The 72089-nt window shown below is 41.3% G+C and overlaps 1 long non-coding RNA gene and 1 pseudogene across 2 annotated transcripts; one reads left to right on the forward strand and one right to left on the reverse strand.

Moving 5' to 3' along the window:
- The first annotated feature begins 30508 nt into the window (after nucleotides 1–30508).
- LOC309857317 lies at nucleotides 30509–49058 on the forward strand. Its single transcript, XR_014307628.1, has 4 exons — nucleotides 30509–30616; nucleotides 31869–31914; nucleotides 48677–48821; nucleotides 48960–49058. It is a non-coding gene; the product is annotated as an uncharacterized lncRNA (long non-coding RNA).
- On the reverse strand, nucleotides 38944–39906 carry LOC309857321 (PRELI domain containing protein 3B pseudogene; annotated as a pseudogene). Its single transcript has 2 exons — nucleotides 39167–39906; nucleotides 38944–38951 (listed from the first exon to the last, which is right to left on the reverse strand). The product of its transcript is annotated as a PRELI domain containing protein 3B pseudogene (transcript).
- Nucleotides 49059–72089: the final 23031 nt, after the last annotated feature.

Here is a 72089-nt window from a genome sequence, read left to right on the forward strand (position 1 = left end):
CGTGCTGCACTTTACAACGGTGACAAGGTGAGTTCACTCTACCTGAGATCTTAAATCATTGGCGAGTGATTAAAAAAATAAAAAACCAACAAACCAGAGATCAAGGCCCAAATGATGCCATCTTGAGAATTTGGATTTGTCCTTATTAAAATGTCTTTGGGGAGCTTTCAAATGCTCCCATCCCCTCTTTCCAGGTACCAGGAGCCATATTGCAGAGCTGTGGCTGTCTGCCTGGTAACCCACTCTGAGATCTGGGGTGAAACTGAGGGTCTTCCTGCCTCAGGGCCCAGATGGGGAGCATGAAGCCCTGCTTTCTTCATTTGAACCTTCCTTAATGAAGCTTCTAGGGAATGCTCCTTCCAGAAAGGCTCAGAAACAACTAAAAGTAGACCACATGGGCCCCAGTCCTGCCCATCCTACCTTAAAGAGCATACCTTGAGTCCCCTCTTCCCAGGTGGAAAGGTAACTGCAATTGACTAATCGCCCTCAGGTAAAGAAAAATGCATAAATGTCAAGGAGACAGTAAGAAGCATATCTTGTAAGAATGTTTCCATGATTTTCAGGAATTTATTCTTCAAGTCATTGTCCATTATGCTCTCATTTTCTACTGTTGCATTCTATACAGATCCTTCCCTTCAAATTTAAGACAAAGAAAGCCCTTATCTCAGTTAATGTATTTTTTTTTGTGGTTTTTCATTTCTAAGATAATTATTTCTAACTTTTTTCTATGTATACTTTACATTGTTAAGGAGGATGAAGGTTGCAGGATTTTATGATAAAGTGTAGCACATTTTCTGCCTTGTATGAGAAGACCCAAATCTCCACTGTGCTCATGTCCTGTTGTGCCCACCCACATGGGTTGTCAGAGGGACGACTGTCTTCTGGAGAGAATCGGTTTGGAAAAACAGTTCTTTTGGAGATGACTTCCACAGCTGAAAACAAGTAGGGAAATCTACTTTTCAGTATGAAAGAAGAGTTCAGAATGGAGACAAGTGCCTCAACTCCAGGGAACAGGGTATTTCGAGGGAAACCCCTCATAAAATGGTAAATCTTATAGAGGAGTTTCAGTTAGTGTAAATGGATGAGACTTCTGGGATTACGGGATTTGCCAGAGCTCGCAAACTTAAAAGTACTGAGTCATCACACACACAGAACGAGGAATGATGCCATTTGTCAGCAGAGACACATAAGGAACGGCAGCAAAAATGCTTCCGAAAAGCCCCCCATTTGAGAGAAGACAAAGTTGTGCCTGGAAATCAAGGCTTTTGGGATGAGGTTGGTGATGCTTGGGCACACTGGCTCTCACAGACACAAAGCCCTGTCATGGGTTTGGGGGCTTTCAGAGAAGCCCAGGCACCCATCAGCTGTGTGGTTCATCTATTCTTGGGGCTTCAGGTACCTGGTCTATAAAATTAGGTTGTCACGTACAGACAAAAGGTTGATAACCAGCATCTACAAAGAACTCCTCAAACTCAACACACACAAAACAAATAATCATATCAAAGAATGGGCAGAAGACATGAACAGACACTTCTCCAATGAAGACATACAAATGACTATCAGACACATGAAAAAATGTTCATCATCACTAGCCATCAGGGAGATTCAAATTAAAACCACATTAAGATATCACCTTATACCAGTTAGAATGGCCAAAATTAGCAAGACAGAAAACAATACGTGTTGGAGGGGTGTGGAGAAAGGGGAGCCCTCTTCCACTGTTGGTGGGAATGCAAGTTGGTGCAGCCTCTTTGGAGAACAGTGTGGAGATAACTCGAGAAATTAAAAATAGAACTTCCCTATGACCCTGCAATTGCACAAGTGGGTATTTACCCCAAAGATACAGATGTCGGGAAAAGAAGGGCCATCTGTACCCCAATGTTTATAGCAGCAATGGCCACGGTCGCCAAACTGTGGAAAGAACCAAGATGCCCTAGAACGGACGAATGGATAAGGAAGATGTGGTCCATATACACTATGGAGTATTATTCCTCCATCAGAAAAGATGAATACCCAACTTTTGTAGCAACATGGACGGGACTGAAAGAGATTATGCTGAGTGAAATAAGTCAAGCAGAGAGAGTCAATTATCATATGGTTTCACTTATTTGTGGAGCATAACAAATAGCATGGAGGACATGGGGAGTTAGAGAGAAGGGAGTTGGTGTAAATTGGAAGGGGAGGTGAACCATGAGAGACTATGGACTCTGAAAAACAATCTGAGGGGTTTTAAGCAGCAGGGGTGGGGGGAGGTTGGGGGGACCAGGTGGTGGGTATTAGAGAGGGCACGGATTGCATGGAGCACTGGGTGTGGTGCAAAAATAATGAATATTGTTATGCTGAAAATAAATAAAAAATAAATTGAAAAAATAAAAGTAAAAAAATTAGGTTGTCACATGACCTTTAGCTAACGTTGCCTCCAGCCATGCTCCTTCTCTCCTCCTGCATCCCCATCTACCTTCTCCTGCATTAGAGGAGTCTGTACCCAGTGTCCTCCCCAGTAGCTGCCCTGACCTGCAGAGAGGGACTCATGGGAGCATGGGTGCATTAAAGAGTTAAACCCCACTCTTTGTGAGCCCCGGCTCTCTCTGTTCTGGACCAGTGTCTCTGAGCAACGTTTGTTTCTTTCCCACAAGACACACAGGTTTCCTCCCTCCCTTTGATCACCCCAATTGCCTCCTCTACTCCTGAGGACATGAGTTTCAGACGTCACTCTCTCCTGTTTCTTTTCCCCTGGAGTGACACGTGGCCATCAATGTCCTAGAAATACAGAGTTGGTACGATGTCAGACTGCTGCTGGCAGATCAGGCACTCAGCAGTGCTAAGTGGGAAGATGTGTTGCTGAGCCTATACATACTTTCTCCTATCACAGCCCTTTCTTCATGGACCCTTTGAACAATGGCTGTGGTGGCTAGGGTCCACAGAACAAGTCATCCTATGTACTCACTGATTAAACGGCTCCTGTGCTGAGCATTCTCATGGACATAAATGTCTCCCCAATTTTTAGCCATCCAGAGAATTCCATCCATAGACCTTTCCCCAGTTTCCCTTGCCACCAATTTTCTAAATGTGCTCAAGTCCTTGACCATGCAGCCAAAGTGTGGACAGCAGCCCAAGAACTGGTATAGAATTCCCTGTCTTGCTGTTTTCCATTTTAGGAAAGGGAATTCCTAGGCATGCTGCTTGATGTTCTGTGCCCTGGGAGTATTTTCCTTCGTGGACGTCTTGGACAAGGGCACAGGGAGGCGACCTTCCACTTCCAGGTGGTGCCTGAGTACAAACCAGGAGCATCTCTGAACCAGGTCCAATTTTTCTCTTCTTCTGTCACCTGACCACAGGTAACTCTCCATGAGGAGGCTATAGGCACATAATGGGAAGGAAGGCAGCGGGTCAAGAGTGGGGAACCATGCACCCTTGGACAGCTTATTTGTGTAAATTACATGCCCAGGACTGCCTGGGCCCAGCCATGTTTATAGCAGTCCTGCTGCACGATGGAACGCTGCTTGAAATGTTTTACTTTGTGGCATGGTGGGTCAGATGACACCCACTGATGGCTGAGTGTCACCGTGTGTCATGCTCAGGTCACCTGTTAAGTCAGTAGCCCAAGATTAAGTAACTCTCCTAAGGCCCTCTAATGGGCCTTCAGCTGTTTCTCAAAAGGAACAATTATCCAAAGAGGATGGTGGGGCTTGGTCCCCAAACTTTAAGGTCCTGCACGCAGGTCACCTATGAGAATTGGCCAAAGCTCCAAATAGCTATCCTATCTGCACTCGGACCGAGTGGCCGAGCAGCTTGCAGAGCAGCCTAGACCTGATGCAGAGCCTTCTGTCATTCTGGGTTTTCACTCAAAATCAGCAGTTTTTTGGGTCACTCAATAAATGAATTGGAGTCCCACATCTAAATGAAGACTGTTTTGCCTCCAAAAGTCAAAGGAGGTCATGGGCATTATATCTCATTCATGGCTGTTGGAGAGGTCAGATACAATAAGTGACAAATTAGAAGGGACATCTCATCATGCTCCACAGGATGGGACCCTAGAAATTTCACCGAGGTCAAGGCCTCTGAAATTGTCTGATGTACTTCCCATCCTCTGTTGTACTAACATCTTCCCAATAACTCTACAGTGGTTGCAGCTTCTTGTTCACGAGGTCCAGTCATCAATGTCATGGGCTCATGTGAGCATAGTCTCTTGTGTGGAAGGGAAAGGCAGTCAAGATCACTGTGAATTAAACCATGGCACAGGGCTGGAGAGTTGATACACCTCTGTAGGACAAGACAAGGTATTGATGGCCTGGCAAGCTGAAAGGAAACTGCTTCTGGTGGTTTTTACAAACAGGTTGGAGGAGAGAGCATTTTTTAGGGTGATAGCTGTAGACTCGATTGTGGGGGACATGTTAATTTGTTCAAGCAATGAGGCTACATCTGGTGCAGGAGGGCAGAGTCACCATCTGGGTAAAGTTATGAGAAGCCATAGTCATTATTCAGGATCCATCTGTTTTCTGCACAGACTTAATATGCAAGCCAGATGGAGAGGGGTTGGCCGTCACCACCCTGCACCCCTCTAGTCCTTGGTGGTGGTGTTCATCTCTGCAGTCCCTCTAGAAATGTGCCATAACTTACAGTTTTCCACTAGAGACAGTTCTAGTGGCTTCCACTTGGCTTTCTCACCATAATAGCACTTATTAATAGGCCATGGAATCACACAGGGCTGCTGCTGTCTGCTGGGAAGGTCTTCCCAACTATGTAGTCCAGACCTGCGAAATAACTACAGGACAAACTTAGGGATCCACTGGGTCAAATATGAGATCAGCCTTCGACTGTCTGATTTCCATATGCTCTTACTCTTATAGGACAACTGGGATGTTTCACGTCTCCTGAAATTCTTGTCAATTCAGAGCCTGTATTCATAGTCTCTGAAAAGTCTGATTATTTTCTTTTTTGTAATGCACAGTAACCCTGCAGAGGGCCGGAGGTTCCTTTGGGGAAGTCTGGGTGAAGCATTAATAGTAAAAATTTTTGGCATTGTAGCAGAGTCACCCCTCTTGGCTTTCCATCCACTCAAGGTGTCTTAGGTTTGCGAACTGGCTCAAGACTGAGGAGCCATCGTTCTCTGTTTCCAGGACTCAAGTTAAGGTCTGTTCACTCGACTAACATTGCTCACATAGGTCGAGTATTGGATATCCCATTTCTTTCCTTTCTAGAATGCAGGGATCAAGTGCCAATTACTCTGTTGGTTCTGCTCTCCACGATGGCCTCAGGTCCACAGAGCTTTGGCTGTGGGGTGCTACCCCTGGCTCATGCCACCCCCGAACCAACCAATTCTACTGCATGCCAGTTTCCCTGTTATAGCCACAGTTCCTGCTGGAGAGTCTGGCTCACAGAACAATCACAGAACCCCTCAAGGATGCAGCCTCCACTCACTAGTGATTTCTCACAGTCCTGGTGTAAGGTCTGGGGTCTGGTCCTTCCCAGGGTGGGTCAAAATGTCTTTGTGACAACTACACTCTACTTTCCCAGCCTGCTGAAACAGATGAAGTCTTTCTGTCCACTGAAATCCCTATGCCAGAATTCCAGTCCCTGGTGTTATGGTCTTGGTAGGAGGTCCTTGGTGAGATGATTAAATCAGGAGGGGGCAACCATCATGGATGGGGATTAAGGCTCTTTGTAAAAACACCCCAGAAACCTTGGGAGAAAACTGGCAGTCTGCAACCTGGGCCCTCGCCAGAAGTTGACCACGCTGACATCCTGACCTCAGACCTCCAGACCCAGTGACTGTGAGAAATAAATAAGCCTGCTGTGATTACGGCCCCCAACCATGCTGCTTTGTCCACCAGCCCAAACTGCCCAAACCCCCTGAGCTTTGAATCCCCACCTTTGTAGGACACCAAGGCTGGCCTGGTGCTTTAGCTTTACTGAGCAAAAGCCACCTTTTGGGTTATGTTTCCGCCAACCAACCGTTTGGACAAACCGACCCAAAGCCACCATATTAGATGCAGACTCTCTGCTTAGTGGGTCCATCTTGGCAAATGTGTCTTGATCTGCCTTTCTGTTCCTTCTATCCTCCAGCCCCAAGGCATTTGGGATTGCTTCCTTCAGGCTCAAACTTTTGGAGGAAAGTTGGCTTTCTGTCATGTTACTTTTTAATGGGACTTAACATAGGAGGTGATTGTGATCTGTGGATTCAGCTGGGTTCAGAGGAGTCTGGTTGTTTGCTAGTGAGATCAGTACTCAGTGAGATTAGTACATCGCTAATTAGCATATGCCAAATGCCTTGAGTAGGTTGGGTTACGTTCAAATACAGCTTCGAGTTTGGACGAAGTGTTAATACTAATTGCCCTTTAACTCAAATATTGGTGTCAGGCTTTAAATTCCCCTATAAATTCCCCAAAATACCAATTCCCCTAAATTGGTAACCAGAAATGGATGCTGGTTTCACTTTAAACCCCCAAAACCATCTGCTCCACCCCTCTGGCTTTGCTTAAGCCCTAGGAGCGGAACACCTCTCCCAGAAGTGGCCTCTGTTCGGGAGCATGGATTACGTGGCAGCCCTGCCAGGAACCGTCAGACACATCTCAATCCCATCCCGTTTGAAACACAGCCAGGATCTCACTCCTGGCATTCCTGTCTGATTGCGAAGCCAGCCGGAAGCCCAGCAGAATCCCTGACAACTTTGTTTCCTGATATCCAGTCATTCTGGTCTCATCCTAAGGGTGGTTCAAATCCAGCCATAAAAGCCTTTCTCCCTGGATGTCGGCCAGATCCAAATTGCCCATTCTCTGTGAATCCCACAGGACACCCCTCCCTGACCCACCTACACCCACATTAGACTGATGCTATCGATTCTCCACATGGAGCACGAATAGTCTTTTCAAAATGTTCATCAAAGTTATCTATTCTTGTCATTTTTAAAAGGTTTTATTTATTTATTTGTGTGTGTGTGAGAGAGCATGAAAGTGGGGGAGGTCAGAAGGAGAAGCAGACTCCCCACCAAGCAGGGAGCCCAACTTATGGCTGGATCCTGGGACTCCAGGATCATGACCTGAGCAGAAGGCAGATACTTAACCAATGAGCCACCCCAGGGCCCTTCTTAATACATTTTAATGGCTATCCATTAAACTGTTCCTGGGCTAAGGAAAAGGACCCTTAATGAAGCCTTAGTAAGTCTTGAGGGTAAGATACCGAACTTCACTTCTGGCAACTTTCCCTAACATGTACAAGTGTGTGCACATCTCTCTCTACACACACACACCCCACAAACACAGAACTAGAATACACTTGATAAATGATGTATAATGCATATAATTATCTACCTCATGTAAACTTATATACACTCACATGGGTAATATATAATTACATAAATATACGATATTATAATTATATGATTATATGTATAATATATGTTTAATGCAGAAATATATATAATATATCATGCATAATAACCACATATACCTATACTACAAAAAAATTAAACATTGTTAATTATTAATGTAGTAATTCATGTCTAAGGCATTATTAAAATCCATTATTTGCTTCCTGGCCAAACTACTGATTATAAAGACTTGAGATATGCTCTGCTTCTTATGCTCCAAATGATTGGTCTGAGAGGTGTGCTTCCCTCAGTTTTTGGGACTGAGACTTATTATTTAGTAAACTGGGATTTATGACAAGGCTGTGTCCCTTCAGAGAGAAGTCATCTGCTCTCCTCCGTGGTAACCGTGAAGATCACACTTTCATTGAAGTAGAGTTCAGATAACATGTAATTTATTATTTTAAAGTCTACAACTTACTGGGATTTAGTTTAGTCACAATCTTGTGCAACAGTTACCTTTGTGTGGAGCCAAAATAATTTTGCTGCCCCCAAAGGAGATCCAAAACCCTTAGGCAGTTACTCCCTTTTCCCTCACCCCCATCTCCCCCTGGCAAGCATGGACCTGCTTCCTGTCTCTGTGGATTCACCAGCTTTAACTATTTCTTATAAATAGAAACACATAATATGTGACCCTTCACATCTGCCTTCTTGTGGTGATCACGACATGTTTTAGAGCCATCCACACTGGAGCACTTATTTTACTGTTTTTTTTTTTTTTTTTTTTTTTTTTTTTTTAATGGCCAAATAGTAGTCTGTTGTGTGGATAGTCCACATTTTTTGTTTATCCATGTCCTGAACATAGTAACTGTGGAAGCTCTTATTTTTACCTCATTCCGCTTATGCACCAGTCTCTCCTGCCATAGGACATGTCCAAATTATCGCTTCCTAATTAAAAAAAAAATTCCATTAGTTGGATGGAGTAAGTTAGTCACCTTTCTCTGCACAGAGGCCCGCAAACACCGTCCTCACAGTGCTCCCCACCCTTATCCTGTTTCTGTTCCCTTCTGCACAACACACTCCTCTTAGTATGTTTGTGTGTGTCCCTAAAGATGCTGCAGCTGTGTACAACATGGGGGCTCTGAGCATGTGCTTTTCCTTTTCCAGTTCTGCTCCAAAAATATTATTCTCTGCTTTCTCCCTTCTCAGTGCACTCTGGGTCTACTTATGTTGTTGTCAGTCCTTCTTCCCACTTGGGGCTTTTCCGCTGCTGCAGGTTCTGTAGCAAGCACTGAGTGCTTCTGTCTCATCAGTTCACCAACAAAAAAAAAAGTAGGTTCTTTCTAATTCCCTGCCACAACACACCGAGCCTGTTTCTGTGTCTCCCTATGGACGAATTTAAGCATATCTCTAGATAGAGGCCCAGGAATGAGATAACTGGTCACAGGACACACACTTTTTGTCACTGAATGCTCCCTGGACTCCTTTCCAGAATGTTCTGTGATTTGCACTCCCACAGAAGGGCTCAAAAGGCTGTTTCCTCCCACCTAGGCTGACATATGTTATTATAACCCCCTTATTAGTCACTTCGTTGTATGTGAAGTGTATCTCATTATTTCAACATACATTTCCTGGCTTACTCGTGGATAGAACATCTTTTCACCAAATGGATTTTTAGTGTTCTTCTCTGGAAATTGCCCATCATTTGTGGATTTTGTGTCTTTTGTGGATTTTTTAAGATTGGAACCCCTTAGCTTTGTTGTTGCTGTCATCCTCGTAGCTCAATTGTAATAATTTTTGGATATAGGATGCCTGGGGGGGCTCAGTCAATGGAGCTCCTGCCTTTGGCTCAGGTCACAATCCCAGAGTCCTGGGATCAAGCCCCGCATTGGGGTTCCCTGATCAGTGAGAAGCCTGCTTCTCCCACTTCTTCTGACCCTCCCCCTGCTTGTGCTCAAGCTCTCTCTTTCTCTCTGTCAGATAAATAAAATCTTTAAAAAAAAGAATTTGGGGATATGGTAGACTTTGATGTATTGTATTTTAGATATGTCTCAAAAATAAAGTCTGTTTTATGTATGTAGTACCTTGCGTGAAGTCTCTCTTAACACTCTGTGGGTGTTTATTGTTGATTAGAAGTGCTTAATTGTCTTGAATGTTTTTATTGTGTTTCTGATGCTTTTCCTACCCCTTGGTTAATTTTACATTCTCTTCTTTCTTCTTTTGATCTTTAATCTATTTGGAGTCCAACTCTCTATCCAACAGCTGAATTAATAAATAAACAATGTAAGGAGAATATCACCCTTACAGAAAAATTCCAATTAATGAATGTAGACCAAATGAGGGGAATAGAAAATCACCATTAGCACATAACAGCGATATTGCTGCTGGCAATATCCATGAACAAATGCCAAATATTGGTTAATTACATATGTTTTAACATATGTCCACAAATTATTTGATATTCCTCTTTCCAGGAGGTGAAGCTTGATTTCCTTTCTGCCTAGTGTGGGCTACAATTAATGACTCATTTCTAATAAATAGTGAACAGAAAGGGAAAAATATTAACTCTAGTGGAGAAACAGGTGGGCGCCAAATTGTTGAAGGTTCATGTGACCAGAAATAAGTCATGTGACCGAGCTAATGGAAGGACTCAGGCTTATCACCCCTGTGGCATCCTTCTAAAAATCTGTGCCTCCCAGATCTTCCCAGAAACCCCATCTGATTATGGGAGGACCCTGGACACACCCAAACCCCAGGACCCTTTATGAAAAACTTGACCTGGACTCTTCAAAACATCAGGACCAGCAAGGACAGATTGAGCTGCTGTCTCTTCGGAGAAGACCTGAGACTACATACCGTGCAAAATCGTAGGACACAAGGGGAAAAATCAGTTAAATTCCAGTCAAGTCTTCAGCTTGGATGATAATAATATGTCAATATTAATTTCTTAGAATTGGTAAATGTACAATGATTATATTAGGTAACATTATGGGGAAACTGGGTGAAGGCTCTATGGGAACTCTGTGCTCTTTGCAACTTTTCTGCCAAACTAAATAAAAAATAAAATTCATTTCAAAATAAAAATTAAAAAAAAAACCCCACAAACACTTTACAGATGACATGATAAACTAGAGGAAATAATTTTTCATAGTAGTGTGGTGTGGAATGTATATTTATGACTGACAAATTTGACTACATAATAATCTTTCAATAAAAATAGCAGAGCAAAAAAAATACTCTAATTAAAACTAACATTTAAAGAACAAAGTGGGGGTACTACAAGACCACACGTAGAAAGGGATCTTGGATGCAGAGTACACTGGGCACGAGGCAAACCCACAGGTAAAGAGGTACTTCCAGTGACCTTGAACCAATTTTACTTCAAAGCCACTGTAAGTGTATCTCTGCTTTACACTGTCCCTGGGTGCTGTGCCGGGTATCCCTGAGCGCTGCACAGGGTGAAGATCTCCGATGTATGAGGACATTCTTTGGGTGACATCCAGTCACAACACCTGTGTACTATTTCCTTACTAATCCATTCCTTTAAAATCCAAGTGAAATACATCTCTTCGGTGCTCAGGCAGCCTCTGCCCACAGTCTTCAATTCAAAGCCTCATGTGGTAACTTATTCACTTATGTCCTTGTTGTGAATCTCTTCAGTCCATCCAAAGCATTGCTCAACAAGTAAACATACAACATTTTGCCCTACAACATGGCTTGATCAACTTACTGCCCTTGTCCAAGCGTTGGAACACTTTCTGCTGTGGACAAGGCCACTTCAATGCTGGCCTCCAGGGTCCAGCCTGGTTTGCAAGGTCACCTAAGGGACCCACAGTAGGGAGGAAAGGGGCCCACTTATCTCAGACTTGTATGCAATTGTTAAATACTCTCACTCTCTGCTTTTTAATTCCTAAACAAAGGTTTGAAAGGATTTTCTAAAGAAACCACGTCCAAAGGAATTTAAGACTCCCCTGGCTGAGTCTACTCATTACTCCCATTAAAACTGGTCTGGTAAGTAGGACTTCAGGCATTTACAAGTGTGGGTGCCTGAGGGCAAGTGAGGACCTCAGCAGAAGCCCTTGAGCTGCAGCATGAACTTGAGCTTGAGAAACAGACAAGCACAGGAGGGCATCCTAGGAACCTGGTGTCAGCAGATGCATAAAGTCAGAACAGCTAGCAAAGACCTGGAACATGAAAGTACTTTTACATGATGCACAATATCATAGACATTCCCAATGCACTGGGAATGTTAGACAAGGAGAGTCACCAAAATAGGGGCAGAGCAAAAAGTGCAGTGAAATGCAGGGAATCATGTGACCCCCTTTAAGTAGGGAGCAACACAACTGCTTATGCCTATCATTGACCACAACTGTGACCATGCACAGAACCAGAACGGGGTATCCCTCCTTCTTCCTCCATTCCCTCTTGCCTCAGTCAGTGATTTTCAGGTTGACTCCCACAGACACTGGGGGTCCCTGTGGTTTTCCTTGGGGGTGGGATGGAATGGAGGTGATAGATGAAGGCTTGAGCAGAACCCCGACATTTCACGAGTGATTCCGTCAGAGAAATGCCTTGTTCATCTCTTGCTGTCCTGAGCTTTGGGAAGGGTTGCTTCCCAAAACCAGAGATGGAATCTCCTGCCCAGGCTGGCCCCATTTCTGTTCTCTCATTACACAGACATGTGCTGATCCCGAGGGTGAAAACTACATATCTTGCTGTAGAGAAACTTTCCCGATTCTTCTCTGGAAGAGACTTCACTTAGGGACGAGCCAAAGTGCAAACCTGGAAGCAGGAGGTGAATGGAAGGATTCTAAGGGTTCTTCCCCAAATTTATGAGTGGGCAGCTTAGTGCTGGCTTCATGCTGAGGTGCTTTCCTTCCTGCACAAGTGGAATTTGTGGAGGGATTGAATTCTCCAGAATGGAGAGTAAGGACCTCATTCTCCCAAGGAGCTTGAGCGATTATGTTATTCATTTAGGACAGAGCTAATGTCCTTGGCTAAAGCTGGTGGTTTAAGACACCTCCTGGCTGATTCCCCCATTAACAGGTATCTGTGAAGAGTGAGCTTTTGTTAACAGCACCCGTTATGGTATGCACTCCATGGGTTTTAACCAAAGTGCACAGTCACATACCCACCAGCAAAGCCATTTCCTTTGTCGCAAAACATCCATCGTGCTTTGCTTCTGTCATGGAACCCTCCAGGCACCGGCAAGCCCTGACAGTAATGGATCTGTGCTCCATCCCTTCTGCTTCCCCTTTCCAGGATGTTGCAGATGGACTCAGAGACTGGAGATCATTTCAGGCTGGGCTTCTTCACAGTGAAATGCATTGCTGAGTCATCCACATTTTTGCCTGGGTCAGGTGTTCCTTCTGTTAATGAGTCATGTTCCATTGTATGGATGCAGCACAGTTTGTGAACTCACTCCCCTGCTGAAGGACTTCTGGACAGCGTTCACTGTTTCAGGATTAGGACAGAAGCTGTATTTACAACCCTGGACATTGGTGACCTTTATTAACTTACAAAATGAAGCCAGTAAAGGAGTTTATGTATCTCCATGCACCCCACTTTCCCAACTGGCCTTCCTGGTCACCAGTGGTCTTTGATGGAAGGAAGATATAGGGAAATGTGATTTGATCCTACTTGCTTTCTGACCCCTGAGGGAAAGACCAAATAGTCCTGGAAAGCCTGAGGGAAAGAGAGAAAGGGGGAGAGAGAGAGAGAGAGTAAGAGAACCTGGAGGAGCACAAGATGATCAACATAGTCTGAAATAAAGCATGGACTGTGTGGTGTTCAGAGACCAGGTGTCCCAGCAGATGGCGGGCCATTGTCCTCCCTTCCCCATCCCAATCAGATGACCAGGCCACTGCAGAAAGGCTGCCAGGTTGCAATGCTCCATCTGGAATGCTACCACCCCAGCCAATCCCTTCCTAGCTGTCAGAGCACCTTCCCCAAGCTGTTTTCACTAACAACGCCTTGGACACCAAAAGTCATGGGAGTTTTGTACACCAGGAACCCAGGCTCTGACACCAGCTAGGTGCGGAACAATTCAGACCCATTCTGATGTGAACTAACCCTGAGCTGGGGCAGACCTCCCAGTCCCACCAGACTATCCCCCACTTCAGAAACCAGTCACAAGTCCTGGGCCACTCGCACTTCTGGTGGACCAGCTTTAGCCTAAACATTCTAGGACCTGCTTTTCAGATTTGAGAATTTGCTAGAATGGCTCACAGAACTCAGGAAAGGGCTCTGCTCACTACTGTCAGTTTATTGTAAAGGCTCCAACTCGAGGATAGCCAGGTGGATGAGAGGCACAGGGCGAGCCATGTGGAGAGGGACAGGGCATTGCCACACTCTCTTGGGGGACACCAACCTCCATCATCTCCATGCCTTCACCAACCCAGAAGGTCTTTTTGGAATTTTCAGGGAGGTTTCATTACATAGGCACAGTTGATTAATTTGCTGGTCATGGGTGATTGACTCAACCTCTAGCCTCTCTCCCCTCCCAGGAAGTCAGGAAGGGGGGCAGAAAATTCCAGCCCTTTAGCGACATGGGTGGTCTCCAGGCTGTCATCCTCCATCCTGGGGCCACCAGCCATGTCACCGGAAAGCAGAAGCTACTCTCATTACTCTGACGATTCCAAGGGTCTTCTGAGCCCTGTGCTAAAACACAGGGACAAAGGCCTAATACATGTTCCACATGTTCTCATGGTTTCTTGGCTCAAACCCTCCCATGGTGCCCCATCTACTCGGAGTAAAGGCAAAAGTTGCCCAGTGGCCTTCAAGGTGCAGCATGACCTAGCTCCGCTCAAATCTCATCTCCCAACGTCTTCCCCAGTCTCACTCTTTATCCACTGCCAGTTGCTGCTGATCACACATAGCTGACATTCCCTGCCTTTTGGGCCTTTGCACCTGCTCTCCTTTTGCCAGAAGTAGGCTTCCCAGTTGTGTGAGCAGCTGCCTCCCTCACCACCCAGGACCTCAGCTCGATCATCCCCTTGTCGAGAAGGCTTCCTTGGAAGGAGACAGCAGCCTTCTCCTGGGCACTCTCTTCCCTCTCCTCTATGTTTCTCCCTGCTGCTCACCATTTATGACACTCTGAGTCCCCTTGCTATCCATTGCCTGTCTCGCCTCTGCTCCCAGCATTGAGAGCCCGGAGAAACCCCCTCTGCTTGTCTCTGGGTCTCCCATGCTCTTGCATGTAGTGGTTCTTTCCACTTCTGTTGGCTGGAGAGTGTTACCCCCCGACCACCACCGTTTGCTGGGTGGGTGTCTGTGAGCATCTGTGCTGCAAAGAAGGCAGGAGGGAAGGAGCGAGGCTGCCTGGGCTCAGCCCACCATGACCAAGTGAAAGCCGGCTGATACCCAGTGATGTGGGGTGGGCTTGAGAGAGGAACCCCAGGTCTTCTGGCTCCCAGTCCCATTCAGTGGACTCCACCGTGGTCAAGGTACCAGCACCAGCCACGCTCAGGACTGAAACTTGGACCCCATCCTCAGACTCCAGATTCAACCTGGTAGGTTTTCCCGAGTCAGTATTCATGTCCTGAACTGAGTACGTCTTACTTGTCAGTGGGGACAGACACGTCAGCCACCCCTCACAGGGGCCAGGCCTGCAGACGGTTCTGGCCCAAAAACAGTGGATGGAAAGGGTGCTGGTGTCACACGAGAGCACAAAGGGTAAGGGAGCTAGTCCGTGGGGACACAGCCCATCTTTTGTGCGAGTGCTGCGATGTAGACTCAACTCGGTTCCCTCATGCCCTGTGGCTGGCTCCCTGGTTCCAGCCAGGACCGTTCCTCGGTGAGCAGGTGGCCTTGCAGCTGCTGCCGGTTCAAGTGATGAGCACGAAATATGTCGTGTACCCCTATGCTCAAGGTTTTACGATCTTTCTTGCAGTAAATACAAAGACTCCTAATTTTTTTTAGACCTCAAAACATAAGAAATAATAAGATGCCTATTCCAGTAGACAGCAAGATCTTGGTATTATTGATCCCAGTTTCTGTTATTTATGATGCTTGCTGTTAAGTTGACCAGTGGTTTACCAAGTGATGTCTATGATACATTAAGCACATGAACTATTTTAGGCCACACCATTCTTGCTCTCACACTAATAGAGAGGTCAGAGAGGTGAGCATCTCATATTTTGCTGTTAACAACCTGCTATCACCCCCTCAAATAATATGATTTTTACTTGTCCAGCACTTTATAAAGAGAATGTCTGTCATCTTTCAAATTCATCTACAAGTGTCTACTAACCACTTTCTCCACCAGATAGTGTACTGAACAGCCCCTGGTCAGTGGTCCTTGGAGTGCTTACTCTAAGAGTGATCAATATTGACATATCTGTAGACAAATCAATCAATAAATGAATTCAAAAGGGGACAGGTTCACCCAAAATTGACTTCTGACTTATGCACCACGTATTGTTTTCTTTTTACTTCAGTGTGTTTGTGTGTGCGTGTGTGTGTGTGTGTGTGTGTGTGTGAGAGACAGAGAGACTTTAGATCTGTTCTTCATTTAATCCACCCGTATGATTCTAACTCATTAATTAAATATTAAACTTTCAAGAGATTATTATGCTGAGTGAAATAAGTCAAGCAGAGAGAGTCAATTATCATATGGTTTCACTTATTTGTGGAGCATAACAAATAGCATGGAGGACATGGGGAGTTAGAGAGGAGAAGGGAGTTGGGGGAAATTGGAAGGGGAGGTGAACCATGAGAGACTATGGACTCTGAAAAACAATCTGAGGGTTTTGAAGGGGTGGGGGGTGGGAGGTTGGGGTACTAGGTGGTGGGTATTATAAAGGGCACGAATTGCATGGAGCACTGGGTGTGGTGAAAAATAATGAATACTGTTATGCTGAAAATAAAAAATAAATTTAATAAAAAAAAATATTAAACTTTCTAAGCTGTTATATGCCATGCACTGAATATGCATTCCCTGTAAATTTAGAATACAAATGTAACAAGCCAGATAAATTAAGGAGTCATCACTCACATAAAAATCATTTGTTTCTTTTGCTACAAAAGAAAGCAATCCTGCTTTGGGGCCTGGGAGGCTCAGTGGGTTAAGTGTCCGACTCTGGTTTCAGTTCAGGTCGTTGTTTCAGGGTGGTGAGATCAAGCCCCGAGTTGGGCTCTGTGCTCAGTGTGGTATCTGCTTGAGATTCTGCCTCTTCCTCTCCCTCTGTCCCTCCCCTACTTGCTTTCTCTCACTTTATCACAAATAAATAAATAAGGTTTAAAAAAAAGCAATTATGCTTTCTTCACACCTCATCAGAAGATACTAATAACTGAGTAACTTGTAACCAGGAACATCTCGGACCAAAAAGCTAAGAGGAAGCCAATGCGGGCAGACTGGTGAAATGATGCCCCCATGCCTGGGACAGAGGTTCCGTCATTTGAGAAAAAATATCAGAGGTCAAGAAAGTGAAACAAAATAGAAAGACACATGGGCATTTAAAATAAAAAAAAAAAGGAGGACTTAGGATTAGTTTTTGATTTTTAAGAATTGGTTGCTACCAACTGTGGAGAAATGTGGATCCCTTACTTATCTACTTATTTTAATAAGAGCACAGGCTCAGGGTTTCATCCCAGAAGCAAAGCCTCAGAGAGTGGTCCAGAGGGAACCTTTTGCCCCACCCAATCCCTGTAGGCACGGAACCATCCCCCTTACAACAAAGGCATGCACTGCAGAGACTGTATTGGGAATGGCACTGGGGGGTCATGGGAACCACAAGGTCTGGCTGAAATGCCATTCCTAACAGGGGATGGCCATTCCAGGCACCCCAAGAGCTGGCTGTTCCCCCCTCCCCCAAATTCATGTCTGCCAGCTCCGGGCACTGGCTGAAGTACAGGGGTTGGCCAACTACCTACCTCTGGAGACAAAAGAAACCAGCAGAGCTCTGGCACTCATCCAGAGTCAGACCACGGGAGGCTTCCTGAACATGAGACACAGAGTGGTTTTCTTCAGAAGACATCTGTTGAATTTTGTGTGGAAGGAGCCTGTGATGCCAAAGCTTCTGAAAAGCAGAGTAAGATCTTCTATAGGCTCAGGGTCTTCAGGAAAGAAAGACCTGTGGCAGTAGGTGCCTGAGATAAGACCTCTACGGGGAGGAGAAAGTAGACACTGATGGTCTACACTTGACCTTAGCCTGAGGGTTTCTGCTGTATTTGGTGGGAGACCTCTGCTATGGACATTTGCATGAGATTAGAGTGACAAATTTAGAGACATTGAGTGGGGGGAGTGTTGAAGCGATTTCTTCACTGAAGACTTTTGAGAGATTTTGAAGCTGTTGTCTTTTTGGCTCAAAGGAAGGTGGAAAAAGGAAGTGGATCTTCTCAACCCAACCAGATCCACCATGGGTTCTCAACTGAAAGGACTAGAGGGGAACTGAAGGTACACTGAATCTCACTGATGGTTACCCAAACTGCCACCCAGTTCTGATGAGTGTAACTCTGACTGGTGTAAGGCTAAATACCCATCTGAGAAAAAAAAAACAAAAAAAAGGAAATGTAAGATGTTCCCTGGTGCATAAAGGAAGGAGAACTCTGTCCTCCTAATGTCTCTGTATCATTTTGTTTAGGAAATTTGAAGTTCTAAGTGCTCTGTCCACCTCTACAAGGTGTGCAAAAGCTAAATTGGGACTCTTGGCATCCCAAGAATGTCCTTCTTGAAGATCTTGGAGGTATCTCTTCAAAATACAAACACCAAGGAGTATGACACCCCATCTTTCTGTTTCAGGGGGGTTCAAGTTTCAACCCTTAGCTCCAAGTGGTAACTTCCTGTTTGTGTAAAAGACACCGCAAGTTCTAATTTTCTTTTTGATAGTTAGGACAATGTACAAGGATGAGTATCCCTGGCTGTGGGAAAGGGTGGGATTCTATTCTGCCTTTGCAATATCTTTAGTGGATTGTCTAATGGTTATACAATATCAATTTAATGCTTACTCAATAACAAAACTATTCTCTTGCTTTTTATAAAAATAAATTGGGGAAATATTTTCTGGGTTGGCAGCAGGCTTTATTTTGGTGTTTTCCCAAAACTCGATGTGGGGAACCAGCCCCCACACATCCTCTGATATAGAAGAACCCCTCCAATAGTGGGGAACATCCCTAGGTCCTCTAAGGATGTAACTGGAACACTCTCAGCATAGAGCCATGCAAAGAGGCAAGATGATGGAGCTGCTAAACAAGAGAGACAAGGGATGATAGAAACAGAATCACAGATGACCTAGCTGTTAGCAGTGGCAGACAAGGCCTTTTAAACAACTGACTGATGCATTCAAGAGACAGATGGAGAAGATGGAAAATGGAGGGTTTTATCAGAGAATTGGAATGTATGAAAGTCAAATAAGCATTCTAGAACTGAAACCATACAGTATCTTAAATTATGATATCAGTGGATGAAAATAAGAGTAGATTGGACAGGATTGTTGCACCTGAAGACAAATCAATAGAAAATACCCAAAGTAAGTAGGCAAGAAAATAAGCATGAGGCAAAATAAAATTATAAGAGACATGTAGAATATGTTCAAACTTTCTACGGGATGTGTAATTGGAGTCTCAACGGAGAGAAGAAACAGAATAAAGCAGAAGCAAAACTCACAACGTTTAAAGAAATACTGGCCAAGGACTTTCCAGAACTAATGAAAAAATATTAACCCAGAGGTATTTGGTGAGTCAAAATGAAAACAACAAAACAAGACAAAACACCAGACCTTGGTCTTTTTAAGCAAAACCATTTAAAATCAATGACAAAGTGAGGCACCTGCCTGGCTCAGTTGGAAGACTGTGCAACTCTTGATTTCAGGGTTGTGAGTTCAAGCCCTGTGCTGGCTATAAAGTTTCCTCAACAAATAAACTTAAAAATAAAAAACCCTGTGGAAAAAAAAAGAAATCTTTAAGACAGCTAAAAAAGAGCCAGAACACTGAAATATTCCTTTCCTTCCTAACTACTTCATCAAACCATTTAATATATAAATACAAATGGAACCACCACACTGAAGAACTCTTACTACTGTAGCAGAGGTTATATATACATGCTTGTAGAAGACTGTTCCTGTGGAGTGAGGTTTGTTATTCAATTTGTGAGTATATTTTACTCTTATGAATATGGTTCTGAAAGCAGGATCTTTGGATGAGAAGGCAAAATCTTAAAGCAAAGAGGCTCTCAGCTGGAAAGTCATAGACATCAACCTCCAAGGGGAAAAGTTCAGAAGAGAAATAAGTCTGGTGCAGAGGAGACACGCAAGAAGAAGCTGGGAGTCCAGATGCCTGAGAGCACTGGAACTAAGAACGGTTACATTTGTAAACACACTGACAAGGAAACGTGTATGGTAAGAAGGGTGTGGTGTTTTGGTTTTTTCCAAATGAATAGCCAATTGATCTTTCACCTTTTGATTCATTCACTCCTATTTCACCGATTTGAAAGCACATTTTTATTGTATACAGATGTATCCTTTGGTGTGGCTGTTACATTTTTAGGCCCTGTATTCCTGTCCCCACTATTCTACTGGTGGTACACAATGTGGATGGGCCTACCATAGGACACCACCGTACTACCCCACACTGATGATTTGACTGTTCTTCACTTTCTGCTTTTTGCTGCTGTGTATAAACTCCTTGTGAATTGCAGTGGTTCTAGTAACATTTTGTCATGTCACGCTTTGTGCCTTATCCTGAGCACTATTCCTTTATTAAAACCAGCAAAATGGGGGCACCTGGGTGGCTCAGTGGGTTAAAACCTCTGCCTTCGGCTCAGGTCATGATCCCAGGGTCCTGGGATAAAGCCCCGCATCAGGCTCTCTGCTCCGCAGGAAGCCTGCTTTCTCCCCTGTCTCGGCCTGCCTCTCTGCCTACTTGTGATCCATCTCTCAAATAAATAAATAAAATCTTAAAAAAAAAAAAACCTGGCAAAATGGTTTTGGGTTACATCCATGTTTATATATGTAGCTCTGACTACTTTTTAGTATCTTATATTCCATTCTTTTAAAATAACTTAATTCTGTTGAAAGGCCTCTTGTTTCTAATTTTTCACAATTATGAACAATACTATTTTGGACATTGAGTATTTCATACAGAGTAGAGCTGAATCCTCAACCCACAGTGAGAAATAAGGTTTTAGTGACTGTAAATACAAACGTTTGTTGATTCGATCAGTATTTATTAGTCACTTACTAAGTAGAGGGCATTGTACAGCAGTAAATAAAACAAAAGTTCTCTTCCTGAGATTCAGTTCCAGTGAGACATATCAGGGTTGTCAGAAGACAGAAAACATAGCAGTGATTTGAACAAAAACAATATGATAGAGAGCATTGTTAACTTGATGTACAGTTGTTAACTAGGGATCTGAAAGGGTAAAAAACCATTGTGTATTATGAAGATGGCAGGAATCTGAAAGGGAAGAATAAAAGTCAAGTGTACCACTAAAGTAGCAACTGCCAGCAGAAGCTACCAGCTCTAGACTGGTCAAATGGAGGGAATGGGAGGATCCCTCAGAGCTGAAGTGCAGGCCTCCGAAAGGAAAATGTTCCACTGATGTGGGTGTCCGAGCCCAGAGCAGGCAGCTTATGGGATTAGGGCCCATACTGGCTGAGGAGAGAGTGCTGGCTTGCTGGCACTGGTTTCTCTGATGGGGCATGATGACAGCAGTATCCACATGTTACCAAAACCACAAATTGAATTTAGCTGCTGCTCTCAGAAGACCCTGTGCATGACTGGCATGATACAGTATTGCTAAGGTGCTGACAGCTCAGGATGCTGATAGGTAGCCCACAGGAGACAAAAGGGAAGAAGCATGTCTCTTTGCCCCACTCCATCCTTGCAGCCCTCAAGGGAATGCTGTTGGCCGGCATGACAGCCAGTAAAACCTAAGTGTGGTTACAGTAGAAAAAGGCGGCAGGCCCAACCTAGTCAAGTGATTGAAATTAACATGAATAATATTGATGTTTGGTGTCACTCGGTAATATTGAATTTGTGTGCCATCTAATAGGAGACAATGAGAATACAGCCAAAAGTGTCTAACCTGAGTCTAAGCAGGAGGGACCATTAAACAAACTCACAGTGAGGTGCACTCTTTAAAATAGTGGCTCATAATCTCCAAACATGTCAAGTTCATGCAAGTCAAGAAAACTGAGAAAGTGTTCCAGGTTGAAGACTGAAGAGAGATGAAATCACAGAGTGTGATCCTGGATTAATCATTTGGCTGTAAAGGAAATGATTCAAAGAATGGGTGAAAAGTGAATGGTGTACAAGGATTAGGTGGTAGGTGTTAGTGTTAGTTTCCTGATTTTGATGTTTGAAATGTGTATATATGCTTGTTACTAAAGTATCTGGAGCATGTCGACAATGTGCTCTCAGTAATTTGGAGAATAAAAGGTTATTTGCACTACTGTTGCAAACTTTTCCTAAGTTTAAGATTATTTTCAAAGAATAATAGAATTTGTGCTTGATAGATAATTCACCTAATCTTTGTTTCTTTAACTTCATTAATAATGTTATGCTATAAGTTAAAATTGGTTAATTTTAGGCTTGGTTAAAAATTAAACTGGTTCTAAGAGGCTTCTCTAGAGGAAGCTCACGTATCCTGAGCAGAAGAGCCTGGACTCTGAGCTGTTTACTGTGTACTTAGAACTCATATCTCTTCCATGTGTTATTCCTCACACATGGGTCTTTGGGTCACTTTTTTAAAAAAGTAAAGGGAGGGGCACATGGGTGGCTCAGTGGGTTAAAGTCTCTGCATTCAGCTCAGGTCATGATCCCAGGGTCCTGGGATTGAGCCCCACATCAGGCTCTCTGCTCAGTGGGGAGCCTGCTTCCTCCTCTCTCTCTCTCTCTCTCTGCCTGCCTCTCTGCCTACTTGTGATCTCTGTCAAATAAATAAACAAAATCTTTAAAAAAAAAAAAGTAAAGGAAATTGGAGGGCATTGGCAGCTGTGACTGGTACCCATGTTTACTCCTGTGTTGGGGGTCTCTAGGCTCAAGCATTTTGTTCCTGGGCTGGCACCAGCCATTGTATTGGGAGGAAGAGGCGTTGTGAATGTCCTGTGTGGATGAAGGGAGTGGATGGGTTATCTATGGTAACTGTCCCTCTCTGGGCCCTCTGTATAGTGACTAAACATATGTTACTGAACACTTACTTCGTGTCAGGTCTTGAGCTAGAAATAGTCAAATTTAACTCATAGTGATCCAGTGAATGAATGACTGTAGTAATGACAATGAGAATGTGAATCAGGGAGGAGAAACCACTGTCAGAAGCCTGTGGAATGTAGGAGCTAAGGGTGGGAACCTCCTAGAATCCTTAAGGTGACCAAAAACTCTAGGCCCATGTTGTATAATTGTACATCTTAGTTCATTCAGGCTGCTATGACAAAGCCCATAGACTAGGTGGTTTATAAGCAACAGATATTTATTTCTCCCACTTCTGGATTCTAAGATCATGGCACTGGCAGAATTTGGGTCTGCTGAGGGCCTACTTCCTGGTTCACAGAAGCCCCTTTTGTCCCTGTGTTCTCACAAGGCAGACCTGGTAAGGGATCTCTCAGGTTTTTTCTTTTTTAAAGATTTTATTTATTTATTGAACAGTGATCACAAGTAGGCAGAGAGACAGGAAGAGAGAGGAGGAAGCAGACTCCCCACTGAGAAAAGAGCCCAATGTGGGGCTCAATCCCAGGACCCTGGGATTATGACCTGAACCAAAGGCAGAGGCTATAACCCACTGAGATACCCAGGCACCCCTGGGGTTTCTTATATAGGGGCACTAATCCCATTCGTTGAGGGTTCTACTCTCATGAACTAATCATTCTCCAAAGGCCCCACCTCTAAATATTAATACATTGGAATTAGTTTTGCCACGTGATTTGTTTTAGAGGGAACAGCTGATATGGGACATAAAAAATCAATAGTGTCATTTCTTCATTTTTATTATTTCTACTTTACAGATAATACTGGAGTGGGTTCTTTTTTAAAATTACATCTATTCCTTTCTTTTCCCTTCCCTTCCCAGCACAGGGACAGCAGTCCCATTGGAGGTCAGTGAGGTCAAGACCTCTCTTGAGGTCTATGAAGAGAGAATGTCCACACAGAGGAGCCGAGTAATACAACTGTTCCTATCACAGATACATGGGACACTGGGAGTTGGCGGCTAAGGAGATTGTAGAGGAAATTATTGGCATTGTTGGAGATGGATCATATTGAGGGGAAGATGAATGTATTGAAAAGAGGAGCCAAGTTTCTTCCTGTTGAAAGTATTTATAAATATAGAAAGGCAGAAGACTGAACAGAACCCCTAGTTGTTGAATCAGAATTGGAGGTATTGGTAGGAACTGATCATTTTGTAAATATACATGCACTGTTAGATCCATTTATGGGTGTATGTGTACATATGTGTGTAGACACATGCACATGTACATGCAGGTATACGTGTGTGTGTGTGTGTGTGTGTGTGTGTGTGTGTGAATGTCCTCCTTACAGAGGTTTCCTAGCTCTTTATGCTGAGATTGCTTAGGAGCAACTCCATCCCAGTAGCAATGAGGCCTGGCTTTTAGAGTTTGGTTTCTAGATACTATTTTCCACTTGAAGGAAGCAGAACCCCTTGGTAAATATCTGATTCCAGGCCTGGAATTGGAAAAGCCGATGAGCCTAAAACATATTCCTGTGAGAGAAGGCAAGGAATGGCTCAAGGAATAAGGGGGGGCATAGCAAAAGTACATAAAAGCCATCTTGAAGATGCTTCTATTGGCCAAATATGGAACAACTTGATCATAAAAATGAATAGTAACTTTGGAATATAACCTGCATTATAAAATGGAAAGCTATGAATCCATATTGATACAGAAAAAAGTGGGGAGAAGGGAAATTTCTTCCTTACTAGTAAATGTATGAGGAATAATGGAAATGGAAAACCAGTATTTGGTAACCATCATAGTGATTGACTCAGGTGAGATTATTAATAGATACTTAGATTGGTGAGTGGATGAGGAACAGGTTATTGGCATAATCTCAGAATATAGGGGCGCCTGGGTGGCTCAGTGGATTAAGCCACTGCCTTCGACTCAGGTCATGATCTCAGGGTCCTGGGATTGAGCCCCGCATTCGGGCTCTCTGCTCAGCAGGGAGCCTGCTTCCCCCTCTGTCTCTGCCTGCCTCTCTGCCTACTTGTGATCTCTCTCTCTGTCAAAACAAAATAAATAAAATCTTTAAAAAAAAAAAAGAAAGAAAACTCTGTTTAAAAAAAAATCTCAGAATATATATCTCCACAATTAGCAATTTCAAAGGACTTAATGGTGCTATAATGGCAGGGAATCCTGGCAGATACCAAAATGACAAGATGATCCAGGGTAATGACACCATGGTCATCAGCACTGTGTGGCCCCTGACATGGTACTGACTGGTCCATCTTTTCTGCGGTGACTACCGAAAAAGCATGACCTAAGTCTGATAATGAAGAAACAACAGGACAGATACAGACTGCTGGGATCCAGGACTAGAAAGGAAATTGGATTGGAATGGGGTTTGTGGATTTGACAATGGTGTTCTGTCAAGGTTGATTTTCTGACTTGCTTATTTGGTTGGTGGTTCTGTAAGAAAGTGTCTTTGCTTTAGGAGCATGCCTAGTGGAGCCCTTCGGAAATGTGGTGTATGACGTTTGCAGCTCTAACTAATATACTCAGGAAGAGAATAATGCTGATAGAATAGTTGATCAGACAGATATGAAACAAATGCAGGGAAATGTTAACACTTGGAGAAGGTAGGAATGGGGGATATGGGAATTTTTTGCACTGTTCTTGCAACTTTCCTAAAGTTTGAGATTATTTCAAAATAAACCATTAAATAATTAGTTTCTCTGGACTCCCCTTATACATCAGTAGTCTTCTTTGCTGTAACCATTGCTTTTAGTACAGTGTGTAACCTTTTACACATTTCTTTCCTGTATATTTAAAAGCCACATATATGTACATAGAAAGAATATATAATAAGAATACCATGTCTAAGATTATTTTTGTTATGCCAATTTTAAATAATATAGCAACATTCATGAAGTCTGGTATTTATTATTAGAAATGTTAAAATAATACAATTGCTGAATTATCAATTATTATTAATTAATTATTAATAATTATTATAAAATGTTAAACTAACTTCCCAAATGAAACTGTGCGTCTGGTTGCCATGTGGTAATGATATTTTAACTAGTAAGCCTAAATTTTATAATTGTTGGTATCCCGTGAATGAGCCCCACTCTTACATAAGTGCATAGGAGGTTTTAAGGGTGATTCAATGATTTGGGCTTCTTTTACAGTACAAATTAAAATTGAAAATATTTCTTAAAAATCTTTAAAAGTCATCTAAATGAAGGAAATAAGAAAGCCATCATAAGGCAAACCACACATCAATGATTACTGCAGACAGATGCTCATATTGAGATATTAGTTAGGTTTACAATGGGAAACATAGTAACTTTACAGCAGAGGACCCTGGCAGACATAACTTTAACAGAGTGGTTAACATATCTTGTTATATGACATGGCAACATGATGAAATCCCTGATAGGATGCTCTGACAAGCACACATCTCTCAAGTGGTATATTGTCCCACACATACATCATCCCAATCATGAAAAAACATCAGGCAAACATAATGGGGGACATTCTATAAAGTAATCGGGAACTATTCATCAAAGTGTCAAGGATGTGAAAGATCAGGAAGATTGAGGAGCTGTCCCTTCAGTCAAGTGACATATCTCACACAGACTGCTGGTGTCATGTCCTGCAGCTCCAGCGGGTCCTCCCTTCTGAACCTGGGATCATAGTTTTTGATGGCTTCTGAGAATGGTGACATCCTGCAGGTTTTGACCACTTCTTGGGAGATAAATAACAAATTCTGATCACAGAAATGCAAGGTAATCTCTTTTGGGGGGTTCTGTCTGTGTGATTTAACTCAAGAGAGAGAGAGAAAACTCAGGTAAGAGAGTTTTATTTTCCAGGTTGGATTACTGTTCATTGTGCTGGGACCTGAGTCTGTAGGAAAAAATTTGGCACAGAACCTTTATCCAGGTTCAAGATCCACTCAAGATCTACTCTCTTCACACCTTTCAAAAGACAATGCAGTATTGTTAACTATGATTACCATGCCAGACATTATGTCCCACAGCCTTATTTATCTTGTAACTGGCAGTTTATACCCTTTCAGCCCCTTTGCCCATTATACCCACTCCCCACACCCTGCCTCCAGCAACCCCTCATCTGTACTATGATTTTGGTTGTTTTTGTTTCTGTTTAAAGATTCCACATATAAGTGAGGTCATACAACATTTTTCTGTTACTGTCTGACTTACCTCATTTGGCATAATTCCCTCAATGTGTAGCCAATATTGCAAATTAAAGATTTCCCTTTTCCTGGCTGAATAATATTGGTGTGTGTGTTTGTTTATGAACGTATTTATATATTTTCTTTGCCACCCATCTGTCCTAAGTGAGCACTCTTCAAGTTTTTTTCCCAAGGCAAAAGGGACTGAGGCAGGTTTGCTGGCTCTGCTGGTTCTGCAGTTCTTAACAAGGTCTGCCTGCCTATTAATAATTGTACACAGGTAGAGGAGACTCATTCTGGGTCTCTTAGTGTATAGTGTTGGGTTCTACAACTACCACCAAGGCATTTTTGTTCAGGGATGGATGTCAAATTAGTTTTTAAAAAGAGAGAGAAAAAGGAGGAACCAACATCTTATACTACAGCATCATGTTGATGTCACTCTCTAGAACATTTTTGTTTTCCACTTTTGTTTTACATAATCTTTATGCCCAGTGTGGGGCTCAAACTGGATGATTCTGGTATCAAGAGTTGCCTGCCAAGCAGCCAAAACAAGCCAAGCACACCTCTCTATGTTTTATTTTTAATGTGATCTTGTCTTAAATATTCTTATATAAACCAAATTCTTAATTTCAAGGTATTTTGTAATCAACCCCCCTGTGTAAGTTAGTATACCTCTGCATTACATAGTTTCTTTTTGTTGAACATCATAGCATCTTAGCATTCCACTATATGGTCTTAAATTTTATTTTACTTACACAAACTAAAAGGACATTTTGTTTCTAGTATTTGTTTTTATAAATTAAGTTTTACAGAATCCTCTTAGTTATAGCTATGTTGTTATAGCATAGTTGCACTAAATGTAGAATTCTCTACTGTGCATTGGGATATTGGTGCTTGGACTGTGTAAACCACATTTTATACTTACCCTGATTCCTGTTAGGCTTTTCCCTAGGAGATCCTACAGGAAGTTTGGAGGACAGGGTTACTGGAGGACCAACTTCCTTCTTCCTGTTTGCAGAATAGTTCCTTAACAGCACCCCAGCAGTGGCTCTTCACCTTGGTCATTAGTGGTACACTACAGCTTCTTTTATTGAATTATTTAAAAATTGAGATATAATTCACAAGTCTTTAAATTCACTCCCTTAAGAGCAGAAAATTCAGTGGTTTCAAATATATTCACAAAGTTGTGCCACCAACACTAGTATCTAATCCCAGCAGGTTCTCTCACTCTCCAGCTTCTTTTAGCTCTCTCACACATGTAGCCATATTGGTCCCTCTCTGACAGGCAGCACCAGCTGAGCAGGCCCCCCCCCTCAGAGGCATTATCCTCCCCCACCATACATTTCTGACAGGCCTGCAGGAACTGGGTGGCCCCCCTCTGAAGGTCTGCATTCCAGTTCTGCTGGGTTCTTCTCTCCGTATGTACAATAACATGCCCCAGGCACCTCCCCTGCTTCAGGTGTGGAATCCTCTCTTGAGGGCTCAGTTTGGATTCTTCGACTTCTTCCATCATGTTACCCTGGGGCGGTAGCTGCCATCTGCCATTATCCCTGTTACCCCGGTGTTCACTTTTGCCTTTAAAATACTTGCTTTATGGGCGCCTGCGTGGCTCAGTGGGTTAAAGCCTCTACCTTCGACTCAGGTCATGATCCCAGGGTGCTGGGATCGGGCGCTCTGCTTGGGCGGGGAGCCTGCTTCCCCCTCTCTCTCTGCCTGCCTCTCTGCCTGCTTGTAATCTATGCCTGTCAAATAAATTCCTTCAGAATTTGATAAAAATGAACTTCCAGTGAGTTTACCCTCCAGTGAATTAAACCCTCAGTAAAAGTGAGTAGGAATATGTATTTTCTCAAGCACACACCCTAACTCTTTATTACTCTTTTTTTAAAAAATGAGTCTTATACTTCAAAATGGAATTTTACTTATTCATAATTTCCCCAGATTGGAAGTTCAGGTCGCTTGGCTGGGGAAGAAATAAGTGAAGTGTGGTGAATTCATACCATGGAGTAGGACCTGGGAAATAAAAGCCAAAAGTGTATTGGTACACAAAACAACATTGATGAATCTTAAATGTATTGTACTAAGTAAAAGATAAGATTCACAAGATTACACATGGTAAGATTCTATATATGTGACTTTCCAGAAAAGGCAAACTGTAGGCATGAAGAAGAGATAGTAGCTGACAAAGGAGAAGAGTGGAAGTTTGATTTCAAAAGGGTAGCATGAAGGATTTTTGGGGGCTGTGATGAAACAGTTCTGTATTTTGACTGTGGTGGTGGTTGCACAGACTTATGCCTTTGTCAAAATTCATAAAACTACAGAATGAATTTTTGTGTACAAAAATTTTAAAAAATTAAATCTCAATGATATCTTACATGTTTTTATTTAAGCATTTGCATTGTTTCAATTCTGATAATGGACTTTTATATCCATTTGTCATTCATTTTCACTTTATATATTGTCATTCATTATATTAGTGCTTAGTTCTGTACCCTATTATAAAATTTTCGTTCTGTTGATTTAAAGATCTCTCTTTAAATTAATACATCTTTTCTCTCAAATAGTAAAAATGGACTTTCCTGGTTTATTTGTTTTTAGCTTTTAAGAAAAATAGAACTGAGTTGTTATTTTTCTAATGTATCAGATACTTAATTTATGGTTTCTAATTTTGGTGACACAACGTGTCACCTCTATTTTTATTAACTTAGTGTTTTATTTTAAATCTTGAATCCATGTGAACTGTACCATGTATGATCTATGTACATAACTTTACACCAAATTGTTAGGAAGGGATTGCTGTTGGGAATATTCCATTGTTTCCTCAGTACTTTGAAGTGCTACATTTATTATACTGCATTCAAAACATACACCTAATCATGGCTTTGTTTCCATGAAGTAGATGGCAAACTATCTTTAGTCGAGTAAAATTATGCGCATTGATACTTATTAGGAATTCTTTTTGAAATGTTTTCTGTTCCTTTGGATTTTTGCTTATTCCAGATGAAGTTGAGAGTGCTTTTGTGAAGTACACTTAAGGTATACAAAAATCAAAGAGAAAAAGATGTATATAAAAGTTGATGAGATTCATAGTGGAATGTTTTCAAAGAATATTGATTCTCTGAAAGGGATCTTTCATTTATTCAATAACCTTAATGTCGCAGAGGAAAGAATATGTTTATGTAAATGAATATATATATATATTTGGACTGTTTTATGATTTATCTACAATTTTCGTTTCTTGCTTTCATGACTTTTGATGAACTAGTTTTCTTGACCTCACCCTTGTCCCCTGGCTTTTCATTTTCTGAGAGAATCGCTGATGGTGTCAGATACAATTTTTTTAAGCATTCTTTTATGGGTTTTTTAATAAACATTTTATTTATTTATTTGACAGACAGACATCACAAGTAGTCAGAGAGGCAGACAGAGAGGGTGGGGGAAGCAGGCTCCCTGCCAAGCAGAGAGCCCGATGTGGGTCCGATCTCAGGACCCTGAGACCATGACCTGAGCGGAAGGTAGAGAGGCTTTAACCCACTGAGCCACCCAGGCGCCCATAAGCATTCTTTTACTGTATTGGTGGAATCTACTTTCTAGCATTGAAAAAGTGAAGGTTACATGCAGGTTCCCGTTCCCTGACAGCTCTAAATTGCACACTTGCAGAGAACTCAGCTGTAATCTGTAAGCTGTGGGGAGTCCCGGGCTCTGACTGCTTGGAGAGCTATCTCAAGCGCCCCAAACTTTCTCGGGCTCCATAGAAGATTGCACTCTCAGCCAATCTCGCACCAGGGGTCGCGGGGAAAGGTAGTTCAATTGGTAGCACTGATTGCCGGGACTGCCAGGTTCTGAGCAAGCCTGTTTCTGCGCATGCCTAGTTCCGCCCTCTGCCTCTGTGCTCCCTTCCACCGCTCCTTTCCCCGTTCTATTCAGGTCTCACGTGGGAGGCGATTCCTGCGCCGCTGAACATCCGCGCTTTTCCGGGGCCAGTCCCTCCCAACGAGGAAGCGACAGGTGAGCCCGGAACAGCTGGACAAAGGCTGAGGTTTGGCGCCGCGCTGCCCGGGGTCGCGGCTCTGGCGTAGGGGGTCTGTGCCCAGTAGTGTGGAGGAAACCTGCGGCCCGCCCACGGCAGGATGGGGACCTCCGCATCAAGACTAGGGGTCGGAGACCCCACGTGATCGGCCCCTGCGCGGAGCGTGCGGGGCTGTTCGTGGAGCCCCTTTTGGGAGGCCAGAGGAAGAGGGCGTGTGCGCGTGCACCGTGGGCGTGCGGACCCCTTGGGTGGGGGAGGGCGCCGTGGGGAGGACGTCTACGCGTGCGCGGTGGGTGCTTACGTGCGGCGGTCGGGGAAGCGGGGCGCGCCCACCCGGGCTGTGCGGTAACCGCCGTGGCTATGCGGTTACCGCCCGGCCTTGGGGAGACCCGTTCCCTCCGCTCTCCCTTTATTCTTCCTGGAGGCTGAGCTGCCCACTAGCCGTGCCCATCACTGCATCCCGATGTGCGCTGTTAATCAGTCCTGACTTGCCCTGGCGTTCACGAAGCGTCTTCAAGAATTCTCTGCTTTTGTCTTACTTAACTGCCAAATAATAATAATAATAATAATAATAATAATAATAATAATTTTTTAAATTAAAAAAAAATAATTCCCCTCTTGAAAGTTAGCGACTTGTTCAGAATCCCCTTGTTAGTGGCGAAGACTGAAAGTCGTGTCTCCTGACTCGTGAGAGAGAACTGTCTGCTTTTACAGGCAAGGAAAAGCAAATTACATTTAAAATGTCCTTTTGAAAAATGGCAACAAACACAGAAATTGAGACCTAGACCTTTCCTTAAAGCACTGCTTTTTATAGCTTTCTGCGGAATCACTAACCAAGGGTTTAGTAACAGTAGGGAAATTGATAAACGGGTTAGTCGGAGTATTTTTTGAATAGTTTTGGTGAAGAGTTCATGTTATTTCACTGGGTGTATTGTTTGGTCTGAACTGGTTTATTTAAAAATTTGTGTGTGTGTGAGCATCAGGGGAGGTTTAAACTGTTAAATCCTCAGGGAGCAAATATTTACATTTACCCAGTGAAAAACGTTATGTCCGGGAGCTGCTACATGATAATATCAGAGTCATGTTATATAAGGGGTGTTTCAGCATCCGAAGGTCGGAGGTACCGACGTTCTTCCTGTCTGTTGGGTGTGTGTAGTTTTTAGGGCAGGAGGATTCTGGAGCTGCTAGGCACGCCAGATCTTCCATGGCCCCTTCCCTCTTGTAACCCAGAGTTGTCTGCGTTTATCCAAGACAGCGGAAAATGAACAAGTCCCAGGTAAGTTATTTGTTCATTCCCCACTTTTTTTTTTTTTTTTTTTTTACAGTGGACTTTGTGAGATTTGTAGGAGTCCATATGTTAAGATGGGGAAAATTAGTAATTGATAAAAATCTAACTTTACAGAAAAATATAAAGTAACATCAGGAGCAAGGCCAGGTTGGCTTAGAGATACATACTGATCATTATATATCTTAGAGTTTCTAAGGTAATCCACAAATACGTCTCTGCTGTTTCTGATAACCACGGAAAAAGGAAGACACTGTATTTGGATACAGACAGACCCTTTCTTTTTTTTTTTTTTTAAACACAAAAAGTTCTTGAAAGGTATAATTTTTGGTCTTAACATGGGGACACATAGTGGGTAACCTTCCAGTGACCGCCCTGAAAGGAGTGCCTAAAGCCATTCCTCACTGAGAGTAATAGGGTCCAAGAGATAGTTAAAGTAGTGCATTTATAATGGTCTTATTTGGTCCTGCTATAAAAGCTGGTATGTTCAGAGGAATGAATGGCCTGCATGCCTGTTAGAAAAACTCTCCGTGAGGACTTTAGCCAGCTTATGTATTTAAGTTGCACAGCCAATGGTTCAGAGGTAAATTCTCTGGTAAGTATGTCTGAGCTTCCCAGTCAAATTCTTCTCATAGAATTCTGTCCTGGTCTTTCCCCTCTGCTATTGGGATCTACCCAGGTAAAGGTGGCCAAAGATTTAATTGTAATTGCTTTCCTCGAAGAACTGCTGCATTACTCTACTGCAGCTCCTGGATCAAGTCTTCTAGTATCAGTCTTCTGATGGCTTTTTCGTGGAGTCTTCCTCATTGAGCCGTGTGGTTCGGTTCCAATTTTTTATCCTTTGTCTACTAGCTTTATCATCATATCAATACGCAAACATTGAAAAGATAGGTAGAGAGTTGAATAGTACTGTTCATTGTTTTGAATACTTCTAGAAATGTATAAATTATCTTCATGTATCTGCAATGGACATTTTCCCCCTCAATTGACCAGTAATTTGGGATCTATTCACATGTAGTTTAGCCCTTTTAATGCTCTATTTTTCACACTGTATGGTACACTATATTCTAAATACTATATTTTATTGATAGGCATTTAGGTAATTTCCACTTTTCATTAATATATATGCTGCTGTGAATATACTTGTTCTCTCTGCATAGATGCAAGTGTGTCTCCAGACTCTGGAGCAGTGCTTCTCAAAGTTAGGTTCTTTGACCAGAAATGGCAGTATCACCTTGAAACTTGTCAGAAATGCAGATTTTTATGTATGTTCCCAGACCTTCTGGAAGAAAAATTTGGGGGCGAGGCCCAGCAATCCATATATTTTTTTAAAGATTTTATTTATTTATTTGACAGACAGAGATCACAAATAGGCAGAGATGCAGGCAGAAAGAGGAGGAAGCAGGCTCCCCGCTGAGCAGAGAGCCTGATGGCAGGGCTCCATCCCAGGACCCTGAGATTATGGCCTGAGCTGAAGGCAGAGGCTTTAACCCACAGAGACACCCAGGCACCCCAGCAGTCCATATTTTTAACAAGGTGTGCATATGATGCTCATACACATCAAGTTTAAGAATTACTGCTCTATAGTCCAATGATTAGTATTTTTGAGTTACAGGATATGAGCATTTCTAATTTTTCTAGGTAAACTTATTCATTAGAAGACTACTTTCCCTCTCTTCTTTCCAGATATAAAAAGTATTTGTACACTAAGGGGTGAAAACTTTAATTTCCATTTTTCTGGTTGAATTTTTTTGACTTTCATAAATCTGGCTTTTTAAGTTCTTTCAGGCTATGGAGTTTTGTAAGAATTCTTACGTATTTTAGGTGGTAATCTTTTTTTTTTTCTTTTAAGATTTTTTTAAAATTTATTTGACAGAGATCCCAAATGGGCAGAGAGGCAGCCAGGCAATGAGAGAGGGGAAAGCAGGCTCCCTGCTGGGCAGAGAGCCCAATGGTGAGGCTCATTCCTAGGACCCTGGGATCATGACCTGAGCCGAAGGCAGAGTCTTTAACTCACTGAGCCACCCCGGCGCCCCTAGGTGGTAATCTTTCATGATAATTTTTATCAATTTTCTTCTCTCCATATGCTTTGTCTTTTAATATAGTAGTATTATTTCTGGAAATTTTACATTGTGATACAACCCTTTTGCCTCTTCTATTTTTTATTATTGTTTTCCTGACCCTGGGGGCCTGATGACATTTTTCTGTTTTCTGTCTTTTTTCTAATAAGACTTTTTAAAAATATTTAGTACCTTAATCTAGAATTTTTTAGTATAATGTGATAAGGGATCTGATTTTATATTTGAGCATCTCTAAAAAATAAGCAGAACAATAAAAGCACTAACATAATACACGTGAGTGGGAATGCCTGCCGTGTTTCTTCTCCATTATGCACGTTGCTGACTTTGGACTGGGTTTTTTTTGTCATGTTCACAAAGTATCCTTGAAGTCTTATTTTATTGAAAATTAGAATAATTTTTCCAAATGCTTTCTTAACATTTAATGGGAATGATGATATATTTTTTCTTTTTAGATCTATTATATTTCCATATTTCTTAAAAACTAATCTTTATTTTTTTAAAAGAAGCCCTACTTGGTCAAAGAGTGTTACTCTTTTGATGATAACTGTAATTCTGTTTGTCAGTATTTTTTTCCATAACCTTGTCACTTAAAAAACATTTAATTTGATTTCACTCATATGTATAATTTAAGAAACAAAAGGGATGAATATATGGGAGGGGGGAAAGGAGAGGGAAACAAGCCATAAGAGACTCTTAAGGACAGGACAAACAGGGCTGGTGGAGGGAGGTGGTGGGGATAGACTATATGGGTGATGGTATTATAGAAGGCACTTGTGATGAGCACTGGGTTTTGTATGCAAGTGATGAATCACTGAATTCTGCACCTGAAACCAGTATTGCACCGTATGTTAACTGACTAGAATTTAAATAAAAATTTGGAAAAAGTATTTAATTTGTTCCTTATTATTCCTAGTGGCTTTTCTAATTTGTTTGGACTAATATTTATCACAGATAGTATTTTATTCTTCATGGAGCCAGCTTTTGGTTTTATTGATTTTCACTCTGTTTTTTTCCCTTTAAAAAAAAAAAAAGATTTGGGGTTCCTGGGTGGCTCAGTGGGTTAGGCCTCTGCCTCCTGCTCAGGTCGTGATCTCGGGGTCCTGGGATCAAGCCCCACATTGGGCTCTCTGCTCAGCAGGGAGCCTACTTCCTCCTCTTTCTCTCTCTGCCTGCCTCTCTGCCTCCTTGTGATCTCTCTCTCTGTCAAATACATCAATAAAATCTTAAAACAATTATTTATTTGAGAGATTGAGCACGGGCATGCATGAGCCCAGGAAGCCGGGCACAGAGAGAGGAAGAGGGTGTATTATGCAGATTCCACGCTGAGCCTGGAGCCCAATGTGGGAATCAGCCTCACAACCCTGAGATCATGACCCGAACATAAATCCAGAGACCGATGCTTAACTTACTCTAGCACCCAGGCACCCCTCCACTGTTATTTTTTTTTAAGATTTTATTTATTCATTTGAGAGATCACATGTAGGTGGTGGGTGGCGGTGGGGGTGGAAACAGACCCCCCGTCAAGCAGAGAGGCCAATGTGGGGCTCAATCCCAAGACCCTGAGATCACGACCTGAGCCGAAGGCAGAGGCTTAACCCACTGAGCCAACCAGGCACCCTTCCACTGTTATTTTTATTAACTTCTGCTTTTACCTTTATTCTTTCCTTCAGATATCTTTGGTTATAGGATGTTTTTTGTAACTTTTTGTTGAAGATGAGTTTATTGTAAAGCTCTTTATTATGCCCATGTAAGGATATAATTTCCCTCTACTACTACTTTGGCTGCAGAATCAGTATCATGTATCAATATGTGGTGCTTTTTTTTTTTTTCTACACAGGCTGCCATTTCCTTTCTGATACCTTCTTTGATCACTTACTTAAAATGTATTTTATTTTTTAATCTTATTTTTTAATAAAGATTTTTATTTATTTATTTGACAGACAGAGATCACAAGTATGCAGAGAGGCAGACAGAGAGAGAGGAGGGAGCAGGCTCCCCACCAAGCAGAGAGCCAGATGCGGGGCTTGATCCCAGGACCCGGAGACCACAACCCAAGCCGAAGGCAGAGGCTCAACCCACTGAGCCACCAGGTGCCCCTTTAATCTTATTTTTATACATACAACAAATGTTTTTAAAAAATCCACAGATTGTAAGTGTAGAGCCCAGTGAATTACCACAAATCTAATGCCCGCATAACTAATACATAGGTCAGAGCAAACACTGGCAGCGCTTCTAAAGCCTCCCTTGTGCTCCTCTCACAATCCGTACCTGTTACTATGCTGGTCATTCATTTGTGTGTAATCAGTGGCTTCAAGGGTAGCATTAAGTAGTGAAATGATGAAGACCATCTGGCCCTAAAGGCCTAAAGTATTTGCTCTCTGGCTCTTTACAAGGAAGACTTTCCAGATCCTTGGATTAGTTTATTAAAGTTATTAATGTTGCTGTCATTTGTATCCTGTTTAAAATTAATTTTCCTACTCTAAGGCCAGATTGATAATCTCCTCTGTTATTATCTATTTATTTATTTATTTATTTTGGCTTTCACATTTATGCCTGTTTTAATGGACTTGGTATTTACTTTTGTTTGTTTAGAAATTTTTTTTAAGATTTTATTTATTTTTTTGACAGAGATCACAAGTAGGCAGAGAAGCAGGCAGAGAGAGCAGGGGGAAGTAGGCTCCCTGCTGAGCAGAGAGCCCAATATGGACCTCGATCCCAGGACCCTGAGATCATGACATGAGCCAAAGGCAGAGGCTTAACCCACTGAGCCATGCAGGCACCCTGTTGAGAAATCTTTTTATCATTAGGACATTGCATCTTTTTCAGAACAAGTATAATTTACAGAAATTATAGAAGGCAGCTTTTTATCAAATATCAATGTTTAGCAATGTTTTGTTTTGCCAGAATATTATTTCAGTTGTAAAAACCATCTTCAGTTGCAAAAGGTAATCAAAAACCTTACTAGAGGGTGCTTAGGTGGTGCATCCGGTTAGGTGTCTGACTCTTGTTTTTCGCTCAGGTCATGGTGTTGAGGTGGTGAGATTGAGCCTCACATTGGGCTCTGTGCTTAGCCTCTGCCCCTCCTGCTTGTGTGCTAGCTCTCTCTAAAATAAATAAGTAAATCAAGGGGTGCCTGGGTGGCTCAGTGGGTTAAAGCCTGTGCCTTCAGCTCTGGTCATGATCTCAGGGTCCTGGGATAGAGTCCCACATTAGGCTCTCTGCTCAGCAGGGAGCCTGCTTCCTCCTCTCTCTCTCTGCCTGCCTCTCTGCCTACTTGTGATCTCTCTTTGTCAAATAAATAAATAAAATATTTTAAAAAATAAAATAAGTAAGTAAATCTTAAAACACAAAAAACTCTTTGGATTTAACTTGGCTTTATCCTAAGAAGTCTTAAGCTAAACAATATTTTAAGTAGGAAAACATGCACTTTTAAATAGTTTGGTATACTGTTTCTGTAGTTATAAACATATATCAACTGGTTTCTTTTATAGGAAATCTGATGAGTTTATCACATCAAGCATTATGTAATCCAAGACAAGAGCTAATTACCTTCTAACTATAGTACTCTGTGTAACAATTGCAAATATCAAAGGTATTAGTGGTTAATAATTGCTATACAATTTAAAACAAAATTTGTTTACTGGATTGCTTTTCAGATTGCAGCTGCTCCTTAGGGATTTCCTGTAAATAAAAGCTCCAAAGCAATTCATGTAGGGCTTAGTTTAGATCAGTACTTTTTTTCTCGTTATCACTCCCCCTCCCACAACCCACCCCCCTGCAGTTGCACCATATTATTAAAAACACTAAGTGCCTGGGATATATGCTTCAGAAGACAGTGATTGAGTAATTTCAATAACGTGAAGTTCTTCATGTAAAAAAGATGTTTTTTTTTAATTTTTAATTTTTTATTATCATAGAATGTATTATTAGCCCCAGGGGTACAGGTCTGTGAATCGCCAGGTTTACACACTACAGCACTCATCATAGCACATACCTTTCCCAGTGTCTGTAACCCAAACACCCTTTCCCTAACCGCCCCCCCCCCCCGCAACCCTCAGTTTGTTTTATAAGATTAAGAGTCTCTTATGGTTTGTTTCCCTCCCGATCGCATAAAAAAGATGTTTTGTAGTCACAATTACTTCAAAAAGTAATTATATCCAAATAACCTGGCATGTTATGCTTTAGCAATTAGAGAACCATGGCTTTGACACCTGACAGTTTATAAGTTATTGAAATGTGAAATGCTAAACGATGTGAACAGCTCTTCTCTCTTTGGAGTGCTGCAAAGTTCCAGGTTGACTTTATTTTTCAGATAACATCTTAAGCCCACTTTATAGCATATTAAGTCATAAAGGACAAATCCAGGGAAGGTAATACCTTTCCTAAGTTACAAAACTGTAGCAAATTAGTACAGTACTCTTTAATACAATAAAATTCTTTGTTGTTGTTGTTGGAGTTCTGTATTACTTTAATAATAATTTTCACTCCAAAAATGTCATTTAAGTACCAAACAAAACACTGTGGTTTTTAATGGTGCTTTATAACAGAGCAAGTTATTTTATACAAATCAGTATCTTTTAAAACTGTAAAATTTTTCCTTTTTTAAAGATTTTACTTAGAGAGTGCAAATAAGTGTTCACACAAGCAGGGGGAAGAGGCAAAGGCAGAGGGAGAAGCAGACTTCCTGCTCAGTGGGGAACCTGATGTGGGGCTTGAACCAAGGACCCTGAGATCATGATCTGAGCCAAAGACTGATGCCTAACCAACTGAGCCACCTTGTTGCCCCTATAATTACTCTCTCTCTCTCTCTCTTTTTTAAGGATTTCCTAATGCAAGCTCTTTAGGTTTACCGGAGCAAGATAATTATATGTATTTAGGTGGCTCAGCTTTGTTTTGGGGTTAATCCAAAGCCGGGAAGAGTACTAATGCATGAAAAGCTTTACAGTTCTACATTAAAGGAGATGTAATATGCCAATATGATTTTCTAGGTCCTTTTCAGAAATTGCTAAATTTTCACATAACTGCTAGAATCCTCAGGAATTAGATGGACATTTCATACAATACTACTTTCGGATGATCCCTTTTATTTAGAAATCTGCCACCTCTTTGTTTTGATAAAAAAATCATACAGTTTTTCTTCAGCTTATTAAAAAATATCCTACCTAAAATATATTTCTGATTTTTAAATAACAAGTATATTGCCAGCTTGCAGAGATGTGGGGAGTGGGTGTTTCGTGTAACAGCTTTCATCCTCATTTCTCTTACAAACCCTGCCACTGCATTTGGTGTCTTCATGCTCCCTCTTGCCGAAGCTGCCAAGTCTTCAGTCTCAGCATTTAATTGATATATTACCCATTCCATTGTTTCCTGGCCTTTATTGGCATTTGAAGATACCATGCTTGCCGTCAGTCCTTCAAGGTAACTGCTAAGACTGACTCCTTCCATAGTGATCGCAGCTTCTTGAGTCAAAATATTTTTTTCTGGGTCTTGAAGGTGTGGTTTGTGTATAAACTGCAGAAACCGTATTTGTAAGTGAAATATTAGTAGGTTTAAGTTCCATCGCTTTCTCTGCAGAATCAAGTACAGAGTATTCTTGCACAAATGTGTTAGTTTTTGCTGCAATATGAGATTTCACAATGGAAGGCAGCCCCCACTCTGTGCTGAGAAGTCTTTGGCTGTACAGCTTTCCAGAGTGATCTGTATGTCTGTCCAGTACATTACCTCCAACCACATTTGGGTCTTCCTGCGTTGCAGCTGTAATAGTTTCCAATGGGTGGTCAAAGACGTGGTCTGAAGTCCAGATCTTCATGGTGCCGGCCACTTGCACAATGTCCCTGGTGTTCACTTTTATTCTTTCTTTTAAAGATTTATTTTATTTATCTGAGAGACAGAAAGAACACGAGTGAGAGGATGGAAGGAGGGAAAGAATCTCAAGCAGAACCACTGACCACAGACCCCAACGTGGACCTGATCCCACAACCCCGAGATCATGACCTTAGCCGAAACCAGGAGTCAGACGCCTAACCAGCTCCGCCACCCAGGCGCCCCTTATTTCTCATTTCTTACCACACCAAGGATGTCCCCTTCTATCCCTTCTTATCTAACGTTTTTCTTGTTTCTGTGAGTGTCTATTAAATTTTATTCAATGGTTTTGAACATCTATTGAAATCATGTGATTTATCTCCTCTATTTTCTTAGTTGGTAAATTACATTAATTTATAAATGTAAAACAAACTAGATATTCTTGAAACTGAGCTGGGCCATGGTATTCTTTCTATATATTCCTGGCTTTAGTTTGATAATACTTTGTTTTGGATTTTTATATTTGTGTCCTTCATGAGAAAGACAGACCAGTAAGTGTTTTGGGGTAGAGAGGGGGCAGAATATGTTCTTGTTATGATTTAGTATTTAATATCAGGAATATGTTGAATATATAACATGAATTTGGAGTATTTCCTCTTGTTTTCTCTACAGGATCTTTTAGTTTGTTGCTACTTCTTAGGTTTTCCATTCATATGTGAGGACATCTGTGACTGGAGTTGCCTTCATGGGAAGATTTCTTTCTTCCTGTCTCTCTTCTGTTAAGGAAGCTCTTTCCCAACTTGGGGCTTGAACTCACAACCTTGAGATTGAGAGTCAAGTGTTCCATCAATTGAGCCAGCCAGGCACCCACATAGGAAGAGTTTAAATTATAGATGCAATTTCCTTAACAGACATGTGGCATTAGATTTGATTTCCTTTCCTTTCCTTTCCTTTTCTTTCTTTGTTTCTTTCTTTCTGCCTGTTTTTTGTAGACTACATGTCCACAGTGGAGCCCAGTGCAGGGCTCAAACTCATGACCCTTCGACTGAGACTTGAGCCAGGATCAAGAGTCAAACACTCGGGGCACCTGAGTGGCTCAGTGAGTTAAGCCTCTTCCTTCAGCTCAGGTCATGATCCCAGGGTCCTGGGATCAAGCCCCACACCTGGCTCTCTGCTCAGCAGGGATTCTGCTCCCTACCCACTCCCACAACCTCTGCCTGCCTCTCTGCCTACTTGAGATCTCTGTCTGTCAAATAAGTAAATAAATAAAATCTTAAAAAAAAAGTTGGACACTCAACCAACTGAGCTACCCAGGTGACCCTAGATTTTCTTTTTTAAAAAGTAAGTTTTGATAAGTAGTTTCTTTCTTTGAAAGTAAACTTTCCCCCCACATTTTCAAAATTATTGGCCCTTAATTTCTTCACTATATTTTTATAGACCACAGAAACTGTATAGAGATGTTGTTTTCATGCCAGATATTGGAGAGTGAACCTTTCTTCTTTATAACTTGATCAGCTTTGGCAAAGAATTGTCAAGGTACAAACTTGGTTTTGTCCTCTCTCTTTATACTATATGTAGATTTTTTAAATTTGTTAATGTCTGATCTGTAACATGTCTTTGTGCATATATTAGCTGTAACTTCCTCTTTTGCTTTAAAAAAAGGTAGATACTTACTGATTTTTTTAACTTCTCTAATATATACTATTAAGGATTTTTTTTTAAAGCGTAACTTCTTAGATGTGTCTTACAGGTTTTGGTATGTTGTATTTTGATAATTCACTTAAAAATGTTCTCTAATCTAGGGGTACAAGAATGTTTCAGTCGGTTAAGTGTCCAACTCTTGGTCTTGGCTCAGGTCGTGGTCTTGGGGTTGTAGGACTGCGCTGTATGGAGGGCTGCATGCTCAGTGGGGAGTCTGCTTGATATTCTCCCTCTGTCCCTCCCCACCCACTTGCAGGCACATGGGTGTGTTCTCTCTCTCAAATAATAAATAAATAAATAACCTCTAATCTCTATTTAGAAATATATTTCTTAAATAAATATAACACCACATGTATCTTAATCTGTAAACGTGATGTTTTCTGGTTAATCTTTTTCTTACTGATATATTAAACACTGTAAAAAGAATGTTCTCTGTATGATATCAAATCTTTGAAGTTGTAGAACTCTGCTTTGTGTCCCAAACTGGTCAATTTAAGTACAGAGTATGTGTGGATCTGAAAAGTGTGTGTGTGTATGTGTGTAAATATATTTGGCAGTTTGGGACTACATTTTCCCTGAAGGTAATTACTGTTTCATTTCTCTCTGGCTGCTTTTAAGGTTTGCCATTTATATTCAGTCTTTCTCATAGTTTTTATATCTCTTCTGAAAACTCTCAATCTGTCCATCTTTTTCACTTTATCATTTTTTAAAAAGATTTTATTTCTTTATTTGATAGAGATCACAAGTTGGCAGAGAGGCAGGCAGAGAGAGGGAGAAGCAGACTCCCTGCTGAGCAGAGAGCCTGATGCGGGGCTCGATCCCAGGACCCTGGAATCATGACCTGAGTCTAAGGCAGAGGCTTTAACCCACTGAGACACCCAGGTGCCCCTTCCCTTTATCATTTTTTTAAAAATTATAGTTGACAAACAATGTTACGTTAGTTTCAGGCATACAATATGGTGATTCAACGAGTCTTTTTCTTTATCATTTTAACCATAGTCATTAAATATGTCAGATAATTCCAATATCTGGAGCTCCCTGTGTCCTAAGCTTAAATTTTTAGAAGAAATATATTAGACCATTCATTCGGCAAATATTTTTGGAACACCTTTCATGGACTGTTTTAAGTGTTTGGAATATATACTATAAACAAAATAACCTGCTTTTCTGAACCTGTTTGGAACCTGGAGAGTTCTGCATGGACATGCTGAATTACTTTTTGCTTTTTTTTTTTCCTGAATTACTCTTAATAGACTGTTATGAATTGAGCTTGCAAGTGTTTTATTTAGAATATATGTATCAAAATTAAATAGGAATTGTTTTTGAACAATATTTTGTTACTAAATTTATAATGTTCCACAGATATTTTTTATGGTATAGAATGTTTAAATTATATGGGTTGTTGGGGGTTGCCTAGTGGCTCCATCAGTTAAGCGTTTGCTTTTGGCTCAGTTCCTGATCTCGGGGTCCTGGGATCGAGCCCTTCATTGGGCTCCCTGCTCAACAGGAAGTCTGCTTCTCCCTCTGCCCCTTCACCTGCCCGTGTGTGCTCTCTCTCTTGGATAAATAAATCTTTTTTTTTTTAATTTTTTTATTTTTTATAAACATATATTTTTATCCCCAGGGGTACAGGTCTGTGAATCACCAGGTTTACACACTTCACAGCACTCACCAAAGCACATACCCTCCCCAATGTCCATAATCCCATCCCGTTCTCCCAAACCCCTCCCCCCAGCAACCCTCATTTGTTTTGTGAGATTAAGAATCACTTATGGTTTGTCTCCCTCCCAATCCCATCTTGTTTCATTGATTCTTCTCCTACCCACTTAAGCCCCCATGTTGCATCACCACTTCCTCATATCAGGGAGATCATATGATAGTTGTCTTTCTCTGCTTGACTTATTTCACTAAGCATGATACGCTCTAGTTCCATCCATGTTGTCGCAAATGGCAAGATTTCATTTCTTTTGATGGCTGCATAGTATTCCATTGTGTATATATACCACATCTTCTTGATCCATTCATCTGTTGATGGACATCTAGGTTCTTTCCATAGTTTGGCTATTGTGGACATTGCTGCTATAAACATTCGGGTGCACGTGCCCCCTTGGATCACTACGTTTGTATCTTTAGGGTAAATACCCAATAGTGCAATTGCTGGGTCATAGGGCAGTTCTATTTTCAACATTTTGAGGAACCTCCATGCTGTTTTCCAGAGTGGCTGCACCAGCTTGCATTCCCACCAACAGTGTAGGAGGGTTCCCCTTTCTCCGCATCCTCACCAGCATCTGTCATTTCCTGACTTGTTGATTTTAGCCATTCTGACTGGTGTGAGGTGATATCTCATTGTGGTTTTGATTTGTATTTCCCTGATGCCGAGTGATATGGAGCACTTTTTCATGTGTCTGTTGGCCATCTGGATGTCTTCTTTGCAGAAATGTCTGTTCATGTCCTCTGCCCATTTCTTGATTGGATTATTTGTTCTTTGGGTGTTGAGTTTGCTAAGTTCTTTATAGTTTCTAAACACTAGTCCTTTATCTGATATGTCGTTTGCAAATATCTTCTCCCATTCTGTCAGTTGTCTTGATTTTGTTAACTGTCTTTTAATATAAATAAATAAATAAATAAATAAGCATGGGTTGTCACTTAGTGTTGGCTAGATTTTAATCCTGAAAAATATCTGAAATTGTTTTTTTTTCCATGGTAGATCTTCAAAATCTTCAATTGATTTTTAAATATTTTTAAGTCCTATTTTTGGTTATTGGACTATACACTGATTTTCTACCTTTCTCTTAAATCTATTTTGGTAGTTCTTTAATGTTTCAGCCCAAAGCATTGGTTTCTTTTGGGATATCATATACAATATTTTCTTTAGGAAAACAAAATATATTTCATGGAGATTTGAGTGTATCTCCTATATTTTCATAGATACATGACTGTGTCTTAAAAGTGTCCTCGTGGGGTGCCTGGGTGACTTAGAGGGTTAAGCCTCTGCCTTCAGCTCAGGTCATGATTCCATGGTCTTGGGATCAAGCCCCACATCAAGCTCTCTGCTCAGCAGGGAGCCTGCTTCCCCTTTCTCTGCCTGCCTCTCTGCCTACTTGTGATCTCCTCTCTGCCTACTTGTGATCTCTCTCTCTCTCTTGCTCTGTTAAATAAATATTTTTAAAAAGTGTCCTCGTATTTATAGTTGTATTTTTTTTTAATTTATTGATTTCACAGAGAGAGTGCAAGCAGGGGGAGCAGCAGAGGGAGAGGGAGAAGCAGGTTCCCCACTGAGCAGGGAGCCCAATGTGGGGCTCGATCCTAGGACCCTGGAATCATGACCCGAGCCGACGCTTAACCAACTGAGCCACCCAGGCACCCCTATAGTTGTATTTTCTTTAAGTGATTGTCTTTTCAGATATTTGGTGCCAAAAAAGATAAATGATTTCTTTCTCTTCTTGAAGAATCATCATTGCTCATTTCATTCTTTTAGCCCTCAGTGTTACCTTATCTGCTGTGAATTACGTTAAACTACTTTAATTTTGCTTATCTATTTTTTAACGTTTTTTTATTCATTTGAGAGTGAAAGAAGAGTGGGGGAAGGGAAAAGGGAGAGGGAGAAGCAGACCCTACTGAGCAGGGAACCTAACATGGGGCTTGATCCTAGGACCCTGAGATCATGACCTGATCCCAAGGCAGATGCTTAAGTGATTGAGTCACCCAGGTTGCCCCTATTTTGCATATATATTTTTTGCAGTATATTTGATATTTTCCCTTTATTTTGTTTTCAAATTTTTTTGATATTGCAAATAATTGGTTTTGTTTTCAAATCAGTTATGTCACCCATTGGTAAAAAATTTAGCATATTCATATACCATTTTATAGTTTAGGTTTTTTGTTTTACAGTCTTGTTTACTGTATATCCTAGTATAACATCATTAATGTTTTGTGTGTTCTATGTCGTTTTAATTTTTGTCATACACTCAGTTTCTCATTGCACTGCTGGTCAAATTTACTTTCTTTTTTTTTCCTAATTTGATAAATTGTTGGTTTCTAGTTTTGATTATGAAGACATTACTGTTATAATAGTCTATATTTCTCTGTTAACACATCTTTATTGAGTAATGTTTTATTATCAGGTTCTTTTGATTGTCCATTTCTTCCCTTTCATCCAAACTAGAAAAGAATGTCAGAATGATATTGCATTTCCACATCACTTCTAAATAAGTGCCTTGGTTTTGCTATTGTATTTCAGAATCTTTTGTTTTAGTCTATTGGTTTTATGAATAGTATATCATCAGTTTTATGCCAGGAACTTACTGTGTATTATAAGTTCCAAAAAGTATTTTTTTGTCAGTTAATTGAGGTAAGCTGTATATAACTTAAGTGTCAAGCTTGATGAATTTTTATATGTGTGTGTATGTGTGCGCACGCATGCACACACCCCTGTGTAATTGCTACCCAGTACCCAAGAAGTTTCTCTGGTACTTGAGGTTTATCTTACCTTGACATATCTTATCATTGATTAGTGTTGCTTGTATATCTGGATTCCACTCAGTATCGTATATGTGAGATTCATCCATTTTGCCGAGTGTATCAGTTTTTCTTTTATCTTCGTTATGTATTCCACTAATAGCCATACTGCAGTTTTATTTCTCCTTCTGTTGATGGGCTTTTGGACTGTTTCCAGGTTTTGGCTAATAAATCAAACTGCTCTGATTATTTCCTATAGACCCTTTGGTTGACAAAGGGTATATAACTAGGAGAGGAATTAATACAATAGCTTTAAATAGAAATTCCTTAATATTTCACCAAGGTATATGTACTTGCTTATCCTCCCACTGGCAAGGTATGAATGTTCCAGTTGTTTTCACATTTTTGCCAGTATCTCTATTTGGTATTTTCCGAGTTTTTCATTTCAGACATCCCGGTGTGTATGTCATTGTGGTTATCATGTGAGAGTTAGGTTCGGGGTAGGTGGTAGGTACTAGATGGGATATGAAGGAGCTTCTCAGTTTCACTAATGTTTTTTTTCTTGATCTAAATGCTAGTTTTATGCATGTGTTCACTGTGTGAAACTACATGGAGCCTTTGTACTCCAAGGTTCACTTTTGTGTTATTTTTAAGTATATTCATACTTCAACAAATTTACAAAAATCACAGAGTTGACAATGACAAATTGTTAATCTAAAGAAGTCTCAAGGATATCATTAAGCTAAAACCAAGAGTCAGAATAACGTTAATTTTTTCATATACAGAGGTCAGAATTCTTCAGCATGTTTCCTTCCTTTTTTTTTTTTGCTTAAGAGAGAAAGAGACTACACACATAAGCACATGCATGATTAGGGGATGGGCAGAGGGAAAGGGAGAAAGAGAATCTCCAGTGGACTCCCCATTCAGCATGGAGCCTGATGCGGGGCTTGATCTCACGACCTGAGATCATGACATGAGCCAAAATCAAGAGTCAAATGCTTAACAGACCCATCCACCCAGGCTCCCCTAAATTGAACACTTGTATATTTCACCATTAAGTGTAATATTTGTTGTAGGTATATATGAAAGTCCATTATCACACTAGGGAAATTTCTAGTTTGTCACTAGTTGTTTTTTGTTTTGTTTTGTTTTTTAATTACGGTTTTGGTTATATACTCAGATGATCATATTGTCATCTCTTAGTTTTTAAAACTATTCATTCTTATTTTTATTTCCACCTTCAGAAAATTCCTTCATGGCCTGTTCTTCTGTTTTCCATTTACAAAGTGATTTTTTCACACCTTGCATTCTTGATTATTGTCAGTCTCTTACTTCTCTGAGAGCTTTCTGATTCATTGTTGGTGATATCAAATGCTACCAAATTATTATGTTTGTCAAATCTTTATTTTCATTCTATACCTATAGTATTATATTTCACATTTAAGATGTATCTTGTTAAAATACAGTGTCCAGTTTATTTTTTTCCTTGCTTATTTTGTGATACTTGTGTTTATGCAGCTGTTTGGGCATATTCTCTGAGGAAATTTCTTTCTGCCCATGATTGGTGGCCATGTTCTCTCACTCTCTGTCCACTTATCAATTCCCTATTTGTTTCACAGCTTTTGCTGTTGTAGTTTAAGCGGTGTTCTTTGTCCTTTAGCTTTCCTTTTACTTTTTTGGGAGAATTGGTCTATAAATAAAAACCTAGTTACATAATTTTTATATACTCTCAGATCTCTTCTCTGGCTCCCCTTTCTTTGAAACAGTGAGTCGTAAAGTAGAGGCATGCACTCTAGATGACATCCCAAACAATCCAGTTGGTATCTTCTCTGTGTTCTACAGGTATTTCAAGTGTAACAGTTCCAAAATCTTCCATTCTTATTTTCTACACATCCTAATTATGGGCTCAAAATTGAAGACTTAGAAACTGGAATGTGTACTGCAGTGGATAAAATATTAATAAATATTAATAAATTAATACAATATTAAGCTGTCTCTTTACTTTTTAAAGTTGAAGAAGAATAAAGCTTGTCACAAAATATATTGATAATTTATTTCCATAATTCATAAATACAAACTTGTGTAGTACTCAGAAATACTCTCTAAGGTTGGTGGTGGTCAAATATGTTGGAGACTTGGTGTGAAACTACTCTGTAATCCATTTCATAGCTTGCTTTCTTCCTGGCCCTTTCTGTCCTCACAGCTCCAGCTGCTTCTCAACATTTCCTGTGCTGTTTGCCCTCTGCTCATTTCCCAAATGTGCTAGAGGAGCAGAGGAGCCCTGCCTTCGCATGTACCATGGAGTTGCATGAACAACACAGCATGACCGTTTGTCCCGTAGCTGTTCTTCAGTGAAGCTCAAAATAGAACTAATTTTCTTCCTCATTTATTTTAGTCTGTCTGCTGTGTACTCTCACCTTAGCAATTGTAACATACTACTGTGTGTTTTATTACCATATTATTGCTACTTGAATCCAAGAACAATTTTAATAATTTAGCATTTCTAAGAACTAGAATGGTTCCAGATACAGTGTGTAATTTGATCATTTTTTGCATGAATAATACCTTAAGCAATGGCATAGTATTTCCATTATGGTTTCTCATCTTCCCACAAAGTATAAAGTCAGATGTTTTGCAAACTATTTGGTAATCCTGGTGAGGATTGGTTCCCATACAGCTTTTTCCATGTTACCCAATTCTGAACATTTCAGATTGAACAGAAATTCCAGGGGTCAGTGTCATTTAAGGATGTGACTGTGGGCTTCACCCAGGAAGAGTGGTAGCACCTGGATTCAGCTCAGAGGTCCCTGTCTAGAGACATGATGCTGGAGAACTACAGTAACCTTGTCTCAGTGGGTAAGGTCTGGTTTTTTGTAATTCTAAGTAGCATGTTCTCATTCTTTTAACTGTGAAGCATATAGACACTGTAGAGTTGGATGATTTTTAATATTGGAACTGAGTAATCAGTGATAATTGATCTCTTTTGGGTACCAGGAAGATATTTGTGTTTACCTCTCCAGTGAAATGTTCAATAGCATCTTCATCGAGCAGCTCCAGAAGCTTGCTGCTCTTTCAGAGACCCTGCAAGCCAGGACTTCTGGTCTGAATCCTGAACTGTTTTGCTTTGTCAGAGTATTGTGTTACCAAACCAGAAGTGGTCTTCAGGCTAGAGCGAGGAGAGGAGCCATGGATACTGGAGGAAGAATTCCCAAGCCAGGGCTTCCCAGGTGAGTTAATGGACTCTGCACAGATGAACATCAGGGCATTTAGTATTTTCCCATGATTAACCCAGAGGTTGACAATTTCAAGAATATCTCTTTAGATGTCTTAATCCTGGGAACTGACTGGGAATACTGGTTTTTTAACAAATCTCCAGAAACCACTCTTAAAATAACATTTTTTGATTCACTTTTTTAGTATTTACCATTCTTACATCTGTCAAAAAACCAGTCCTTGCCTACTTTATTTTTACTGTTGTTTTTTTCATTCCTTTGTTTCCCAAAGCAGTTTCAGTTGCCTGCCTTACTGTCATCAGGCATTCTTTCATATGCTCATTTTTTGACTCCAAATAATTTTTGAGTAATTGCTATTATCTATGTGTCAATGAGCTTATACAAATAGCAGTACAGCCAACAAATACATGAAAAGATGGTCAGCATTACTAAACATCAGGGAAATGCAAATTGGAACCACACATCACACCATTTAGAATGGCTAGTACCAAGAAGAGAAGGGATAACTAGTTCTGGGAAGGATGCGGAGAAAAAGGAACGCTTGTGCACTGCTGACTGTGTTGTAAATTGGATCAGCTACAATAGAAAATGGTATAGAGATTGCTCAGAAAGTAAAATATAGAACTATCTTGTATGATCCAGTAGTACCACTTGGGAAGACACCCAGAGGAAATGAAAACAGGCTATGAAAGAGAGAATATGCATGCTGGTGTTTATCACAGTATGATTCACAATAGCCAGATACGGAAATGACCTTAGGTTCCTGTCAGTGGATGAATAGCTAAATAAGGTAGGTATGTGTGAGTAATAGAATACTATTCAGCCATGAGAAAGGACATTCTGCCACTTGCAAAACGGGTGAACCTTGAATGCTTTATATCAATTGAGATAAGTCTGACAGAGAAAGGCAAGTACTGCATGTTGTCACTTGTGTCTGGAATCTAGAAAAGCTGAATTTGTTATAAACATGAGTAATGTGGTGGTTACCCAGAGGAGAGGGAGAGATAGAAGAGATGTTGTTTAAGTGTATAAAAAGTATAATGAGTAGTCAAAAAGCCCTAGAGAGGTGCCTGGGTGGCTCAGTCATTAAGCATCTGCCTTTGGCTGGGGTCATGATCCCAGGGTGCTGGGATCAAGCCCCACATTGGGCTCTCTGCTCAGTGGGAAGCCTGCTTCTCCCACTTCTACTTTCCCTGCTTGTGTTCCCTCTACTGCTGTGTCTCTGTCAAGTGAATGAATACCATTAAAAAAAAGATAAATAATCCCTAGAGATGTTATATATCATATAATGAAAACAGTATTTTGTTACAATAATCAAACTGAGACATTAGAACTTAATTATTCTAATTACTAATAAGAAATGGTAATGATGTAACATAACAGGGTTGCTAATTATTGGTACAGTGGCAATTACACAGCATAAAAATGTATCAAATTAACAGATTGTACACTGAAAATTTATGCAGTTTTTTGTCAAATGTAAATTTAAAAGGTGACACTAAAATCATATACTTATGTGTATTAAAGCTCTGTAGTGGTAAAAATTATCCTAGAATTAGAGCAAAGTTAAGTTGACTGTGCTACTCTAAGAAGAGTCTTAGGGAAAACCTTAAGGAGATCTCCATCAAAGCAGCATTTGATTTTTCCCCTCCATAATCCCAAAGGAAAATAAACATCTCGGGGCACCTGGGTGGCTCAGTGGGTTAAGCCTCTGCCTTCGGCTCGGGTTTACTTTGGCTCTCTGCTCAGCGAGGAGCCTGCTTCCACCTCTATGCCTACTTTCGATCTCTCTCTCTCTGTCAAATAAAAAATAAAAGCTTTTTTTTTTTTTTTTAAAAAAAGCAGAATTTGAATGAGATGATTGTGTGAACTGTGAGGATCCTGCTTCTTCATAGAAGGGATAATAGCAGCTACTAAGCCAATGAGGAGGAATGTGTTTGGTCTTTCTTGGGAAGCAGGAAAAATAGTCACAATGGCCAGGGGGAATGTTTGATGGGAAGTGGCGCAGGAAATGGTGTCAGGCAGCTGTGGACCAAAAGAAGAATATCATAAGTCTTACTGAAGTTTTTAATTTTATTCTTACTAGTGTATTTTGGGAAACAAACAATGTCTTACTTATAAGATCTCTCTCACCTCTGTAGAGAAAACGTTGGAAAGAACGTAAGCACTTAAGAGAGTTCACTAGTGGAACCTTTTAAGTTTTCCTGAAGGGTGATTATGGTCATTTAGTCAAAATTGGAGAGGAATGGAGGTAATGAGAAGAGGCTGGATTTTCTCTGTATTTGGAATAACTGAAGAATTAACATTTGTATTGGGGTACCTGGGTGGCTCAGTTGGTTAAGTGTTTGCCTTTGGCTCAAGTCATGATTCCAGGGTCCTGGGATCAAGCCCTGCTTTGGGCTCCTTGTTAAGTGGGGAGTCTGCTTCTTACCCTTCTTCTCCCTCTGCCCCTGCTTATGTTCTCTCTGTCTCTGTCTCAAATAAATAAATAAATAAATAAATAAAACTTTAAAAAGAAAAAAAAAAAGAACTACAAAAGGAAGAGATGATGGCACTTGAAGTATTTAAAGAAATAATGATGAAAAATTCCCAAATTTGGCAAAAAAGATATTCATACCAATGGCATGTCATGATTAAATTTCTGAAACCAAAAGAGAAAAAAATTCTGAGAGTAGAGAGAAACAACTCATTTCCTTTGGAAATGATAGTGAATTCGTCATCTGAAACCATGGAGGCTAGAAGGCAATAATACATTTTTTTTTCCGAGTACTGAAAGAAAAGAACTTTCAAACAAAACAGAACTTTGGCTTGTGAAAATACATTCTTGAAAGGATAACTGAAGGTATCCTACAATGGAAAAAAAAAAAAAAAGAGAAAATGTTGTTAGCAAACTTATCTTTTAATAATGGCTAGAGGGGGACGCCTGGGTGGCTCAGTTGGTTAAGCAGCTGCCTTCGGCTCAGGTCATGATCCCAGCATCTGGGATCGAGTCCCACATCGGGCTCCTTGCTCGGCAGGGAGCCTGCTTCTCCCTCTGCCTCTGCCTGCCATTCTGCCTGTGCTTGCTCTCCCCACCCCCTCTCTGATAAATAAATAAAATCTTAAAAAAAATGGCTAGAGGAAGTTCTTTAAATAGAAAGGAAATATCACAAGAAACTGTGGAGCTTCAAAAAAGAAAGAACATTGGAAGTGGCAAAAAAAAAAGGGTAAATATAATAGAGTTCCCATCTAAGGAGTTTCTGAAATCATATTTGATTGTTGATACAAAATTTAGAATATCATGATTTGATGCTCTGTGTGTGGAGGATATGATGTATTTACAAGATAGAATACAGGAATTTAATTGGAATTAAAGTGTTATATTTCCTTGAAGTGGTAAAATGTTCATCCAGGAAGACTGTAATAAATTATATATGTACATTTTACCTAGAAATGGACTTGGAATACTTAGAACAACCACTAAAAAAAACAAGGTGGTAAACTTAGAAATACTATAAGTAAATGAAGACGGAATCTTTTAAGAAGATGTTCAAGTAACCAGTAAGAAAATAAATTAGGAACAGATGAATGAGAAACTGAGAAAACAACAGAAAAATAAAACAACAGACTTAAACATTGATATAGCAGTGTCTACTGTAAATGTAAATGATCTAAACACACCAATTCAGGGCACCTGAGCAGCTCAATTGGTCAAGCAACTGCTTTTGGCTCAGGTCGTGATCCCGGAGTACCAGGATGGAGTCCCACATTGGGTTCCAGGCTCCATGGGGAGTCTACCTTTCCCACTGAACTTCTCCTCTCTCATGCTCTCTCTCAAATAAATAAATAAAATCTTTAAAAAAATTTTAAAAAACACACCAATTCAGGTATAGACTGGCAGACTGGATAAAACAAAAAACAAAAGGCAGAAATATGTTATCTACAAAGAAATTCATTTCAAATACAACATAGTGAGTTTGATGGGAAATAGAAAAAGATACAGTGGGGTACCTGGGTGGCTCAGTCATTAAGTGTCTGCCTTCAGTTCAGGTCATAATCCCAGGATCCTGGGATCCAACCCTGCGTCAGGCTCCCTGCTTGTCGGGAAGTCTGCTTCTCCCTCTTTCACTCCTCCTGCTTAGGTTCCCTCTCTTTGTGTCTCTCGTTGTTAAATTAATAAGTAAAATCTCTTAAAAAATGAGAAAGAGGAAAATACACTATGCAAACATTAATAAAAAAACAAGTCTGACTCTATTAATATTAGATAAAGTAGTCTTGAGAGCAAAGGAAATTATTGGAGAAAAAGCAGTATTCCAATGAAAAAGACTGTGATCCAAAATGTGACCCCACCAAACAACAGAAAGAACCTCATAGTACACACATCAAAACTGATTGAGCTGAAAGGAGAAATAAACAAATTTTCAATTATATTTGGGGAATTCAGCACCTTACTCTCAGCAATTGGTAGAACTTTCAGACAGCAGATATAAATCAATGGCAGATGTAGAAGAACTGAATGGTACCATCAACCAGTGGGATTGAATGAATATTTGTAGATAGTACCTAGAAGCAGCAGGATATGCATTCTTCTCAAGTGCCTGTGGAGCACTCAGTAAGATACAACATATCCTAGGCCATAAACAAACCTTAGTAAATTTAGCAGAACCCAAATTTTGCTATGTTCTCTTATCATAAGGAAATCAAACTGCAAATCAGTAATAGAAAGGCAGTAGAGGACCCCCCGGTGGCTCAGTGGGTTAAAGCCTCTGCATGATCTCAGGGTCCTGGGATTGAGCCCGGAGTCAGGCTCTCTCTACAGCGGTGAGTCTGCTTCCCTTCCTCTCTCTCTCTGACTACTTGTGATCTGTATCTGTGAAATAAATAAATAAAATATTTTTAAAAAGGCAATAGGAAAATACCTAAACATTTCAGAATTAAACAAGACACATGTAAGTAAAGCATGAATGAAAGACATCCCAGAGGAAAATTTAAAAAATAACGCACAGAAATGTCAGGTATCAGTCTCACTGGAGTTCTTTACATGTGATGAGTTGTATTTCTCTTGATACGTAAGTTTTCTTTTTTGTGATTCTTTTTTAGTATTTTTACTATGATGCATCTTGGCGTGGATCTCTGTTTATCTCACGTGGAGTTTATCTTCTTGAATTTGCATATTATTTTTCTCTTAAGTTTCCAGGGTTTTGCCATCATTCTGTTGAATGATTTTTCTCCTCTCACTCTTCCTTCTGTTCTTTTGATATTCCCATTATGAATATGTTGGTGCAGGTAGCATATTTGTTATGCTCCACATAACCATATGATAATTGACTCTCTCTGCTTGACTTATTTCACTCAGCATAATCTCTTCCAGTCCCATCCATGTTGCTACAAAAGTTGGATATTCGTCCTTTCTGATTGAGGCATAATACTCCATAATGTAAATGGACCACATTTTCCTTATCCATTCATCTGTTGAAGGGCATCCTGGTTCTTTCCACAGTTGGCGACCGTGGCCATTGCTGCTATAAACATTGGGGTACAGATGACCCTTCTTTTCACTACATCTGTATCTTTGGGGTAAATACCCAGTAGTGCAATTGCAGGGTCATGGGGAAGTTCTATTTTTAATTTCTGGAGGAATCTCCACACTGTTCTCCAAAGAGGCTGCACCAAATTGCATTCCCACCAACAGTGGAAGAGGGTTCCCCTTTCTCCACATCCCCACCAACACATGTTGTTTCCTGTCTTGCTAAATTTGGCCATTCTAACTGGTATAAGGTGATATCTCAATGTAGTTTTAATTTGAATCTCCCTGAGGGCTAGTGATGAACATTTTTTCATGTGTCTGATAGCCATTTGTACGTCTTCATTGGAGAAGTTTCTGTTCATATCTTCTGCCCATTTTTTGATATGATTGTTTTTTTGTGTGTGTGTTGAGGTTGAGCAGTTCTTTATAGATCTTGGATATCAAACTTTTTTTTTTTTTAAAGATTCCATTCATTTATTTGACAGAGAGAGATCACAAGTAGGCAGAGAGGCAGGGAGAGAAAGAGAGAGAGATGAGGAAGCAGGCTCCCTACTGAGCAGAGAGCCCGACGTGGGACTCGATCCCACGACCCTGAGATCATGACCTGAGCCAAAGGCAGTGGCTAAACCCACTGAGCCACCCAGGCGTCCTCAACATTTTGTCTGTACTGTCATTTGCAAATATATTCTCCCATTCTGCGGGTTGCCTCTTTGTTTTCATGACTGTTTCCTTTGCTGTGCAGAAGCTTTTGATTTTCTTTTAATTTTTTATTTTTTATAAACATATAATATAATTTTATCCCCAGGGGTACAGGTCTGTGAATCGCCAGGTTTACACACTTCACAGCACTCACCAAAGCACATACCCTCCCCAATGTCCATAAGCCTACTCCCCTCTCCCATCCCCCCTCCCCCCAGCAACCCTCAGTTTGTTTTGTGAGATTAAGAGTCACTTACGATTTGTCTCCCTCCCAAATCCATCTTGTTTCATTTATTCTTCTACCCACTTAAGCTCCCATGTTGCATCACCGCTTCCTCATATAAGGGAGATCATATGATAGATGGCTTTCTCTGATTGACTTATTTCACTAAGCATGATACGCTCTAGTTCCATCCACGTCGTTGCAAATGGCAAGATTCCATTTCTTTTGATGGCTGCATAGTATTCCATTGTGTATATATACCACATCTTCTTTATCCACTCATCTGTTGATGGACATATAGGTTCTTTCCATAGTTTGGCTATTGTGGACATTGCTGATATAAACATTCAGGTTCACATGCCCCTTTGGATCACTACATTTGTATCTTTAGGGTAAATACCCAGTAGTGCTATTGCTGGGTCATAGAGTAGTTCTATTTTCAACATTTTGAGGAACCTCCATGTTGTTTTCCAGAGTGGTTGCACCAGCTTGCATTCCCACCAACAGTGTAGGAGGGTTCCCCTTTCTCCGCATCCTCGCCAGCATCTGTCATTTCTTGACTTGTTAATTTTCGTCATTCTGACTGGTGTGAGGTGATATCTTATTGTGGTTTTGATTTGTATTTCCCTGATGGCAAGTCATATGGAGCATATTTCATGTGTCTGTTGGCCATCTGGATGTCTTCTTTGCAGAAATGTCTGTTCATGTCCTCTGCCCATTTCTTGATTGGATTATTTGTTCTTTGGATGTTGAGTTTGCTAAGTTCTTTATAGATTGTGGAGACTAGTCCTTTATCTAATATGTCATTTGCAAATATCTTCTCCCATTCTGTCAGTTGTCTTTTGGTTTTGTTAACTGTTTCCTTTGCTGTGCAAAAGCTTTTGATCTTGATGAAATAGCAATAGTTCATTTTTGCCCTTGCTTCCCTTGCCTTAGGCGATGGTCCTAGGAAGATGTTGCTGCGGCTGAGGGCGAAGAGGTTGCTGCCTGTGTTCTCCTCAAGGATTTTGATGGATTCCTTTCCCACATTGAGGTCCTTGATCCATTTTGAGTCTATTTTCGTGTGTGGTGTAAGGAAATGGTCCAATTTCATTTTTCTGCATGTGGCTGTCCAATTTTCCCAACACCATTTATTGAAGAGGCTGTCTTTTTTCCATTGGACATTCTTTCCTGCTTTGTTGAAAATTAGTTGACTGTAGAGTTCAGGGTCTATTTCTGGGCTCTCTATTCTGTTCCATTGATCTATGTGTCTGTTTTTGTGCCAGTACCATGCTGTCTTGATGATGATAGCTTTGTAATAGAGCTTGAAGTCTGGAATTGTGATGCCACCAACTTTGACTTTCTTTTTCAATATTCCTTTTGCTATTCGAGGTCTTTTCTGGTTCCATATAAATTTTAGGATTATTTGTTCCATTTCTTTGAAAAAGATGGATGGTACTTTGATAGGAATTGCGTTAAGTGTGTAGATTGCTTTAGGTAGCATAGACATTTTCACAATATTTATTCTTCCAATCCAGGAGCATGGAACATTTTCCATTTATTTGTGTTTTCCTCAATTTCTTTCATGAGTACTTTATAGTTTTCTGAGTATAGATTCTTAGCCTCTTTGGTTAGGTTTATTCCTAGGTACCTTATTGTTTGGGGTGCAATTGAAAATGGGATTGACTTCTTAATTTTTCTTTCTTCTGTCTTGTTGCTGGTGTAGAGAAATGCAACTGATTTCTGTGCATTGATTTTATATCCTGACACTTTACTGAATTCCTGTACAAGTTCTAGCAGTTTTGGAGTGGAGTCTTTTGGTTTTTCCACATATAGTATCATATCACCTGCAAAGACTGATAGTTTGACTTCTTTGCCAATTTGGATGCCTTTGATTTCCTTTTGTTGTCTGATTGCTGAGGCTAGGACTCCTAGTACTATGTGGAATAGCAGTGGTGATAGTGGACATCCCTGCCGTGTTCCTGACCTTAGCGGAAAAGCTTTCAGTTTTTCTCCATTGAGAATGATATTTGCGGTGGGTTTTTCATAAATGGCTTTGATAATATTGAGGTATGAGCCCTCTATCCCTACACTTTGAAGAGTTTTGATCAGGAAGGGATGCTGTACTTTGTCAAATGCTTTTCAACATCTATTGAGAGTATCATATGGTTCTTGTTCTTTCTTTTATTGATGTGTTGTATCACATTGATTGATTTGCGGATGTTGATCCAATCTTGCAGCCCTTGATAAATCCCGCTTGGTCGTGGTGAATAATACTTTTTTTTTTAAAGATTTTATTTATTTGATAGACAGAGATCACAAGCAGGCAGACAGGCAGGCAGAGAGAGGGAGAGGAGGAAGCAGGCTACCCGCAGAGCAGAGAGCCCGATGTGGGACTCAATCCCAGGACCCTGAGATCATGACCTGAGCTGAAGGCAGCGGCTTAACCCACTGAGCCACCCAGGCATCCCGTGAATAATCCTTTCAATGTACTGTTGAATCCCATTGGCTAGTTTTTGGTGAGAATTTTCACATCCGTGTTCATCAAGAATATTGGTCTATAGCTCTCTTTTTTGATGGGATCCTTGTCTGGTTTTGGGATCAAGGTGATGCTGGCCTCATCAAATGAGTTTGGAAGTTTTCCTTCCATTTCTATTTTTTGGAACAGTTTCAGGAGAATAGGAATTAGTTCTTTAAATGTTTGGTAGAATTCCCCCAGGAAGCCATCTGGCCCTGGGCTTTTGTTTGTTTGGAGATTTTTAATGACTTTTCAATCTCCTTACTGGTTATGGGCCTGTTCAGGCTTTCTATTTCTTCCTGGTTCAATTGTGGTAGTTTATATGTTTCTAGGAATGCATCCATTTCTTCCAGATTGTCAAATTTGTTGGCGTAGAGTTGCTCATAGTATGTTCTTATAATTGTTTGTATTTCTTTGGTGTTAGTTGTGATCTCCCTCTTTCATTCATGATTTTGTTTATTTGGGTCCTTTCTCTTTTCTTTTTGATATGTCTGGCCAGAGGTTTATCAATCTTATTAAATCTTTCAAAGAACCAGCTCCTAGTTTTGTTGATTCGTTCTATCGTTTTTTTGTTTGTTTGTTTTGTTTCTATTTCATTGATTTCTGCTCTGATCTTTATGATTTCTCTTCTCCTGCTGGGCTTAGGGTTTCTTTCTTGTTCTTTCTCCAGCTCCTTTAGGTGTAGGGTTAGGTTGTGTACCTGAGACCTTTCTTGTTTCTTGAGAAAGGCTTGTACTGCTATAGATTTTTCTCTCAGGACTGCCTTTGTTGTGTCCCACAGATTTTGACCCGTTGTGTTTTCATTATCATTTGTTTCCATGAATTTTTTTAAATTCTTCCTTAATTTCCTGGTTAATCCATTCATTCTTTAGAAGGATGCTGTGTAGTCTCCATGTATTTGGGTTCTTTCCAAACTTCCTCTTGTGGTTGAGTTCTAGCTTCAGAGCATTATGGTCTGAAAATATGCAGGGAATGATCCCAATCTTTTGATACCGGTTGAGTCCTGATTTTGGACCGAGGATGTGATCTATTCTAGAGAATGTTCCATGTGCACTAGAGAAGAATGTGTATTCTGTTGCTTTGGGATGAAATGTTCTGAATTTATCTGTGATGTCCATCTGGTCCAGTGTGTCATTTAAGGCCTTTATTTCCTTGTTGATCTTTTGCTTGGATGATCTGTGCATTTCAGTGAGGGGAGTGTTAAAGTCCCCTACTATTATTGTATTATTGTTGATGTGTTTCTTTGAATTTGTTATTAATTGGTTTATATAGTTGGCTGCTCCTACGTTGGGGGCATAGACATTTAAAATTGTTAGATCTCCTTATTGTACAGACCCTTTGAGTATGATATAGTGTCCTTCCTCATCTCTTATTATAGTCTTTGGCTTAAAAACTAATTGATCTGATATAAGGATTGCCACTCCTGCTTGCTTCTGATGTCCATTAGCATGGTAACTTCTTTTCACCACCTCACTTTAAATCTGGAGGTGTCTTCGGGTTTAAAATGCGTTTCTTTGAAGCAACATATAGATGTGTTTTGTTTTGTTTTTTATCTATTCTGATACCCTGTGTCTTTTGATTGGGGCATTTAGCCCATTAACATTCAGGGTAACTATTGAGAGATATGAATTTAGTGCCATTGTATTGCCTGTAAGGTGACTGTTTCTGTCTCTGTTCCTTTCTGATCTACCACTTGTAGGCTCTCTCTTTGCTTAGAGGACCCCTTTCAATATTTCCTGTAGAGCTGGTTTGGTGTTTGCAAATTCTTTGTTTTTGTTTGTCCTGGAAGCTTTTAATCTCTCCTTATATTTTTAATGATAACCTAGTTGGATATAGTATTCTTGGCTGCATGTTTTTCTCATTTAGTGCTCTGAAAATATCATGCCAGCTCTTTCTGGCCTGCCAGGTCTCTGTGGATATGTCTGCTGCCAATCTAATATTTTTACCATTGTATGTTACAGACTTCTTTTCCCGGGCTGCTTTCAGAATTTTCTCTTTGTCACTAAAACTTGTAAATTTTACTATTAGGTGACGGGGTGTGGGCCTGTTCTTATTGATTTTGAGGGGAGTTCTCTGCACCTCCTGAATTTTGATGCTTGTTCCCTTTGCCATATTGGGGAAATTCTCCCCAATAATTCTCTCCAGTATACCTTCTGCTCCCCTCTCTCTTTCTTCTTCTTCTGGAATCCCAATTATTCTAATGTTGTTTCGTCATATGGTGTCACTTATCTCTCGAATTCTCCCTTCGTGGTCCAGTAGCTGTTTGTATCTCTTTTGCTCAGCTTTTTTATTCTCTGTCATTTGGTCTTCTATATCGCTAATTCTTTCTTCTGCCTCATTTATCCTAGCAGTGAGAGACTCCATTTTTGATTGCACCTCATTAATTGCTGTTTTGATTTCAACTTGATTAGATTTTAGTTCTTTTATTTCTCCAGAAAGGGCTTTTATATCTCCCGAGAGGGTTTCTCTAATATCCTCCATGCTTTTTTCGAGCTCTGCTAGAACCTTGAGTGTTGTCATTTTGAACTCTAGATATATTACCAATGTCTGTACTGATTAGTTCCCTAGCCTTCGGTATTGCCTCTTGTTCTTTTTTTTTGTTCAATTTTCTGCCTTGTCATTTTGTCCAGATAAGAGTATATGAAGGAGGAAGTCAAATACTAAAAGGGTGGCAAAAACTCCAGGAAAATATGCTTTCACCAAATCAGAAGAGATCCCAAATCGTGAGGGGAGAGAAAGGGGATAAAAAGAGGTTCAGAAAGAAAGAAAGAAAAAACAAAACAAAACAAAACACAAAACAAAACAAAAGAAAAGAATTCAAAAAAGAAAATGAATAAAGAAATGTATAAATATATATATATAAATATTATATATATATATATATATATATATATATATATATATATATTAGGTAAACTAGTTAAATAACGTTAAAAAAGAACAGGGTAAAAGTTAAATTTTAGCAGAAGAAGAGTAAAAAAATGAAAAAGAAAAAATATTTAATTAACTGCAAGACTAAGGAATCGTAGGGACAAATCCATGAGTTCCGTGGTTTGCTTTCTCCTCCTCTGGAATTCTGCTGCTCTCCTTGGTATTGAAACTGCCCTCCTTGGTAGGTGAACTTGGTCTTGGCTGGATTTCTTTTTGATCTTCCGGGGGAGGGGCCTGGTGTAGTGATTCTCAAGTGTCTTTGCCCAAGGTGGAATTGCACCGCCATTACCAGGGGCTGAGTAATCCGCTCGGGTTTTCTTTCATGAGCTTTTGTTCCCTGAGTGCTTTCTGTAGAGTTCTGGAGGAAGGGAATACAAATGGCGGCCTCATGGTCTCTGGCCCGGAGAAGCCGAGAGCCCAGGGCCCCACACCTCAGTGCGCCCGCAGAGAACAGCGCCCAGTAACTCCCATCTGCCTGACCTCCAGCTGTGCTCCGAGTTCACTGAGCCTGCGACCCATTCAAGGTAACCCCGAGCTCTGAACTTACTGTTGGCTCCCATCACTTGCTGGGAGCGGGCCCCTCCTCCCAAGGTCTATCTTCTCGTTGCTTTGGATTCACTTCTCCGCCAGTCCTACCTTTCAGAAATTGGTTGTTTTTCTGTTTCTAGAATTGCTTTTCTTCTCTTTGATCTGCCGATGGATTTGTAGGTGTTTGCAATCTTAAGATAAGCTATCTAGCTGATCTCCTGCTAGCTGAAGTAGTCTCAGCCTGCTACTTCTCCACCATCTTGACTCCTCCCCTGAAGCTTTTGATTTTGATGAAGTCCCAAAAGTTTATTTTGGCTTTTGTTTCCTTTGCCTTTGGAGACATATCTTGAAAGAAGTTGTTGTGGCTGATATCGAAGAGATTACTGCCTATGTTCTCCTCTAGGATTCTGATGGATTCCTGTCTCATGTTGAGGTCTTTTATCCATTTTGAGTTTATCTTTCTGTACGGTGTAAAAGAATGGTCGGGTTTCATTCTTCTACATATAGCTGTCCAGTTAGGGCATCACATTACCTGATTTTAAGCTTTATTACAAAGCTGTGATCACCAAGGCAGCATGTTACTGGCATACAAACAGGCACATAGACCAGTGGAACAGAGTAGAGAACCCAGTTATGGACCCTCAACTCTATGGTCAATTATTCTTCGATAAAACAGGAAAAAATATACAGTGGAAAAAAGACAGTCTCTTCAATAAATGGTGCTGGGAAAACTGGACAGCTGTATGTAGAAGAATGAAACTCGACCATTCCCTTACACCATACACAAAGATAAACTGAAAATGGATAAAAGATCTGTTCTACTTTTTAAAAAATTTCTGTATCATTGATTTGCACCCTAATCTTTACTATTTCTCTTTACCTGCTGGATTTAGGCTTTATTTGCTGTTCTTTCTTCAGATAATTTATGTTTAAAGTTAGGTTTTGTATTTGAGAATACAATTTGTTTCTTAAGAAAGGCTTTCATTGTCATTACTTCCCATTTGGGACCTCCTTTGCTGCATCCCAAAGACTTGGAGTTGTCCTACATTCATTTTCATTTGCTTCCACATATTTTTAAATTCTTGTTTAATATCCTGATTCTCCATTCATTCTACAGCAACATGTTCTTTATCCTCCACATAGTTATGGTCCTTCCACATTTTTTCTTGTAATTAACTTCAAGATTCATAGTACCGTGGTCTAAAATAATTCATGTTTTGATGTCAATATTTTGGTACTTGTGAGACCTAATTTCTCAGCTATTATGTGATCTCTTCTGGAGAATGTTCCATGTAACCTCCAAAAGTATGTTTTTTCTGATATTTTCAGAGGCAATGCTCTGCATATCTCCGTGAAGTCCTTCTGGTCCAGTGTCATTCAAAGCCCATGTTTCCTTGTTGATCTTCTGTGTAGATGATCTGTTCATTGCTGTGAGTGGGTTCTTAAAGTCCTCTTGTATTACTGTATTCTTATCAAGGAGTTTCTTTAATTTTGTAATTCATTGGTGTGTATTTTTGGCGGCTCCCAAGTTAGGGGCATACATGTTTACAATTGTTAGATGTTTTCATTGGGTACATCTTTTTTTATTATGTTATAGTGTCCTTCTTCAACACGTATAATAGCCTTCAGTTTAAAATCTATGGGGTCTAATATAGAAGGATGGATCCTCCAGCATCCCTTACATGCCCATTAGCATAATAAATGATTCTCTATGCCTTTAATTTCAATCTCGATGTGTTCTTGCCTCTGCAGTGAGTCTCTGGTAGGCAGGATATTGATGGTTCTTGTTTTTCTTTTAATCCATGTTTATACACTATATAGTCCATTTGCACTCAGAGTGATATTGAAAGGTATGAATTCAGTGCCATTGTATTACCAGTAAAGTTGCTGTTTCTGTAGATTATCTCTGTTCCTTTCTGGACTTTTGGGCTCTCTCTACACTCAGAGGATCCCCAAAAATGTTTCTTTCAGGGTTGGTTTAGTGTTCACAATCCCTGAGTTTTGTTTGCAATGGAAACCTCTTTATCTCTCCTTCTACTCTGAATGACAGGCTCCCTTGACTATGTATTCTTGGCTGCACAAATTACCCATTTTGCATATTGAATATATCATGCATTCCTTTCTGGCCTTCTCGATGTCTGTGGTTAAGTTTCTCTTGTCCTGAGCTGCTTTCAGGATTTTCTCTTTGTCACTGCACTTTGAAAGCTTTACTCTGATATGTCAAGATGTTGACATATTTCTATTGATTCTGAGAGGAGTTTTCTGTACCTCCTGGGCTTGAGTACATGTTTCCTTCTAGATGGGAAAGTCCTCAGATGCAATTTGTTGAAATAAACCTTTCCCCCTTCTGTCTCTCTTGTCATCTTCTGGCACCTCTATTATCTGGATATTATTTCACTTTATTTAAGTGCTGAGTTCTCAAAATCTCCCTTGGTGATCCAATAGTTTTCTCTCTTTTTTAGCTTCCTTATTTTCCATTATTTTATCTTCTGTATCACTGACGTCCTCTTCTGCCTCATTCACAGTCCTTCCCATAGTCTTCATTTGGGACTGAATCTCTGTAATAGCATTTTTAATTTGGGTCTGTCTAGATTTGTGTTCTTCTTTTACTTATACAGTGAGGGATTCTCTATTGTCTTCTATGCATTTATTAGCCTGTCTAGTATCTTTTGAATCATTGTTTTAAGTTCTAGTTCAGATATTTGAATTATATCCATAGTGATACAATCCCTGCTAGTGAGTACTACCTCCAGTTCTTTAATTTCAGATGAATTTCTCCATCTCATTATTGTGTCCAGAAAAGAAGAAAGAAAAAATAAAATATAAAGAGATGAATAAAACTAAATAAAAATTTAAAAAGACTAAAAATTATTAAAAACAGATGAAAAATTTAAAAACTGAAAAAATAAATAAAAGGCTAAAAAATAAAAATACAAAGAATGCTACCTAGTGTTTTATCTTAAATTTGAAGCTTTGCAGCCCTCTATGATCAGTAAACTTGACAGGAGTGTGGCATTTGTGATGGTCTTCTGGGGGAGGGGTCTGTGGTCTGATTCTCAGGTATGCTTCAGCTGGAGCAAATGCACCTCTCCTAAGCAGAGGCAGATCTCCAGGTAATCCACCCTGGATTCCAGTATGTGCCCCTGTATTACTCCCTGAAAGCTTACAGCACCAATGGGTGGGATGAATATGGCTTCACCCTGCTCTCTACCCAGAAGCTGAAAATTTGCACCCCAACTTTTCAGTGAGTTCTCACAGGAAAGCATTCCATCAGTATTATCTCCTTGGTTTCTATCAGAATTCTGTGTTCACCCAGCTAGTGACAAAGCATTTTTATCTCAGGCATGTGACTGAATTCAAACTCCAATTTCTATGGGTTTCTGTGGCAAAGAGTCATGCTGTACCTCCTGGAAGTTAGAGGTCTTGCCATGCTTCTGGGTTTTGTTTGTTTGTTTGTTTGTTTTGTGGACTCCTCCCAGGAATGTGTTTGCCCAAATATGCTGTGATTTGAAGTTTAGGACTACATAGAGCAAAAAGCCAGCACCTATCCTCACGGTTTTCAGCCAGCTTTCCCCAAATGATATCTGAGGACTCTGAAGCATTCAGGCCCCAACTGTTCTTGTGACCCCCAGGATCTTCATGCTGCCACACCTGGGATTCTACCTTGCTTCACCACATGAACACCTTTAATCCAGGGACATGCCCCATAGTAGTAAACTTAAAAGTTTCAGTTGTGTACTTCTTTGCCGATAAAACTTGGTGGTAGCCTCCTTAGCCAAGGTTCCTCCTCTCTGCTGTATCTGCAGCTATATCACCCACACAACTTATTCCCACCCATGCCACTCAAACTCTGAAGCTGCAGCATGCATCTCAGTAGATGGGGGCAGCTCTTGAAGTGGATCAGGATTTTGTTCTGGGGCTAGTGCTGTAGCTTCATGAAGAAAAAATATCCACACCATGATTGACTTTTTGTGTCCATCTAAATAAAGGAGATGTCTCCCATCACTCAATGATGTCTGAGCCCATAAAAGAATCCCTGGGAGGTCTCTTCTGATGGCTGGTCATGGGCACAGGCATCTAAGTTTACTCATTACTCCCAGCCTACCACCATTGGTGGAGAATTGCTTTTTGGCCCAAGCTGTTTCAGTCCATATAAGGCACCCCTTGTCCTCACCTCAGCAACTCTGGTTATGGTTATGCTCTTTCTGCAACTCCCCCCTTCTTGTGTTCTTTTCTCTCTAATAAATAAAATCCTAAAAAAATTAAAGATTGAGCATAAAGGTGTATATTTAGTCCTTCAAAACCCAAATGGAAACAACCTCCTATGTGTTTTTGTCATCTTTCACCTAGTGCTGATGGTGTCAGAGGTGCAAGACAACCCATGGAGTGAGGAGGCCCATGCTGGAGGGACTCTTGTTCCTGAAAGAACACATGAAGCTTTGTCTCCAAATTGAAGATTCACTCAGCACTCTCGTATGGGGAAATTTATGGTGATAAGTTACCAAAGTTTGGGTGAGCATAACATAATATACCTACAACATATGGAAATCAACAAGTAAACTTCAATCATTACCAGTCTAAAACCTATAAAATATGACCAGAGAAGCACCTGGCTTCCTCAGCCAGTAGGGCATTTGGTACTTGATCTCAGAGTCATGAGTTTGAGCCCAACATGGAACATAGAGTTTCCTTAGGGCATGGGGGAAAAAGGTCTTACACATGACGAGAATCAAATAGTCTTCAGCAATAGAGCTTAGAGCTGGTCATGGTGGACTGGATGCTCTAGTCTGTTCATTCAGCCACAGAGCCCTGAGCACTCAGATGGTGCCCGTGTTTATCAGGCAACGAGTTTCTCTCTCTAAGAGCTCAGGGTGTATAGGGGAAGATGGAAAAACATGAACCAAAAAGGTGAATGAAAAGAGTATTTGCCCCATAAGAACAGAGCAAGGGACTATAACTGGGTCCTGAGCTCCACCAGGTGAGAGGTGTGAGAAGGCTGTGCTGAGATGATATTGAGAATTCCTGTGGCAGGAAAAGAAGGAGACAGCCTTGCACAATTCAGAGTATATTTAGCCTGGCAGAGGGCACCATGTTGCAGAGGATTGGAAACAAATGGCATTCCTGCAGTGGGTTAGAAATATGGCCCAGGGGATTGGCAGAAGCTGAAGAGAGGAGCAAGGAGGAAGGGGAGGAGGGCCAAGGCATGGGGCAGGTGAACAGTATCAGCACCACACTCCTAGTTCTGTGTCATCACATTACCCCACACTCAGTGGCTTAACCAAGAAAAAATTTCACACAGTCTTAGAGGATCAGGGATCCATGAGTGCCCAGCTAGAGGCTCCTGCTCAAGCTTCTCAGTACTTTGGGGCTGCTGAAAACACCAAGGCATGACCTGATTCACTGAGAACCTGAGCTCACTTAGGGTTGTTGGCAGGATTCAGTCCATCTCAAAGGCCTTAGTACTCCTGTCTGTTGTTGGCCCTCATTGGGATGTAATGTGCACATGTCTGGGTCATGGTTCAACATAGGGGCTTCTACTCCTGAGTGAAGAACTGAGAGAGAATAGGGGTCAGAGCCAGCATAGGACTGGGCAATGAGCCTTTATAACTAAATCTCAGAGGGGCCTTGTGGGTCAAGTTGCTATGTTCTGTGGAATGGTAGGAATCACTAAGTCCAGACCACACTCCTGGTGATAGGGTTACACAAAGATGTATAAACAGGATATGGGATTTCAGGGAACCACTGATAGGAGAAGGTGAAGACCTCAACAGGGTTAGGGCATTGCCCAGAATGGTTAGAAGGCTGAAATAGGCATGAACCCAGCTCAAGTAGGGACCCTGGATGCATGTAGCCATTTACCAGAGGGCTCTGAGAAAAGTTGTGATGAACGAAGTGGCCACTGACATGGAGATGGTATAAGGGTGAGTGGGAGCCTTGATATCCTAGGTAGGAGGCATTCCAGCAAGTTCTTGTCTGAGGGGCAGAAAGAACTTAATGGCTCTCAGTACAGGGTATGCAGTCTCTAGGCATAGGGGTGAATTCTGAACTTCAGAGGCCAAGGCTCCAATTCCTTCTTGCTTTTATGATCTTGGGAAGCTATTATCCACCCCTCTGCAGGTGAGGCTACCATCTTCTGGGAGTCCAGAATTTGAGCACTGATGAACACATGTGTACACACATGAGAGAGTGTGCATGTGAATGAATGCACACATACACACCCACCCACCCACACACACACACACATACACAATCAGTATGAACTGTAGAGTGAGATCTGACCAATATCAGACCCAGAGAAGATAAGAAGAGGAAGAAAATATGGTTGGAGCTATTTCTTAAATGTGATACCGTTCCTCCATTATCACAGATATTATCCCACAAATGCCTATGGACATCTGGAGGAAGTCCATGCTAGGTCATCTGTATTGTACAGACAAGATGCAGACCACCCCTGACAGGGATAATGTCTTATCCAGGGACAAAAACAGGTAAGATTGGAGAGCTGTTCCTGAAGACAAGTGTGCTTCTAAGCTGGGTCCCTGGCTGCTCCCAGACCTTCCTTAGGGGCCTGTGTAGAGGGGTATGTTGGTGTCACTGTGTACATATGTGGCCTTGCATGCAGAATGGGGATGAGCAGACGGCAACCCTGAGCACTGTTTGTGTAGGTGTCAATCCACCAGTGGACTTGGGTAGGTGATCTCAAGCAGTGAAGTGACTTACTTGACTGCAGACCCCAACAGATTTGGAACCTCTGCAAACAGGCTTCCACATTCTAATGTAGTCTAGCACCACGGTTACTTGGCTAGAGACATCCAATATTGAAAGATGTTCTCCTGCTGTTTGCCTACTTCCCAGGACTCTGGCTCCCAGAAAACCCAGGGAAATGACTTTTTCACATGCTGCATATATTGGCTCAAACCTCATGGGCAAAGCCTCAGGGCATTTGTCAGGAGGTTAGATAAGGTAATACAGAACAGCTTATGCAAAACCAAGCCACACTTCTGAGCCATCCCAGGGCAGCCTCGTCCTCTCCTCTGAAATTTCTGGCAAAGAGGGATATGTGTGGTTCCTGCCACTGGGATGGAGGGGGCTGCAAGATAATGGATACCATGGTGATCCCTTTATGTTCACACCAATGTCATGGTGTGCAGGGTGGAAAGGATTCCTGAGGTGCATCTTACCTCTCTCAGAGCTCATCTTATCCCTGAAGCTGTGTCACATTTCTCTCCTTGGTGGAGCTGTGTGCATACTGGGATTTGGTGTGTGTGGAACGGAGTGCCCCAGGTCTGAGGACCAGCAAAGGCAGCCAGATAGGGCTCTGAGGCCTTTTGCCTTGTTGCTGGGCACTGTCTTTACAGAGCTCCACACAGGAGATCGGGCAGGAGCTGAATGTTGAGATCCTCTGCTCTACCTCCTTGAAGGACAAAACGTGCCCCCAAATGCCAACAGAGTCCAGTGCTGGCTCAGGGTGAGTGCAGGTTCTGGGGACATCCATCCCCCAGCATCCCAGTGGAGCAGAAAGGGACCCATATCCCAGAAGCCAGCCTAGTACTGCCCTGGGCTTCCTCCTACAGTTCTGAACCCACATGAATCTGCATTAACATCTCCTTTTCAAACCTGCTCTCACTGCCCCGCCCCTACTTTGGCCAAATGTAGAGTCATTGTCCACATATTTGTAACAATACCAGAAAAGAGACTTTAAACTATGTCTCATGTCATTCATCTAGAATCCTTGTGCTCCCAGGTGTCCCCACTGATCTGACAGTCCCCCCCAAGTTCTGCAAGTCTTGTACATGATCATGATGAGTTGGGAGACTTTTACCCAAAGGGACATGTTGCCATGTGGTACTATGTCCCTTGCTCTGCCTTTTGGTTTTGAGGAAACACATCCCTGGGGACCCTCCAGGGTCAGGATCAGGGACTTCATTGTGCTGTACAACATTCCAGAAGGCCAGTCATTTGTCACAGCCACTGAGCCCTTCAATGATGCAGGACTTTGATGTGATTCTTTTTTGTTGCTAAATCATAGGGCTACACTAAACATACTACATGCCATAATATCCTGAGCTCTCTCACTTAAGAAAATGTCTCTGTGTTCTCCTCTCAAGAATGGAATCTGTTATCAAAAACCACAGGATCGATGCCATTCATGCAGGGGGTTGCTATCAATACTCAGTTCACAAAATGACCTGAGATACTATCAAGGTCAGACCTCACAGAATTCAATTCTTTGTATGTCTACAAAGAAAGGTTTTTCTTTTTTCTTAACGATTTGTTAATTGGTTGGTTGACTTATTTGAGAGAGGCAGGGGGAGAGTGGGGAGAAGCAGAGGGGGAGACAGTATCCTTACACCAACTCTGCCCTAAGTCCACAGCCCTATAAGGAGCTCCATCACAAGAAATTGAGATGATGACCTGAGCCAAAACCATGACTCCTAGGATTAAGCCAAGGAACCACCCAGTCATCTGATTGTTTTTATGACTGTGGGACCTCTTGTCCCACCTCTTTCCATAAGACACTGGCATCTTGGGGTTTTGATCTGTGCTCCAAGCCCCAACTCTCCTGGTGGCTACAGAACTGACTCATGTCTCCTCTGTTTCTCATCAGGTGAAATTGGATCACTGATGAGGAGGAGTGAGACCTGTGTGCTATGGACAAACCGGGCCAACCTGCTAAAGAAGCAAACAAAATATCTGGTGCCTAATTTCCTAGGAAGAGACCTCAGCTCTGCCTACATGTTCCTGGGCACATAACAAGCCATTGCCACTACCCAGGAGGTGTTGGACCTGGAAATACAAGGAGGTGTTTGCAAGGTGAGCACCCTGTCCCTAATGGCCCAGTTGGATTTGGCCACCACTTGCTGGGAGTTATGGAAATGTCCCTAAACTTCCTGAGCCTCACTTTGCTCCTCTGACTGGGCCAGAGTTATGTTAGGGACTCATGAAGTCTTGAAAGGAAAGTGCACCTGGGTGCCTGGGCCTGTGCAAAGTGTGCTAGAGAGCCTGTGGTTGTACTCATCTATCATTGTCCTGCTTGCCATGATGAAGCCTCTGCCTCATCCCTCACTATCACTATGATCTTGAGTTGGGCTGTTTTGCCATTTGAAAGAGTGATCCGAGACTCCATTTGGGGTCCGTGTCTGGGGATCCCTGGGGTTCAGAGGTGTTCCAAACCCCACTCAGATACCTGTGACAGGCTGGTTGGGGCCCTTTCATTCAGCAAGTATTCGGGAAGCCCCACTGGGTGCAGGTGCTTCTCTAGGACTTGACTGCGATCCCTGTGCAGAGCAGACGGCAGTCCTGGTCTCTAGAGTAGTCAGGATTCAGACAGTGATATTGGGCACAATGAGAGGTAGCATCCACAGGACATTTCATGTGATGCCCCCTGGCCTCCTCTAGATATGGGTGCATTTCCTCCAGCTGTGATGAAGTGGGCATAGGCCAGGAGCAGTGAAACATGAGTGATCTTCAGCTGATTCAGGAGGACCTTCCCTCTCCACCAGAGCAGCAAGGGGTCTGTGAGTTAGAGGGACTCTTGGATCCTCATCACACACATCTGTGATTCCTCCTTAAGTGTAAAGGTCTGAGAGTTTCTTCTGGAGAAAGGAAGGGGCTCAGGGGAACTGTGGGTGTGGGACTGTGGGAGAGCAGAGGAGAAGGGAGGACAGCTTTAGCCTCTAAAAGAGCAATTTCCCATCACTACACCCCCCCCACCTGTGTCTCTATCCCAATCCTAGGACCTAGAAGAGAGTCTGTGGAACCAGCACACTCAGCAATATGTTGGAACGTGGTCACTGGGTGCTCAGTGGGTGCTCAGGAGACCCAGTGAGAGGATAGGCACCAAATATTCCAAATCCTGTGGGAGATTAGTGTCAGTAGAAGGAGACCATCTCATGGCATCTAGTGAATAAGGAAGCACATGGGCATAGGAGGTAACTTTTGAAGCATTGGGAAGGCCTGGCTAGAGACAGAACTCCTTTGCTCCCTCCTTGGTTGGAGCTTCAGAAAGCAGTGGTGTGTGCAATCAGGGTAATTAAGAGGCCAGATACCACCTCTCCCTGGGCACATGCAGTTTATTTCATGTGGCAAGTGCACAAGGAGATAGACTGAGGAGTGTGTCCAGATCTGCCATGAAGGACAGAAATGGTCCCACCATTCATCAAGATCTCCCACTCACTGAGGCTTTTGCCAGCCTGTTGTCTGTGACCAGGCCTGTTTCAGGCAGGATTGCCAGATCACATGTGGACAAGGAATAGGACTGGGCTCTGATGGAAGCTGGATGCCCAATGATCCAGGTTCCCACAGGGTTCCATGGGATATTCATTTGGGAGGGTGCCCTGTCCTCTGATTCCCCTTCCTAACTGTCTATCCCCAGTGCATCTCCTCCATCTTGAACACATGGCTAGAAAAATATTCTGAACATTTTTACAGCCCCCAGAATTTCCCAGCCTGAATATGCTGCTGGCATATATGGGGCTCAGTATGTCAGGCTCAGACCAGGAGCACC

The sequence above is a fragment of the Mustela nivalis genome (assembly GCF_964662115.1).
Source record: "Mustela nivalis genome assembly, contig: HAP1_SCAFFOLD_1205, whole genome shotgun sequence".
Taxonomy (NCBI): Eukaryota; Metazoa; Chordata; class Mammalia; order Carnivora; family Mustelidae; genus Mustela; species Mustela nivalis.